The sequence below is a fragment of the Anomaloglossus baeobatrachus genome, chromosome 4 (genome assembly GCF_048569485.1).
Source record: "Anomaloglossus baeobatrachus isolate aAnoBae1 chromosome 4, aAnoBae1.hap1, whole genome shotgun sequence".
Classification (NCBI taxonomy): Eukaryota; Metazoa; Chordata; class Amphibia; order Anura; family Aromobatidae; genus Anomaloglossus; species Anomaloglossus baeobatrachus.
Genome location: NC_134356.1, coordinates 198,336,475 through 198,408,563, shown reverse-complemented (window position 1 = coordinate 198,408,563; position 72,089 = coordinate 198,336,475).

Genomic DNA, 72,089 nt, shown 5'->3' with positions numbered 1-72,089 from the left:
CTTTCTGAGTCCCCTCTCCATGTACACTGATGAAGGTCTTTTGACCGAAACGTCTGTGCTTGTGCTGGTCCTACAAGTTCTTCACAATAAAAATCACTATTCACAGTGATCTTGGGTGTCAAGTTTCTATATCTACTTGAGACAGTTTTGGACCCTACTTGTGCACCACCCCAGAAGTGCCATTTGTCACCTTATTAACCCAGCGCTGCCACCTACTTTACATAGCTTTTACTGAAGAGTAACATCATTACAGCTATCACAGTTCAATAATAGCTTAGTAAAACACACCTCAGCACTTGGTTAGTAGTGGAAGGATCAAGATCTCATAATATCTTAAGCGGGCTTTACATGCTGCGATCTCGCTACCCGCCCCCGTTAGTTGTGCGACACGGGCAAATCGCTGACCGTGCCGCACAACCTCGCTTAACCCCGTGACACGCAGTTACCTGCCCTGCGACGTTGCTCTGGCCGGCGAACCGTCTCCTTTCTAAGGGGGCGGTTTGTGCGGCGTCACAGCGATATCACACGGCAGGCGTCCAATAGAAGCGGAGGGGCGGAGATGAGCAGGACATAACATCCCGCCCACCTTCTTCCTTCCGCATTGCCAGTGGAGGCAGGTAAGGAGATGTTCGTTGCTCCTGCGGTGTCACACACAGCGATGTGTGCTGCCGTAGGAATGAGGAACAACATCGCTAATAAGCAGAAAAACGATTTTTTGTTTCAGGACGACCTCTCCATGACAAACGATTTTGACCACTTTTGCGATTGTTTAAAGTCCCTCATAAGTGTCACATACTGCGATATTGTTAATGACGCCGAATGTGCGTCACAAACACCGTGACCCCGACGATAATTCATTAACGATATCGTAGCGTGTAAAGCCCGCTTTACTCTTTAACTATGAAAGATGCCATAAAGGCCACAATTGTGGAATCCTGCTCTGCATGGCAGGATCCCACTGCCTGGAAGCTTGTACCTTGCTTGGGTAGCGTTGGGCACTTTCAGGGAAGTGGTGGGTGTCTGGGGATGGGAGGGCGTTATGGGTCTTATGAGGTCTGTTGATTCTAACATATTTAGTAAAATTATCAGCGTGGGACTGCCTGTTCTTTGATTAAATAAAAAAATTGGTGACTGATATGTGCCGCCCCTACGCCAGCAGCCGTGCTGCTCGGATCTGGATCTGCGGTATGGCTCGAGGGACTCTAATGGACCCAGGGGTCACGCGGACACATTGAATAAAAAGGGGATGTATTTGTACGGGTGTTGTTGAAAACTGTCTGTGATGCCACCCACGGTGTGTGGTGAGATGTAGTACCACCGCTGCTGCTGTGGGGCTGCCGGGGGCGATGGGCTGACAGCTGGATGTTAACCCCTCCATGGGCAGGTATGGATGCCCCAGGGCCCAATGTCTCTGTGCAGGGGATGATAACGGCAGGGGCAGGCGCACCCGGTCAGGCCGGGATGTTACTCACAGTTGAATAAATCACACAAGTCCTTTGGTAAACCAAGGTGATGGTGGCTGGCTGCCACAGAAGGGTGTGTCTGGTCCCACACCCAGCCGCCTTTCTGTCTCCTTCTGGTGAGTCGCCCACCACAGCGCTGCAGAGGTCGCCTGCAGGACACTGCGGGGACGTGCTCTTAGTCACAGGTACAGTTAGGTCCAGAAATATTTGGACAGTGACACAATTTTCGCGAGTTGGGCTCTGCATGCCACCACATTGGATTTGAAATGAAACCTCTACAACAGAATTCAAGTGCAGATTGTAACGTTTAGTTTGAAGGTTTGAACAAAAATATCTGATAGAAATTGTAGGAATTGTACACATTTCTTTACAAACACTCCACATTTTAGGAGGTCAAAAGTAATTGGACAAATAAACCAAACCCAAACAAAATATTTTTATTTTCAATATTTTGTTGCAAATCCTTTGGAGGCAATCACTGCCTTAAGTCTGGAACCCATGGACATCACCAAACGCTGGGTTTCCTCCTTCTTAATGCTTTGCCAGGCCTTTACAGCCGCAGCCTTCAGGTCTTGCTTGTTTGTGGGTCTTTCCGTCTTAAGTCTGGATTTGAGCAAGTGAAATGCATGCTCAATTGGGTTAAGATCTGGTGATTGACTTGGCCATTGCAGAATGTTCCACTTTTTTGCACTCATGAACTCCTGGGTAGCTTTGGCTTAATGCTTGGGGTCCATCTGTACTATGTACATCTGTACATTTGGGGTCCATCTGTACTATGTACATCTGTACTCCATCTGTACTCTGTACTACTTGTCCATCTGTACTATGAAGCGCCGTCCGATCAACTTTGCGGCATTTGGCTGAATCTGGGCTGAAATTATATCCCGGTCCCAGAATTCATCCGGCTACTCTTGTCTGCTGTTATGTCATCAATAAACACAAGTGACCCAGTGCCATTGAAAGCCATGCATGCCGATGCCATCACGTTGCCTCCACCATGTTTTACAGAGGATGTGGTGTGCCTTGGATCATGTGCCGTTCCCTTTCTTCTCCAAACTTTTTTCTTCCCATCATTCTGGTACAGGTTGATCTTTGTCTCATCTGTCCATAGAATACTTTTCCAGAACTGAGCTGGCTTCATGAGGTGTTTTTCAGCAAATTTAACTCTGGCCTGTCTATTTTTGGAATTGATGAATGGTTTGCATCTAGATGTGAACCCTTTGTATTTACTTTCATGGAGTCTTCTCTTTACTGTTGACTTAGAGACAGATACACCTACTTCACTGAGAGTGTTCTGGACTTCAGTTGATGTTGTGAACGGGTTCTTCTTCACCAAAGAAAGTATGCGGCGATCATCCACCACTGTTGTCATCCGTGGACGCCCAGGCCTTTTTGAGTTCCCAAGCTCACCAGTCAATTCCTTTTTTCTCAGAATGTACCCGACTGTTGATTTTGCTACTCCAAGCATGTCTGCTATCTCTCTGATGGATTTTTTCTTTTTTTTCAGCCTCAGGATGTTCTGCTTCACCTCAATTGAGAGTTTCTTAGACCGCATGTTGTCTGGTCACAGCAACAGCTTCCAAATGCAAAACCACACACCTGTAATCAACCCCAGACCTTTTAACTACTTCATTGATTACAGGTTAACGAGGGAGAAGCCTTCAGAGTTAATTGCAGCCCTTAGAGTCGCTTGTCCAATTACTTTTGGTCCCTTTAAAAAGAGGAGGCTATGCATTACAGAGCTATGATTCCTAAACCCTTTCTCCTATTTGGATGTGAAAACTCTCATATTGCCGCTGGGAGTGTGCACTTTCAGCCCATATTATATATATAATTGTATTTCTGAACATGTTTTTGTAAACAGCTAAAATAACAAAACTTGTGTCACTGTCCAAATATTTCTGGACCTAACTGTATGTTAGGCTGCTTACTTTTGTGTCGTAACGCCACTCTCGGTTTTGCGGTCAGGGTAAAGTGTGACCGCCACTGCAGTTTAGCAAGCATCTGGGGCTGATGCTACAGGCAGTTAGATGGTGTGGCCCACCGAGAGTGAGGCTGGCCCCAGGGGCTCGGGTGTATGTGCGTGGAACCACAGGTCGCAGAATAACTCAGTCTCAGTCCAGTAATGTCTTTCAACTGTTTACTCACTTTCTGGTGATAGAGTGAGGCATCCCGGGCGATGCTATGATGAACCAGATGGAACCAGGTATCCTTCAGGCTGATATACGGGTGACTGCTGACTCGCCTTCCTAGCACTTCTTGTTTTGGACCACCCCTGACTTAAAGTACCGTGGGAAGTCGCGGCTGCCTTTTCTCCCCTTTCTGACCTGTTTGCTGGCAGCGTGGACCAAGGATAAGATGGCTCCATGCTCGATCCTCCTTATGGGCCCCCTCGTTGCTACTGATGCTCGGGCTCTGTGTTGGTTGGTGTGGGACTTGTTGTCCACCCCACCGGCAGGTTTAGTAGGTAGTTAAACTTGAGTCTACTTCAGGAACCTGTTTCCCCTGCGTGCCTAGCCCTCCAGAAGTCTCCGTACACAACCAGCTGGTTCCCTCATTGTCATCCAAACTAACTGATTTCCTCAGCGTCTTTCTGTCCAACTTCTGGTGACTGTTCTCCACCGCTTCTGGTCTGCAGGTAGGGGCAGAAGGCGCTGCGGCCTGGCCTGGTCTGGCCGAGGTAGAAGGCGTTGCGGCCTGGTCTGGTCTGGCCATGGGCACTGCTCTGGGCGTCGCAGCAGAGATCACAGCAGGGTTTGCAGCGGGCATTGCAGCAGGGATCGCATTCCACACCCCAACAGGCATTGTAGCGAGCGCCGCACGGGACGTCGCATCGGCTGTCATACTGGACGTTGCACCGGGTCAGGCAGGGGCTGCGTGGGACTCACCCAGGGCTGCACCGGAGATCTCCTGCATCAGAGTTACCATCGCTGAAGACGTCTCCAAGTGAGCTTGGACGACACCTCTAGGCGGGCCTCGCTGCACCAGCAGCCGCAGGCCTCGGATTGCCATCATCACTTCTTCCTTCCATGTGGCTATCTCTTGTATTTCTGCTCCTCCATTCTGCTGGCAATTCTCCCTACTTCGGCCTCCAGCTCTGCTGGGGTCATGGGTCTGGTCCAACCTGGTTCCTCGCGGACGCTCTCCGACGGCTCCATTCTGCTTTGCACGCTGCTCAACCAGGTTCTCTCTCCACACCCTCTAAGTTTCGTTTCCTGTACCCGACTACAACATTCCTGGCGTTCAAGGCCAGATCTGCCCCCATCTTGCTGGTCTCGCGGGCCAAAGCGCTCCAGGGGTTCGGGGTCAGCCACACCTCTTCGTGGGCGGTTACTTCTTTTTGCGCAGGCTGCTGTTGTTTCCTTGGCGCGCTTTCTGCGGTGGCAATATGGCGGCATTTTAAACTTTTCAATCGGACCTCCAAAGGCTCACAGTCACCTGTCTTAACAGGTCTAGTCCTTATCCTGTTTGTGACGCCAGAATGAGTCGCCCACCACAGCGCTGCAGCGGTCGCCTGCGGGACTCTGCGGGGACGTGCTCTTAGTCACAGGTATGTCAGGCTGCTTACTTTTGTGTTGTGACACCACTCTCGGTTTCGCGGTCAGGGTGATGTGTGACCACCACTGCAGTTTAGCGAACGTCTGGGGCTGATGGTACAGGCAGTTAGATGGTGTGGCCTCCCGAGACTGAGGCTGGCCCCAGGGGCTCAGGTGTATGTGCGTGGAACCACAGGTCGCAGAATAACTCAGTCTCAGTCCAGTAATGTCTTTCAACTGTTTACTCACTTTCTGGTGGTAGAGTGAGGCAACCCGGGCGATGCTATGATGAACCAGGTGGAACCAGGTATCCTTCATGCTGATATAGGGGTGACTGCTGACTCGCCTTCCTAGCACATCTTGTTGCGGACCACCCCTGACTTAAAGTACCGTGGGATGCATCCAGGGAAGTCGCGGCTGCCTTTTCTCCCCTTTCTGACCCGTTTGCTGGCTGCGTGGACCAAGGATAAGATGGCTCCAGGCTAGATCTTCCTTATGGGCCCCCCCGTTGTTGCTGATGCTCGGGCTCTGTGTTGGTTGGTGTGGAACTTCTTGTCCACCCCACTGGCAGGTTTAGTAGGTAGTTAAACTTGAGTCTACTTCGGGAACCTGTTTCCCCTGCGTGCCTAGCCCTCCAGAAGTCTCCGTATACGACCAGCTGGTTCCCTCAGTGTTCTCCAGACTAACTGATTTCCTCAGCGTCTTTCTGTCCAACTTCTGGTGACTATTCTCCCCCCGCCAGCAGCCACTACACGTGCAGGGTCTGACTAGTGTTCCGCTCTCCGGCGTCTGCACTTCAGACTCGGCTGCTCCACTCCTACTCCTCTGACTGCCACTGCACAACTCCTCTTCCCAGCTTCACTACAGCACCACACTAACTGAGATGTGGAGGCCACGCCCCCTCCAGTGTCTGCCCAGGGGTCCCCTCTAATGTGTGTGTGTGACCTGGTCAAAGTGTGTCTGTGCGTACACAACCTACTCAGCCTTTGGGATTACCTGTTTGTACTCACCCAGCGTGGGTGCAGTACTCAGTGGTGCCTGACCATGTCAGGGGCACCATACTGGCGCTGACCACTGTCTGCCACCTAGCCAATGTGTCAGGGCTCCGACCCTGACACCTGTCAGCTTTACCTCCTCACTCCAACTTCACTCGAAACTTATCTCCACTCTTTTCCCGCCCCGGGCTCTCCAGACCCCTAGGTGGGCATTCTCCTTCCGCCTGGTCCTGCCCACTGGTGTGTCTGTCCTTCCCTGAGGGAGGTGACTAGGGTTTTGTCGGCTGGTTTAACCCTGTGTGGGAGCGGTGTTGTGCAGGGGCATAACCTGTGTGACTACCTGGTTTTGCCAGGGTGTCATAGATAGAGGTGAGCGTGGTTCGTGGTTCGTGGTTCTCCAGTTTGCGGTTCGAGTGATTTTGGGGGCTGTTCTAGATCGAACTAGAACTCGAGCTTTTTGCTAAAGCTCGATAGTTCTAGTGACGTTCGAGAACGGTTCTAGCAGCAAAAAGCCAAGCTAATTACTAGCTGGCTTTCCGCTGTAATAGTGTAAGTCACTCTGTGACTCACACTATTATGAAATTTCAGCGTATAATGTGCGGGAACAGCGCATTTACATCACTGCTGCTGGGATAATGGCTGAGCTAAGTGGACTTTTAGCCAGAGAAGCAACGGCATGTGTGATAGGATGTCCATGTCACATGTCCCTGCATTATAAAAACGGGTATCTGCCCATCCAGACGCCATTATCTGCCTTCTGCGTCTGGGTGTCAGTCACCGCTGGCATAGCTCCTGTCTCCGATACTGCTGTGTACGCTCTACACACAGCGCTATACAGAATAGGGATAGAAGTTTCTATTAGCCCTTTTAAGGGCTAATTCCAGCAGGCTCAGAGCCATGGGTGACAGTCAGGTCCGTGGAAACAGATTTTAACAGCTACAGAAGATACCAGCGTCTGTGTAGCTAAGCTCAGGGATTTCCTTGCTGCATTTCCCCATTAGGAGGGATAGAAAGTGAGGCTTCCTTTCCTGTACACTGACCCACAACCATGCCACTGTATCCTCCTGCCCTTTGCACACTCAAGCTCATTGTTACTAAGCCATTATACTAGCAAACACTGAGTAAACTTAGTGGCATCCTAAAAGTGGCTGTTGGACTTCCATTATTGTCCCACTGGTGCAAAGCTATTTGCAGCACCACTGCATTGCACACTGAAACTCATTGTTACTAAGCCATTATACTAGCAAACACTTTGTAAACTTAGTGGCATCCTAAAAGTGGCTGTTGGACTTCCATTAGTGTCCCACTGGTGCAAATGTATTTGGAGCACCTCTACATTACACACTGAAACTCATTGTTACTAAGCCATTTTACTTGCAAACACTGAGTAAACTTAGTGGCATCCTAAAAGTGGCTGTTGGACTTCCATTAGTGTCCCACTGGTGCAAATCTATTTGCAGCACCTCTGCATTGCACACTGAAACTCATTGTTATTAAGCCATTATACTAGCAAACACTGAGTAAACTTAGTGGCATCCTAAAAGTGGCTGTTGGACTTCCATTATTGTCCCACTGGTGCAAAGCTATTTGCAGCACCACTGCATTGCACACTGAAACTCATTGTTACTAAGCCATTATACTAGCAAACACTGAGTAAACTTAGTGGCATCCTAAAAGGGGCTTTTGGACTAGTGTCCCACTAGTGCAAATCTATTTGCAGCACTTCTGCATTGCACACTGAAACTCATTGTTACTAAGCCATTCTAATAGCAAACTATGCTGCCAGTTTAAGGGCTGTAGTTGCATTGTCAGGGATAATTATTGTTGTTTATTCTGCTGTTATTAAAGCTAGACCACCGCTGCAATCTACACCATCTCTCCTCTCAATTTTTACTACCACATTTTAAGTGCCCAATCTTGTCGCAATCAAAATAAGTGGCAAACTGACAGATGCTGGTGTAAAGGGGAAGAGGCGTGTTGGAAAAGGAAAAAAAAGGTTTGTCCATGGGGACGGTGGCAAAGCTCTATTAACATCTGCTGAAGATAGACCATCTTCCAGCAAAAGTAAGATGTCTACTACTTACCGTGGACAATCCGATGTGCTCCCTTTTTTACGGACATGAACAACTGGAACAAAGGTAGATGATGGCCAAAATAAGAAAATGCTTGAATGGATCTCAAGTGGTCCAACAAGTGCCCTCTCCGCCACCTCAACTACCGCATCCAAAAAACACCAGTCATCTGAGTTGTCATCCCAATCACACTTGCTTTCTCCCAGCTCTGAAGTCTCCATCCACCCTGCACAGTATGGTGGAACTGAGATGGCTGAGTATGCCGAGCTGTTCAGTCACACTATAGCCTGGGAATCAGAGGTGTGCTCCCAAGCTACAGTGAGTACAGACCAGGAAATGGTCTGCCGTGATGCCCAGAACCTTTGTGACTCTAATTCAGGCCGTGAGGACCAAGTTTCTGAGCATAATGTTGACCCTTATTCACAAACTGTAACACCTGTTGTTATAGACAATGAGGAACATACTGATGATGATGAGACGCAGATACCAGTTTGGGATGACAACATAAATATTCGGTCAGGGCAAGAAGAGGCTTGGTCTGAGGGTGAGGGGAGTGCAAACATAACAATTGATGAGGATGTTCTAGATCCCACCTACTGTCAACCCACAGTCAGGCACTCGAGGAGGTCAACACCAACAGATGCGGTGGAGGAGGATGCAACTGACGGCGAAGTTACCTTGCGCCTTCCTGGACAGAGTCGGAGTACTGGTAGCACGTCTACAACTGCATCCTCAGCCATCACTCTGCCTCTGAGCACTAGTCGGGGTGGATCAGCAGGTCGCATGCTCTCTAAGCCTTGCCTAGCCTGGTCCTTTTTTGACATAGCAAAAGATCGCCCAAATCATGTGATCTGTAAAATTTGTCGTGATTCTGTTAGTAGAGGGCAAAACCTCAGCAGTTTGACAACTTCTTCCATGAATCGTCACATGAATAAATATCATATGTCCCAGTGGGAAGCTCACCGTGCTGCAATGCGGCCTAGCGGAGTGAACCATCCACCGCCTGCCCCTTCCAGTGCATCCGCGCGCTCTTCATCTTCTAGGACTGTGGGGACAGCTGTCACACCTGGTTTTCCACGCACAACTTCCACCACTGTAACCGCAACAGGCAGTTTGCTTGGTAGGTCGTCAGTTGGTTTGGAAGGGGAAACAAGTGCGTGTGTACAGCTCTCTCAGACATCGATAGCACCAACGTTGGATGAAGGCAACATCATGTCTACGTCTGCACTTTCCTCACAAACCTGCATTTTTCCAGGGACACCCTACTCAACACTGTCTACACACAGCAGCCAGATCTCTGTCCCTCAGATGTGGACAAATAAAAGGCCATTTCCTGCGACCCATGACAAAGCTAAGAGGTTGACTTTATCCCTCTGTAAGCTCTTCGCTACCGAAATACTGCCTTTCCGCCTGGTGGACACACAGGATTTTAGAGACCTTATGTCTGTCGCTGTGCCCCAGTACCAGATGCCCAGTCGCCACTACTTCTCTAAGAAAGGTGTGCCTGCGCTACACCAGCATGTCCCACACAACATCACCGCTTCCTTGAGAAACTCTGTGTATGAACGGGTGCATTTCACCACCGATACTTGGACCAGTAAGCATGGACAGGAACGTTACATGTCGCTGATTGGGCACTGGGTAACTATCGTAATAGATGGTGAAGGGTCTGCTGCACAAGTCTTGCCGTCCCCATGACTTGTGTGTCAATCCTCTGTCTGTCCAAGTTCCGCCATTGCTTCTGCCTCCTCCACCTCGTCTGGGTCCTCCACCTCCGCCCCAAGCCTGCCTGGTCAGGCCACCAGCATTCTAACTGCGCAGAAGGAATCACGCACCCCTCATTACTATGCTGGCAGCAGAGTGCAACGGCATCAGGCGGTCTTTTGCTTGAAATGTCTTGGAAATAAGAGTCACACAGCGGCTGAGTTGTGAGCAGCTCTGGGGACTGAGATTGTTAAATGGATGTCTCCACTCAACCTGCTGTCTGGTAAGGCCGTGTGCGACAATGCTGCAATCCTGGTTGCGGCCCTTCGCCTGGGCAAGGTGACACACGTGCCTTGTATGGCTCACGTGTTGAACCTTGTTGTCCAGCAATTTTTAACACACTATCCCGGCCTAGATGGCCTTCTGAACAGGGCACGAAAACTGTCTGCTCACTTCCGCCGTTCAACCACCGCTGCTGAGCGACTTGCATCGCTCCAGAAGTCTTTCGGCCTGCCGGTTCATCGCCTGAAATGCGATGTGCCGACACGCTGGAATTCGACTCTCCACATGTTACAGCGACTGTGGCAGCACCGTCGAGCCCTGGTGCAATACGTCATGACGTATAGCCTGGGCCAACGAGATGCAGAGGTGGGGCAGATCACCCTGATGGAGTGGTCTCAGATCAAGGACCTATGCACCCTTCTGCACAGTTTTGACATGGCGACGAATATGTTTAGCGCTGACAATGCCATTATCAGCATGACAATTCCAGTCATTTACATGCTGGCGCACACGCTAAACACTATTCAGAGTCAAGCGGTGGGACAACAGGAAGGCAGGAAGGGGAGGAACTACAGGAGGATTCATATGCGCAAGAGACAACAACATCACCAAGGTCCAGACGTTCATCATCACCAATGCGGCAGGCATGGGACCATGGGGGACAGGGATCAACAAGGGCGCATGGTAGCAGGCGAAATGTTGAGGAAGGTGCAGGAGAACATGAAGAAATGGAAGACGAACTGTCCATGGACATGGAAGACTCAGCGGATGAGGGAGACCTTGGTCAAATTTCAGTTGAAAGAGGTTGGGGGGAGATGTCAGAGGAAGAAAGAATGGTTAGCACCTCTATGCCACAAATACAGCGTGGACTTGGTCCGCATGGCTGCGCAAGACACATGAGCGCCTTCTTGCTGCACTACCTCCAACATGACCCTCGTATTGTCAAAATTAGAAGTGATGATGACTACTGGCTTGCCACACTGTTAGATCCACGGTACAAGTCCAAATTTTGTGACATAATTCCAGCCATAGAAAGGGACGGACGTATGCAGGAGTATCAGCAAAAGCTGTTACTCGATCTTAGCTCGGCTTTTCCACCAAACAACCCTGGTGCAGGTAGTGAATCTCCCAGTTGTAACTTGACAAACATGGGATAGTCTCATCATCTTCAACAGTCTACTCGTACCAGCAGCACTGGTGGTGCTGGTAACAGCAATTTTATTGAATCTTTTCATAATTTTTTTAGACCATCCTTTGCAAGGCCACCAGAGACAACAAGTCTGACACATAGTCAACGGCTGGAGAGGATGATACAGGAGTATCTCCAAATGAACATCGATGCCATGACTTTGCAAATGGAGCCTTGCTCATTTTGGGCTTCAAATCTTGAAAAATGGCCAGAGCTCTCCACTTACGCCTTGGAGATCTTGTCGTGTCCAGCTGCCAGCGTTGTCTCTGAACGTGTCTTCAGTGCTGCTGGGTGTGTGCTGCCAGATAAGCGCACGCGTCTGGCCAGTGACAATGTGGACAGACTAATGTTCATCAAAATGAACTAGTCATGGATCCACAAGGAATTTACTACCCCTGTGTCATCCTGGGGAGAGTAAATGCTTGTGGATTTTTAATGTTCTTGATGCAAATCTAGCTGTGAAGTCTACAACTGGGGCACAAGTGCTGCACTGAATGGGTGGGTGTGTGTGGGGCCCAATTTTTGGAAAAAAGGGAGACTCCGCTTGGAATAACCCTTGCTTACATTGTTTTTAAAAATGATCCAAGATGCACAGAGCTGTGATCAGGAAAGACTTAGCTACCTACCCCGGTGTCATCCTGGGGACGGTTAAGTATGGCATATTTTTGAATGTGCTTGATGCAAATCTAGCTGTGAAGTGTACAACTGGGCATAAGTGCTGCCACTGAAGGGGTGGGTGTGTGTGGGGCCCAATTTTTGGAAAAAAGGGAGACTCCACTTGGAGTAACCTTGCAGTGATTTACATGATTTTAGAAGGGCATGCCATGCCTATATCTGTGTCTCCTCCTCTTTTTCCTTGTCCAGCTCTTTTGTTTTCGCATGAGTATATGTCCTTGTCACTTTCCCATGTGTTTGTGTTGTGTTGTGAGTTGTTTGTCACCTTTTGGATACCTTTAAGGGTGTTTTCTAGGTGTTTTTATGTGTTTGTGATTTCCTCCCATTGTTTCCTATGCGGTTCGATTGGTTCGCCGAACCGAACTCGAACGAGACCTCCGTTTGGCAAACCGAACTCGAGCCGAACCACGGCCGGTTCGCTCATCTCTAGTCATAGATAATCTTTAAAAAATCCTGCAGGTGGTTTGTTGTTACCTCTATCCAGCATGGTGTTAGTTCCCATCATTGTAAACAGATTGGTAGCCTGATGTTACTGTAATAAATCTTAGGTAGACAAATAGGTTTTCTCTGTTGATCACCTTCACATACACATAAAAATCCTTATCACATAAATCAAAACCCAAACAAATAATCAGTCCATTTACTGTAAGAACAATTAGCTAATAATGTTGTTGTTTTACACACATATCATACATACCGTAGGTCATGCAAAACATGTTAAAGTAACCATAGTGCCAGAAGATCAATATTCAGGTTAGTTTGCATAATGAGCCTGTATCCTAATTAGTTTTTGCCAATCAGTATTTTTTTTACAACTTGAAATCAATGCTGATTTATTCTGTGAAGTAGCAGAATAAAAACATGAATTATGCAACAACTCCAGTCCTTCTTGACTACGTTATTGATGAAGAAAACTATCTGCAGAGATGTTAATCAGAATAAGACAAGTGATGATGAGAATAATGACAGTCACCTATCTGCACCTTGCAGCCAAACAGCCACATTCACATTTGTATAGAATGCAAAGAGCAGCCTAAATCTAAGTAATCCAAATCAATATGTTTAAGTACAGTCATCTGATTTTCCGATATATTCTGAATATGTAATTGTAACAATATGTCCAGAAAGCTGATAAATCTAATATATAAAGCTCAGTGTGTGTGTGTGTGTATGTGTGTATGTGTGTATGTTCGCTAAAGGAATCCGCACCGTCGCATTTACAATCACGAAATTTTGCACAGACGCCTCATGTGACCCAGGGAACGTCATAGACTGTTTGGGTGGCAAAATTTAACTCTGCGCTTTACAATTACTCTCCAAAAATCCTGCCACCATTAAACTGAATGGAGGTGGGAGTTATAGTCTATAAATAGCAACTGTCAGTGGTTGCTATAGGAACAAAATAAACTGTTATAGTATAAAAAGCTTATGTGTGAGAGAGACAGAAAAAGACAGAGACAAACGGGGAGACAGAGATAGAGACAGAAAGAGACAGCCAGGCAAAGAGACAGCCGAGCAAAGAGACAGCCCTGGAAAAAGACAGCCCTGGAAAGAGACAGCCGAGCAAAGAGACAGCCCTGAAAAGAGACAGCCGGGCAAAGAGACAGACGGGCAAAGAGACAGCTGGGCAAAGAGATATCCAGGCAAAGAGACAGCCCTTAAAAGAGACAGCCCTGGAAAGAGACAGCAGAGCAAAGAGACAGCCCTGGAAAGAGACAGCCGGGCAAAGAGACAGCCGGGCAAAGAGAGAGCTGGGCAAAGAACGGACGGGAAAAGAGACAGACGGGCAAAGAGACAGACCTAGAAAGAAACAGACCTAGAAAGAGACAGACCTAGAAAGAAACAGACCTAGAAAGAGACAGATGTGCAAAGAGATCGACGGTCAAAGAGACAGCCCTTGAAAGAGACAGACCTGGAAAGAGACAGACCTGGAAAGAGACAGACGGGAAAGAGACAGATGGGGAAAGAGACAACCGGGCAAAGAGACAGCCGGGCAAAGAGACAGCCCTGGAAAGACAGATCTGGAAAGAGACAGACCTGGAAAGAGACAGACGGGGAAAGAGACAGCCCTGGAAAGAGACAGACCTGGAAAGAGACAGACCTGGAAAGAGACAGCCCTGGAAAGAGACAGCCCTGGAAAGAAACAGACGAGCAAAGAGACAGATGGGCAAAGAGACAGAGATAGAGACAGAAAGAGACAGCTGGGCAAAGAGACAGCCGAGCAAAGAGACAGCCCTGGAAAGAGACAGCCGGGCAAAGAGACAGCCAAGCAAAGAGACAGCCCTGGAAAGAGACAGCCGGGCAAAGAGACAGCCGGGCAAAGAGACAGACGGACAAAGTGACAGACGGGCAAAGAGACAGACGTGCAAAGAGACAGATGTGCAAAGAGACCGACGGTCAAAGAGACAGCCCTTGAAAGAGACAGACCTGGAAAGAGACAGACCTGGAAAGAGACAGACGGGAAAGAGACAGATGGGGAAAGAGACAACCGGGCAAAGAGACAGCCGGGCAAAGAGACAGCCCTGGAAAGAGACAGACCTGGAAAGAGACAGACGGGGAAAGAGACAGCCCTGGAAAGAGACAGACCTGGAAAGAGACAGACCTGGAAAGAGACAGACGGGGAAAGAGACAGCCCTGGAAAGAGACAGCCCTGGAAAGAGACAGCCCTGGAAAGAGACAGACGAGCAAAGAGACAGATGGGCAAAGAGACAGAGATAGAGACAGAAAGAGACAGCTGGGCAAAGAGACAGCCGAGCAAAGAGACAGCCCTGGAAAGAGACAGCCAGGCAAAGAGACAGCCGAGCAAAGAGACAGCCCTGGAAAGAGACAGCCAGGCAAAGAGACAGCCGGGCAAAGAGACAGACAGACAAAGTGACAGACGGGCAAAGAGACAGACGGGCAAAGAGACAGATGGGCAAAGAGACAGACGGGCAAAGAGACAGACCTAGAAAGAATCAGACCTAGAAAGAGACAGACCTAGAAAGAAACAGACCTAGAAAGAGACAGATGTGCAAAGAGACCGACAGTCAAAGAGACAGCCCTTGAAAGAGACAGCCCTTGAAAGAGACAGCCCTGGAAAGAGACAGACCTGGAAAGAGACAGACCTGGAAAGAGACAGACGGGGAAAGAGACAGCCCTGGAAAGAGACAGCCCTGGAAAGAGACAGACGGGCAAAGAGACAGATGGGCAAAGAGACAGAGATAGAGACAGAAAGAGACAGCCGGGCAAAGAGACAGCCGAGCAAAGAGAGAGCCCTGGAAAGAGACAGCCGGGCAAAGAGACAGCCGAGCAAAGAGACAGCCCTGGAAAGAGACAGCTGGGCAAAGAATCAGCCGAGCAAAGAGACAGCCGACAAAGAGACAGCCCTGGAAAGAGACAGCCGGGCAAAGAGACAGCCGGGCAAAGAGACAGCCGGGCAAAGAGACAGACGAACAAAGTGACAGACGGGCAAAGAAACAGATGGGCAAAGAGACAGATGGGCAAAGAGACAGACGGACAAAGAGAAAGATGGGCAAAGAGACAGACCTAGAAAGAAACAGACCTAGAAAGAGACAGATGAGCAAAGAGCCCGATGGTCAAAAAGACAGCCCTTGAAAGAGACAGACCTGGAAACAGACAGACCTGGAAATAGACAGACGGGGAAAGAGACAGACCTGAAAGAGACAGACGGGGAAAGAGACAGACGAGGAAAGAGATAGCCGGGCAAAGAGATAGCCGGGTAAAGAGACAGACGGGCAAAGAGACAGACGGGCAAAGAGACAGACCTGGAAAGAGACAAATGGGCAAAGAGACAGCCCTGGAAAGAGACAGACGGTCAAAGAGACAGAAGGTCAAAGAGAAAGACCTGGAAAGAGACAGACCAGGAAAAAGACAGACCGGGGAAAGAGACAGACGGGGAAAGAGACAGATGGGGAAAGAGACAGCCCTGGAAAGTGACAGCCCTGGAAAGTGAAAGCCCTGGAAAGAGACAGCCAGGAAAAGAGACAGCCGGGCAAAGAGACAGCCCTGGAAAGAGACAGATTGGCAAAGAGACAGATGGGGAAAGAGACAAATGGGGAAAGAGAGAGACAGACAGACACACACATAGAGACAGACACTGAGATGGAGACAGATAGACTGATACGAATACAGAGAGATTGAAACAGACAGAGACATAGACACAGACAGACAAGGAAAGAGACAGAAAGAGAGACAGACAGACAGCGACACACATACAGAGACTGGGAGAGAGATAGTTAAAATCCCGGGCAACGCCGGGTACTACAGCTAGTAAGAATATATAAACAAACAATGCCTCCTTTACAAGAATGTTCAAAATCAAGGCTCAAGGAAAGTTTACTGCCTTTTCAATAAATATGAGATTACTAATGTTTATTAATATCCTCATTGGGAGAAAAAAACTTTTCTACCTACTGTAGCCTTATATTGCATAGACTTGAAAAGATAACATAGCATTCTAGATATAGTCTTACACTGCCCAATCCAAGTATGTAGGCACTAGAGTGTCACATGCATTCTGTAATGTTGTATTCAGTATTTTATGGTTTTCTCTATCTTTATAGCTAAGCTGTAAATTCTGTCACTCCCACTATCTTGATTAACTTCAAATGGCTCCTACATTCCCTGCTTTAACTTTTATACAGGCTACATTAGTCTGTTATGATTGGCTGTGCAATTGTCACGGTTTCGCCTCCCCGTCCACATTGCTAGGGGGTGGAGCCTTCTCTCGGGCCTCACCTCCGGAGCTTGGATGCCTTAAATACTATTATTTCCGGTGAACCAGCGCCGGCTTTGCCTGTGATTGCTGGTTCCTGTAAGTGTGATCCTGATCCATCCCCTCTCTGTGCCCTCGTTCTCTGTCTGTGTTCCATCCCCTAGTCGTTCCTCCATTCCTCTGTCCCACCTCCTTCCTTCCCACAAGAGCCCTGGTTGTTCCCCCTTCTCCTACCTCCCCACTCAGTTGCTTCCTCTGGTACTGACCTCGACCTGGCCTTTGCTCGTTCCTCCGGTCTTCTTTCTCCCCGTACTTTGTATGACCCGGCCTGCCCGACCATCCCCCGCATGCTTTCCGGCTGATGCTTCGAGGCACTGCACCAGCACACACTGTGTGTCCACTTCCTTGCTTATTCAGCTCCCTGTAGTGTTTTCCCTGCAGGGCTCCAGCTCCCCCTGGTGGCAGCCAGACAGCAATAACATGAGATGTGATAACAGCAATGGCATTATAGGAAATCCCGCCCAGCTGTGCCTGACCTCACATAAGTCTTCTTTGGTTGGTGTTTAAAACGTCAAGGCCAAATTCAGCGAATTGCTAAAAATTCAACACAAAATCAATTTGTATCAAATCCATTCACTCAACTTCATAAGAGAAATAACTGAGAAATTACATAACCCTGAGATACTGTATAAGAAAAGATGATCAAGCAATGTGGTTCTAGTTATATGGGAAATACATGTATTTACTAAAATAGACATTCCAAGGATAGTCATATTAGACTATAATTTGTGAATTTTGGTGGCTTTTTCCTATTTAAAATTATAAACCTGGTATGACATCACTCACAGAATAGAGTGAGAAGCTAGTGACTACACTATGTGTGTAATAGTAACTAGATGGTGCTGTGAGCACCAGCGTGCTGGGAAGGCAGTGGGGGAATTGAACAAGCTGAGGTCAGAGCCGAGAAGACGCAACTAAAAACAGGGAGAAAACAAAAGCAAGGTCAAGAGTAAGGTCGAGGTCCGGTAACCAGGAGAGCACGTAAGGGACAAAAGGGACAGACAAGGATGTAGTCAGGAGAAAATTAGAGGTCAGAAGCCAGAGTCAGGGCATGAAGCAGAGCATAGTCAGGAAGCAGTCCAGGGTGGAGAACCAAGATCAATAAACCAAACAGCCAGCAGCCAGGCACTTATTGAACTAACCAGGTAATACGACTGGCGTTGCTCTAGTCACCCCCCCAGGACAATGGGAGGGATCGAGGAGAAGAGCTCAGGAAGTGACAGAGGAGTGTTGGGCAGGTTTGAGCTGTAGTCAGTGGAGAGCTGACAGGAGGGAGTTGGAGCTCCCTGAAGAGGGTGAGAGTTGGGGTTGGAGCAATGGACCACCGGACGACTGGACTAGCTATGTTGACTAGGTGGCAGTGAGGGCCACAGGTGACGGAGATCCGGTCACAGGGAACCTGAGGTAGACCGGGGCAGGGTTGTAGCCCGCTGGTGCCGAAAGCGGGGATCCGGTCTGGAGGCCGTTTCAAGCGGACTAGTCCAGGCAAGAGAGACAGACAGAAAGTGCAGAAGAAAGGGCCCCTGGCTGTATATCTGTGTGTGGGACGCGAATGCAACTGCTGGAGGCTACCGGTCACTGGCAACTTGGTTTACAATACAGACTGTGTGTGTTTATTGATTGTCCAAATCAGCATGAACTCATCCAGCACCACGACAAAAAACTATGAGTTGCCTGTTCCGTGCAATCCCTCACCATCCTCTGGACCCCGGTACTACACCTCCCCTACCCGTGGAGGGGATCCCACCTTGCTGCCCCGCTCCATCAGCCCCGGGCACTCACATACAAGGCAGTGGCGGTGTCACAATTCCTCAACGCAACCCACAGGTGGCGTCACTGACAAAGACTCTATCCCCTGTAAATAACCCCTTTTCACTCGTGGGCGACGGACGGCTGCACAAGCTCCGGATCCGGCTGCCATTCGAGCCACAGCCACTGCCCGGATCTGAGCGTCTCGAGCGGCCCCCCGGTTGTGGTCTGTCCCCCGTCCGCGACACACAGGTCAACACCGGGTTCACAGGAGGGAGAAACAGAAACCCAATACAGAAACTGCACTGCAAGTCAGGACTGTGCCACCTGGGTCTTTGCAACAGTATTTGTGAATTCTAAGGAATATGGTATAAGATGAGTTATATCTATTATGGAGTTACAAATAATATTTAAACAATTTGGACTTCATTAATCAACAACACTGGCAAAAGTCACACAAAAATAACAATAAATATATTATTGAAAACAAAAACTGCATACATGAAATATTACAAACACATAGATACCGTATATATCTGGGAGCGTGCGGATGGATGTTCGTACAGGGTAATGCAGGTAGAAGGATGGAAATGGATTGTTATGAAGGAACTCATGAGAAGAGAAACGTAATTCCCTTTCGGAGGTGCTGCTGGGCTTAATGATGTTGTTCACCTCTGGATTGGAGTGGTGTGTTCTCCAACCTGCATGAATGAAGAATAAAACATATCTAGTGAATATAGAGATAGGTTTAGTCACATACTCCCTGATTGCTGCACAACATGCCAATATGGTTGGCCTAAAGAATACAGAAACACTCAAATTCCTCAATCAAAATAGTGCAAACTGCAGTTGATCTGCAGCATTATATCACAATAGCAGCCATTGGAGCAGCACCGAACTGGAAGATATATATACTAAGGCCATTGGACAACCTCTTTAAAACCGTCTTTAAAAATAGACTACACATAAGTACCAGCCTTACGCTCTCTTAAACGTGACTAATGTGGTCTAGGTGAGAGATTTAGAGCTTCTCCTTACAGAAACATATACAGTTCATGTGTATATAGAGAAGGTGGCAACCCACACAGAGTATGAAGCGGTCAGTGTCCCCCAAAGCATAGAAAAATAGCAAAATATCAAAAAGAGGACTAAATATCCTCCACAATTTAGAATACGGTACTCACAGCAGTGGTGAACTCCTCAGGCCAAGAAAAACTAATGCACTAACAGGGTGCAACCAGACCCCCAATTGCACTAGTGTGCAATTTTACCATCCAGCAATCACCCCCTCCATATTCTAGAGTTGTGTGAATGATTTTCTCCTCTTACACCTGTGATACTTCCATCTATTGGGGGGGTCTGCTTGCACCCTTTTAGTGCATTAGTGTTTCTTGGCCTGAGCAGTTCACCACTGCTTTATCCTGCTGTGAGTATTCTAAATTGTGAAGGATATTTAGTCCTCTTTTTGATATTTTGCTATTTTTCTAACTATATAGATTAGTGTAGGGACCTACAAGTATGAGGAACCGTGTTGTGGTTTGTAGGCTACTGTTATTTTAGCCATAATATTGACTAATACCTCAGATATTCTGTATTTTTCTGCACATGACATTTCATACGGGGTGCAGCCAAGCCCCTTAATGTTTGGACTTGCATATTGGAGACTCCATCCCTATATGGTGCACACTAGTACCGGGCAGCCCGCCTGATCGAATAGTATGGGCGTGTAATAGGCTGCTGACTGGGTTACTATGCACCTCTAAGGCCAGCTTTGCACACTACGACATCGCAGGTGCGATGTCGTTGGGGTCAAATCGAAAGTGACGCACATCCGGCGTCACTTGAGATGTCGTAGTGTGTAAAACCTTTTTGATACGATGAATGAGCGCAAAAGCGTTGTTATCGTATCATCGGTGTAGTCTCCGACATTTCCATAATGCCGGTGCAGCGATAGGTACGCTGTTGTTCCTCGTTCCTGCGGCAGCACACATCGCTGTGTGTAAAGCCGCAAGAGCGAGGAACATCACCTTACCTGTGTCCCGGCTGCTATGAGAAGGAAGGAGGTGGGCGGGATGTTTACATCCTGCTCATCTCCGCCCCTCCGTTGCTATTGGCCACCTGCCGTGTGATGTCGCTGTGACGCCGCACGGCCCGCTCCCTTAGGAAGGAGGCGGTTTGCCGGCCAGAGCGACGTCGCAGGACAGGTGAGTGCATGTGAAGCTGCCATAGCGATAATGTTCGCTACGGCAGCTATCACAAGATATCGCACGTACGACGGGGGCGGGGACTATCGCACTCGACATCGCAGCATCGGCATGCGATGTCGTAATGTGCAAAGCCGGCCTTCGAGTGAACGGTGCCCAATGCAAGCAACTAGTGTGCAAATTTTACCATCCAGCGATCACCCCCTCCATATTCTGGAGTTGTGTGAGTGATTTGCTCTTCTTGCACCTGTGATATTTCCATCTATTGGGGGGCTGGTTGCATCCTCTTAGGGGTACTTTGCACACTACAACATCGCAAGCCGATTGTAGTGTACCGCCCCGCGGCCTCGGCTGCGGCTGCTGAGCCGCTCGGATCCGTGCTCAAGCCCCTCACGGACCCGGGGGTCACGTCGCTCTGCAAGGGGGGTTGGCGCTACACGCGGGGATGTGGGGGTGTTTGGGTTTGAGGTGATAGTTCGTGATGCCACCCACGGGTTGTGGTGATCGTGGACACCACCACTGCGGTGAAGGTACGTGGACTCCCGGGAGCGATGTAGTGGCGCAGCTAGGTGTTGACCCCTCCGTGGGCAGAGGATGTTGGCCCCGGGGCCCGGTTGGCAAGGGCCAGGGTGCAGGGCACGGTGTTGCGGTGCAGCGCGGTGCGTGCCTGATGGCACTGGTGTACTCACTCTGACACAAGACACTGGAGTCGCTGGTAAACCAAACGGAGTGATGAACGGGGCCCGCAGCCGGCTGCAGCTTTTCCAGTTGGGGTGACAATGTCCGCCTTTCTTCTACACCTGTGTGTGAATCTTGACTCCTGTGCCTGGGCACTGGTAGTCCGCTCCCCGACGTATAAGTCTCGGAGGAGCCCGTTTGCCCGCAGTCGCTGGCCCTTTGGATCTCTTGCCTTTGGCGGTGGCACTTATCCCGACTGGTTGGGCTGTTGCCTTCAATCGGGAACTCCTGTGAACTCCTCGGTGGGTGGAGCCAACCACCTGGCTTCACCCCCCCTGGTGTGGACATCAAACCTGGAGGGTGGTGGCAAGGTTTTTGTGTTTGACTGGTGTTACCTAACTGGAAAGGGGGTGATGTTGTGTGTGTGACTACCTGGGACGACCTGGATAGTCCAGGGTGTCACATTCCCCCTTGGTTTAATGCAGACCGTCCGCGGGCTGCCCGTCCATCACCGGTTTTATTTTTCTGCAAAAGTAAACAAATAATCAACATTTTGTAAAGAGTATGCATTACTTTGTCAAATCTTCCCTTTTGGGAGGCACATTCTTGAACCGTTACAAACGGGAACATTTTTATTAATAACAGGGGACGGGTCCATGTCCTTCCGCTTTCCCACCCAAGGAACCTATCCCTGATGCTGCCACTAAGAAGTGGGCAGCACCCCTTTTCCCCAGTCTGGAAACAGGAACTTGGCCAGGCTACCCAAGCAAGAACAGGTACGGTGCTTCGCACCCGGCAGTCATTCAGGGCCCCACGTTCAAGGGGACCCCTGACCCGGAGGATGGTCACCGGTTCTGATAGGGACCGGACCCCAGCCTGCTCTGCTTCGGGTCCCTCCTCCAACCAGCCTCTCTGGAGACTGGCAGTTGTGGGAAGGGCAATTGGGGCATTATTTACAATCCCAAAAGTTATTGGGTGGCCTGCAAGTTCTCGGCCTTGTTCATGATTACTCATGCAGGGTTTGGGGGGTGTGAAACGGGGACAACATCAGTCCCAACAGGGACGGGCACTTCAGTAGCCAGGTCCGCTACCATAAAACAAAACTGTAGGGTCCCAACGGGGACTGCATCTTTTGCAACGGGGATCCGGGACGTTACTTTTTCCATCAGGGTAAAACTGCGCTGCCGACGCAGCCTCTTCCAGTAACTTTCCCCTGTCCACCCCAGGGCAGCACAGGTCCCCAATGCCACACTCACTCACGGTGGCACTGTCCATAAAGACCCCGTCTCCCACTGCCTGCGATGCGGGTATGGTGAACTGGGCTCCACGTACAGAACTGTCCTCGCTCCTTTAACTCCCGGCCGTCCTCCACCAGGGGCTCCGACCCCTGATGGCGCACACCGAGGCTCTGACCCCGGCGGCATTCAACAAGTCAGGCAGGATCTGGCTCCTTGCACCTGGCGTACCGGATAGCACCCCACGGGAACATGGGGGCGTTCAACAAAGGAAGACGGTGATGCAGGAACTGGACTTTTAAAACTTCAACTTTAAAACGTTAACTTTGAACTTCAGGGGTTAATTCTTTGCGGTTGGCCGGCCCCGTCTTAAGGCCGACCGTTCTCAGGGCACGCACCCCCAAAGTGCCCTGTCTGCCTGTAATACCTGCAGATCGCTACCATCATGTCTCCGAAGACGCCAATGACGAGCGGGGCCTCATCCTCTGAGATGGACTCCGTATCATCCCCCGAGCTGCTATCGGAGTTGTTGCTTTCCGATCCTGGCCTTTCAGGTGCAGCCAGGCGGCCTACCGGTGCCTGCTCCATTACTGTCGCAGGGTCGTCACCACCGGCGGGTCCCTCAGCGGGTGCCGCTGGGATTGCTGGCATCCCCGGGACCTCCGCTTCTGCGACCGGAGCGGGAGCCACTCGCTGGCTAGCTGATTTACCTTCAGGCCCCGCCACTCCGGTGACGGGTGCCGCTCCGCTCCCGTCTGGGAACGCCGACATCTTTTCTTTTCTTCTCCCGCGGGCATCAACAGCCGCCCGCTCACCCGCTCCCTCTTGGTCTTTCTGCACCCCTTCTCCATTTGTGGGTGCGGCTTCACTTTCGCGTCTTCTCTGCTCGGGGAACACGACTCGAGCGGGAAACTTTCGCGCCCAAAATGGCGGATCTTCAGATATTTTTAGCTGTACGCCGCTGACGGGGACTACAAGGCGCACTTCTACTGGTAAGTAGACCGGTTCTATCCTGTTCGTGACGCCAGAAGAGTTGATGTGTACCGCCCCGCGGCCTTGGCTGCGGCCGACGAGCCGCTCGGATCCATGCTCGTGTACGGCGGGTGGTGGCTCGAACCCCCCACGGACCCGGGGGTCACGTCGCTCTGCAAGGGGGGTTGGCGCTACACGCGGGGATGTGTGGGTGTTTGGGTTTGAGGTGATAGTTCGTGACGTCACCCATGGGTTGTGGTGATCATGGACACCACTGCTGCGGTGAAGGTACGGGGACTCCCGGGAGCGATGTAGTGGCGCAACTAGGTGTTGACCCCTCCGTGGGCAGGGGATGTTGGTACCAGGGCCCGGTTGGCGAGGGCCGGGGTGCAGGGCGCGGTGTTGTGGTGCAGCGCGGTGCGTGCCTGATGGCACTGGTGTACTCACTCTGACACAAGACACTGGAGTCGCTGGTAAACCAAACGGAGTGATGAACGGGGCCCGCAGCCGGCTGCAGCTTTTCCAGTTGGTGTGGCAATGTCCGCCTTTCTCCTGCACCTGTGTGTGAATCTTGACTCCTGTGCCTGGGCACTGGTAGTCCACTCCCCAGCGTATAAGTGTCGGAGGAGCCCGTTTGCCCGCAGTCGCTGGCCCTTTGGATCTCTTGCCTTTGTGGTACTTATCCGGACTGGTTGGGCTGTTGCCTTCAATCGGGACTTAGGTGGGAATGAACCCCTGAGGTCCAGACCGCAATCAGTTGATTTGACTATGGTGGTGGCTTATAGCCTAGTTCGGGGTCTGAGTACCCTGCCTGGTGCTCCGGTATCCAGTTGGCTCCCCGGTTCGGTTCCGGTGGGCCACTACCCTGCCCCAGTCCCTTACGGTTCCACCGGTCGTATCCCGGTCTCCTGCAGGCGGCCACTACCATCTGCCTCCTTGCCAATGGTGACTGGGCTCCAACCCAGCCACCGGAGTAGTCTTTGGCAGGCCTGAGCACAGGTCTGCTTCTGGACACAACCTCCCTATAACCCGACTCTTCCAGAGCCAGACTACAACTCTTTTCTGTGTTCCCGCCTCCAGGCCTGTGAACTCCTTGGTGGGTGGAGCCAACCGCCTGGCTCCACCCCCCTGGTGTGGACATCAAACCTGGAGGGTGGTGACAATGTTTTTGTGTTTGACTGGTGTTACCTAACTGGAAAGGGGGCGATGTTGTGTGCGTGACTACCTGGGACGACCTGGATAGTCCAGGGCATCACAGTAGCGATGCCGAGCACGATAGTCTCCACCCCCGTCGCAGATGGAATATCTTGTGATAGCTGCCGTAGCGAACATTATCGCTATGGCAGCTTCACACGGGCTTACCTGCCCTGCGACGTCGCTCTGGCCGGCAAACCGCCTCCTCGTGTGGCGTCACAGCGACGTCACATGGCAGGCGGCCAATAGAAGCGGAGGGGCGGAGATGAGTGGGATGTAAACATCCCGCCCACCTCCTTCCTTCCGCATAGCCGGAGTGAGCCGCAGGACGCAGGTAGGAGATGTTCCTCGCTCCTGCGGCTTCACACACAGCGATGTGTGCTGCCACAGGAACGAGGAACAACATCGTAACATTGGTCCTTCCGTAATTATGGAAATGACCGACGCTACACCGATGATACGATTTCGACGCTTTTGCGCTCGTTAATCCTATCAAAAACGATTTACACACTCCGATATCGACAGTGACGCCGAATGTGCGTCACTTTCGATTTGACCCCACCGACATCGCACCTGCGATGTCGTAGTGTGCAAAGTACCCCTTAGTGCATTCATTTTTCTTGGCCTGAGCAGTTCATCACTGCTTTATCCTGCTGTGAGTATCCCCCAAAGCATAGAGCATAATGTTTAGCCTCTCTGAAACCGATTGTCCTGCATATAGGACTATTACAAATAAAGTAAGGGTTTTATATTTTTTAGTTATTTAAGTTTACATTTAAGATATTTCTAGATACTATCCAACTTACATTCCAGAAGGCGTCATTGTAGCGATCTTAGCAGTGTCTCCAGGTGTTCACGTGACATTTTCATTGGCCAGTGTTTAGTGACAGCAGTCACGTCCAGGGGCGGTATTCAAATTTTTGATGAGAAGATTCCTGTTTGTGTTTTTAAACCAGGCCCTTTTGGATGTCACCCCCATTTCGTTTGCCACACTTTTCTAAACCACTCAATACAAAAAACGGTGACTAAAAGTAAGGGAGCTTTAGCCTTCTCACCCTTCCTATACCTTCACTGATAGTGTGACGCCCTGGACTAGCCAGGTAGTCACAGATAGACCCCCACACTACACCTGTCCGCCAAAAAGGTGTCATCAGCCAACCATTAAAACCTAGTCACCTCTCTCAGTGCTTGATGGACACTCCAGGGGGCGGAGCCATGTGGTTGGCGACGCCCACTGAGGAGTTCAGGGGGCCTGAGGCAGGAAACACAGCAGTCAGTCAGTGAGTAGTAATCGGTAGGATGAGTGTAGTGGAATGAAGGAGTCTGACAGGTGCCGGGGTTGGAGCCCGGGCACCTTTGGCTAGGAGTCAGACGGTGGCCTTAGCCTGCAGGAGCTGGGAAGACGGCTCGATGGAACCGTGGTGGACCGGGACAGGGTAGTGGCCCGCCGGTACTGACCCGGGGAACCTACTCGGAAACCGGAGCACACAGGGGGGTACTCAGACCCTGAAACGAGATCCAGAATCCACTGGACTGAGTTAATTAACTGATTGCGGTCTGGACTATAGGTCCTTTCCCACCTAAGTCCCAACTGAAAACAGCAGCCCAATGAGGGGGATAGAAAGCCACCGCACAGGCAGAGAGATCCGACGGGTCAGCGTCTGCAGGCAAAATGGCTCTCCCGACATTCGCAAAGCCGGGGAGCGGACTCCCGTCGCTGAAGCGCAGGCAGCCCAAGTACACAACACGGTGCAGGAGAAAGACCAAAACCACCGAACCGGGTGGGGGACCAGACGCAGCCGGCTGCGGGCACCGACCACCATCAACTTGGTTTACCAGAGACGTGTGTGTCTCAATAATCGTGAGTACAACAGTGCCATCCGGCCGCGCACCGCCCTGCACCGCCCAACTACTACCACAACGGGTCCTGGGGCCACCATCCCTGCCCACGGAGGGGTTAACAACTTGCTGCATAACATCTCCCCCGAGTGCCCCCGCAGCTGCGGCGGTGGTTTCTACCTTCCCCACATCCCGTGGGTGGCGTGACGAACTCAAGCACGGCTCCGGCTGTGCATCCACCTAACCCCCACCAAAAGCGCCAGCATCCCCTTTCAGAACGAAGTGACCCCGGGTCCGGAGGCGCTCGAGCCACCCACCAACGAGCCCGGATCCGAGCGGCTCGGTACAATAGTCTCATTGCATTCTGTCAAGTACCTTGTTCCAGTCGTCAAAATGTCCGTCACGTCTTATTTTAGCGTATTGTATTAGCCAGTGTGCACAAAGTGCATTTTTGATGTTTTTTTCAATGCAGATTTGTCACAAATCTGCAATCTTATCTTTATGCTAGCAAAGCCAATGAGAATTCTGAAGTGTTGTGTGCCCGTTGCTTATTTTTTCCTTGCAGATTTGATGCAGAAAATAATCTGCAGGATGTCAATTATTGGCGCGTTTCTGCCTGCGTTTTTTTAGCCCATCCACAGATTGACTTCATTAAGAAAAATGCATGATGCAAAAACACACCAAAAATGCATGTGTAGACAGTGCTCAGACATGAGACCCCTCTGCAGGTTGCTAGAAACATTAGGAACATTGAAAGGGGTTATCTAATAGTGGTCAACTATTAATATACAGCAGAGCAGACTACCAGAGCAGTGCTGAAGAGATACAGGGAGCAAAATGAGCAACTTTTATTTTGCTATTATAGGATAATCATTCCATTTGGTGCAAATTTCCAAAGCTTTTTAGAATCTTAAAAAAGGGCATAGATTACATGATGAATCTTAGAGAGGCAACATTGGGACTACAAAGGCATTTGGTGTTTGAAGTGGTGCCACCCAAGAGGTTCCTAGTTGGTGACAAGGCACCACCAAGGGCCAATAGGGTATTCAGAGGGATGATTGAAGAGGCACCAAAATTGGTCAAGCAGGACTTCTGACCCTTTCCCTTGTCTTCTGACAATCTGCATGCGGGCCAGCATGTATTGGATCAGGAAGGCCTTCAAAGATTAAATGTAAATGAAGCAGTTCAAATGTTTTAGTAAGAATCAACATAGGCCGAAACCATAGGGTGGTGAGTCTAGGGGTCACTTGGTTGAAAAGGGGGTGGGAGAAGTATCTATATGGTGGAAGAAACATATGATAGTCTTCAACTCCACTGGAGCACTTACCACCAAAGCTATCTGCTGCCTCTGTGGCACCAAAGAGTGACGTCAGCAGCATGGTCAGCTGATCTGATCACACTGCGGATGTCACCCTGACCCAGAAGTGCCAGTGATCAGTGCTTCAATTGTACTCATGTCTGAAAGACGCAAGTTCAATTGATCACAGGGAGCTGGCAGGTTGCACCTTCTCTGAGCCGGCTGTGAGCTTGACAACCGGCTCAGAGAACAGCTAACTCCCAACTACGGGAGACACCGAGGACCACCGCATCAGGCGGCCCAATGGTGCCCCTCGTCAGCTGCACCTGGGGCAAATGCCCCACCTGCCTCTCCCTGGATACACCACTGAATTTTGAATGACACCATTAATTTTATCCTATGGTTTAATGAAAAATGGGAAAAAAATTCCAAGTGAAGGGAAATAGTAAAAAAAGCAATTCAACAGTTATTTTTTTGGCTTTGTTTCCTCGGCGTTCATTCTGCAGTAAAACTTACCTGCAAATATGACTCTCCAGGTCAGTATGATTACGAGACCAAACTTGAATATATATTTTTTTTATTTAAAGGCAACCTGATCTGTATATTAATTTATAAATACCCTGTTCAACAAGCCTTTATACTGGATGACACAATAAAATATCCAGAAGCAAAAAAAGTCTGACAGCCACGAAAAAGCCGAAATTTTGCTTCTGGACATGTGCAGTGCACCTCTGAAGCTGGGGATTGTACACCCGGCTTTATAGACGCATTGACTTGTAGGCAAGACAGTTGCGTGCAAGTGCGATATTTGCAGGGAGCTGGCAATGATGTTGGCTCTTTCTAATCATGTTATCACTCCCATAAGGGGGTGAAGACATGCTGAGTGGGAGAACTGGTCTGCGGAAACAAACACCCCATAGATTAGTCAAAAGGTTCTTTTCATATATAACCCCTTTACAACATTTGACATAATGCATATGTGGCGCCCTGGCCTAGCCAGGTCGTCACAGATAACACACTAACACACCCCACCCCCATTAGACAAGGGAAAGGTTCTGCCCAGCGCAAGAAGGAGAAATACATCAGTAAATTTCCAGGTGCTTTATTCTGCTTGGTTTCCAATAAAAGCGGTCATATAAACATATGAACAGTTAAGACATGATCCTCCATGGATATTGACACAACAGCGACGCGTTTCGGCTACTGGAGTGTAGCCTTTGTCAAGTGGCTTTATTATGTGAACTGAGTCCTCTTTATACCCATACATGAAAAAGTCCTCCAAACAAACAGGTGCAGGTTCTTGCTGAAATCCTCAGAGTTAACCCATGATGGGTCCACTGGCTCAAGAAGTATATATATATTTCCCTATTCATTTATTATATATCTTTAATCAATTATATATGTATTACATCCTACGGAGACATGTCAATCAGTTGTATTGCAATATCAGATCTTTGCGTATATTCAAACCATTTGGCTGCCTAGTTCCCAATTTAAAAATCCAAAAAGACTCACGATTTAAGATTTTACGTCTATAACATCCCCCTCTGATAGGTTTCTGAACCCTTTCTATGCCACAGAAACTGAAACTATGAAACTACTGTTGTCGCCTCCGTGTACTTCTGAAAAATGTTTTGATACCATTGAAGTACCAATTTTATTCGTTCCCAAGGCATCAGATAAGTGTCGCCTTATTCGTTTCTTAAGGGGACCAATAGTGCACCCTACATACTGGATTTGACATAGGGTGCATGTTATTAAATAAATTACTCCGGTGGTATTACAGTTAATGAATCCATTAATGTCATAAGTATTGCCATTAGCTATAGAAGTAAATGTTTTCGTCCTACCAGCATGGGAGCAAGAAATACAAATATTGTGATGACATTTAAAGAAACCCTTAAGGTCCAACCATGTAGAGCCCTTTTGCGGGGAAGATTTTAAAAAACTTGGGGATACTATATTACCAATTGTGGGAGCTTTTTTTGGAATGAATCTAATGTCACACTTGGTCAATACTTTCCTGGTTGTCAAATCACTGTTCAAAATGGGAATATATTTTCTCACAATTTTCACAATATCATTAAAATCTTCACTGTAAGTGGTGACAAAGTTTATGACCTTGCTGTCATTACTACATGAGGGTTTTATCCTATCTATTAGCAGTGACTCACGTTTGATCTGAGAGACCTCCTCATATGTCCTAGCTAGCAAGTCTTTGGGGTAACCCCTATCTCTTAGATCCTTACACTTGTCCCTTAGTACTTCATCCAAAAATCTGCTGTCTGAGCAGTTACGTTTAGTTCGAATTAACTCCCCCTTAGGGATGTTAGAAGTCACATGCCTAGGATGACATGAACCATATCTCAATATGGTATTCTCTCTTATGTCCTTATGGTAAGGAGTAATAAGCACATCAGACGTACCTCCGCCGGCCTGCAGGGTGATGTCCAGGAAGTTAATTTGGCTTTGATGATAATTTGAAGTAAAGCGCAAGTTAAAGTCGTTGCGATTCATATACTCTATGAACAGACCGATCTCTTCCTGGGTACCACCCCATACCAACAGGAGGTCATCTATGTACCTTCCGTACCACATTATTTGCCGTTGCCACGGGTTACCATCGTTCATCAAAAAAATCTCTTCCCAGAAACCCATAACGAGGTTAGCAAGGGAGGGTGAATATACCCCCATTAGACAGGGACAACAGCCAAACAAAAATCCTTGTTGCCTCCCTCCAGTGTCTGATGTTCACACCAGGTGGGGCGGAGCTAAGCGGTTGGCTCCACCCACCGAGGAGTTCACAGGCCTGGAGGCGGGAAAAGTGTCAGAACAGTTTAGGAGGTTGAAGGGAGAGGAGTGAACACTTGGGTGTCTGGGTTTGTGGCCCAGGCACTGACAGCAAGGTTGGCAGACGGTGGTGGCCGTCTGCAGAAGTGGTGAAGCAACGCGGAACCATAGGACCGGGGACGGGCGACGGCCCGCCGGTACCGACCGGGGAGCGAAGTGAAGCCAGCACACACAGGCAGGGCCATCGGACCCCGACCAGGCTTGGAGCCGCCGACAATAGTCAGATCCGAATGTAACTGGAACCCCAGGGGTTTCACAACAGCAAAAGTCCCGATTGAAGGCAACCGCCCACACCGTGACGGTATACAGCTACCGCCTAAGGCTAGAGACCCAAGGGCCAGCGTCTGCGGGCAAACGGGCTCCTCCGGTACCCATACACCGGGGAGCGGACTACCGTTGGGGATCCATCGTAGTCAAGAAGTACACAAAGGTGCAGGGAAAGACAGCTGCCATCACCTGTCAGGGGAGAGACACAGCAGTCGGCTGCGGGACCCATCCATCCAGCCGTTTGGTTTCCCAAGGACTTTCTACCTTTCTTGCTGAGTGAGTACACCTGTGTCATCCGGCACCGCGCCGCGCTGTCCCTGCAACCCTGCACCTCACCAACCTAGCATCCTTCCACCATCCCCTCATACGCGCCCCGGGATCACCAACACCTACCCACGGAGGGGGGAAAAACAACATCCCAGCTGCTCCTTACCATCCCCGTCACCAGCAGCGGTGGTGCCCATCTTCACCACGACCCGTGGGTGGCGTCACGGACTAAATCCCTTAACCCAACCACCCCTTTCACTCACGGGCGAGGGGAGCTGCTCGAGTCCCCGGATCCGGCCTACCGCTCGAGCCACCAAGCAGCAGCAGCAGCGCCGGACCGGAGCGCCAGCGAAGGCGCAGCGGCGATCGCGTCCTCCCCGCCCGCGACACATACATCCTGAATATCAGTGTGTTCCTAACCAAGGACGTATGCAGTATGTCCTGGCGATTATGTGGACACAGTAGCTGTGCCCGGTGCAATCTTCGCTGAGGACTCGGCTTTCCTGACAGCCAAGTCCTGGCTCTCACAGCCAGAGATGGTCTTCTTGCCATCCCTGGCTGTTGAACCCCCTTAATGCCATGACTAATGTTAATTGCTGCATTTGGAGGTCTGGCAGAAGGATCTCGCTCTCTCTCCCCTCCAAATGGTGCCCCTATGATTTGATTAGGAGGGCCTGATCATTGCCATGGTGACCCAAAGTTGTCATGACAACCTACGGGTCACCCAGTGTCATGATGACTATGGGATAGCAGGGAACTGGGACTCCTACGTTGTCACTCAAGGTAGGGGGTCCTATTCTATCCCTAACCTCAGAGATGCTCCTGATGGTGGAGAGGCCTGAGTCTCCTTCCTGGCCCTACTCCTGACCAGTCCTGATCTGATACCCCCTCCCCTTCCCCCCAGGGACAGGAGTGTGATGAAACCCACAGATAAAAAATGACAGGGGAAAACCAAAACTCTGTCAAGCAGCATGCATACACAAAGGTAAAGACAATAAGAGGTTCAAGAGGAAAAACAAAAGCAGAAAGGAAGCTACAAAACAGGGGTAAACTCCACAACTCCACAACTGCACCAAGCAGTGAGCACAACCTTGACCAGTAAGTCTGGGACATGACACCTCACATACCAACATAGAATAAACTATAGCTTGCATGGGTGGAAGGTTTGAACCAGAATAAATAGGAAGTAAGCAGATGTGATAGCCCTCCCCACAACATGTGACCAAAGGAGCAAGCAGACCAGCAGATATTAACTCTTGCTAGCCTGCCTGTGAATCAGCACACAGCAGATCAATGCTCGACTTTGCCTGTGTTGAAATTAGAAACCATCGGGTGGAGTGTCAGAATCTGCAATCTGAACAGCACCCAACGCTGACATGACAGTTGTCGACGCTTGTGCAAGACTCTGTGTGACACTCAGGTATAGAAAGCCTCTGGAATCATGCTAAAAGCATAATCCTAGAGGCTTCTGTCAGTACTGCACTAACTGCTAAAATGCATTGCAGTGCTGGTTCAGTGCAATAAATTAAATCCGTGATTAGGGCAATAAAAGTTAACGTCCCATATAGAAACTAAGCAAAAAAGTAAAAGAAAATTGTTAAACTATTTTAAAAAATATCAGAAAATAAAGAACAAAGAAAATGAAAAAAAAATATACCAATAAATGTATTTATGTAAAAAACAATAAAAAAGTGCACATATTTGGTATCACCACGTCCATAACAATGTTATCTATAAACTGTAACACTAGTTAACCTCTTCAGTGAACACCGTAAAGAAAAAAAAAATGTGTCAAAAACTATGTCTTTCACCATATAGCTGACAAAAAAAGTGGAATGAAATATGTTCAAATACCCAAACCTCATTGGAAGTCACTGATTGGGCAGTTTGGCTCTTTGCCCACGTACAGCCAGCCATAAACAGAGTACTTGCGGGGGAGGAAGGGCAGGGTTTTTCCATTTTTTGTTTTGTACACACTACATCCAATAACGTTGATTTTATCCCCAGTGCAAGACATTCAAACACTAAAAGCAGCTCGCACTGGACCGAGCACTGAGCGTAACCAAGCACACTGTTACTCGCTCGAGTGGTAAAGCACCTTAACTCCAAATTCGAGCACTGAATTTTTTGAAAAGTCTGTGTTTGGTAAGGACACCGAACTTTAAAGTTCAGGACCGCTCATCTCTAATTAGTTTGAGTCGCTACGTTCCAAAATGTGTAACATTTTAATTTTTCAGTCAATGGAGCCATGTGAGGGCTCATTTTGCATGGTTAAGGGGTTGTTTGGTCTAAAAGGGGTTACAATGACAAGTCTGCAGTCACTATGTGTCACTCTATGTGACTGCAGACTTTTCAATCCTCATATCACATGCACTGTCCGTTGCGAGGATTCTCTGGTCTGAGAGTCAGGAATAGCAGTCATGTGGTTGCAAGTATACGATATGCAGACTCCTTGCCAGAATCCGACCAGAGGGCAGCGGCGTCATTGAATATAAACAAAATGTTGTCATCACATGAAGCAGAGGGATGCTAGAGTGATTGATTTGAGACAAATATTTTAGAAAGTTTTCTAACTTTTTATCATGCATTGCCTAAACGTTACTTACATAATGGAGAACAACCCCTTCAGAGGGAAAATGTATTTATGAACTCATAAGACCTGATAAATCACTTCCTCATGTGACTGGGAAAAGATCCTAAAGATTCTTATATTTTTTTTTTCCCTGGCTGCTTAGAAGACTTTTTCAATAAGTTGACGTCACTTGTTTAAAAGGGTATTTGTGTTTGTAAAAGTAATGAATGGTTGTGAAAATGCCAAGATATTCAATTCTGGCAAGCCGTTACTATTCTGCACTGTTCTCAGATTCAGTGAAAGAAAGTCCACCCATGGTGAGTCTGTGACCAGAATATTGATCCGCTTATTCAAAATGTGGAATTCATCGGTATTCTCACTTCTTAATTGTTCTTTTTCATTTACAAATCCAAGTGTGAGCCAGAAGAAAAGTTGTGGGATATTTCCATCACTAACTGTTTAGTTGTTTCAATGACATTGAAAAAAAAGATGAAAGTACTTCTGACAAAGCATTGTAACATATTCTTTAATAAATCAAATAATCTTATAATTTTCATGCTATAGGTAGTTCTAAAGCATTTACAATATACTAATGTTGGTTACTTTTCAGTAGTCATCTCAAAGTCAAAGAAAGGGAACTTTTTTTCTCTCTAAATCTGTGCATATGTGTATATAGTGTAGTGTATGCATTAAAGGGGTTGTCCACTACTAGGACAACCCTCTCTGATCCCACTTGTTTCACCCAGATAAATAAAAGACCCTGTACTAACTTCTCCTCCTGGCCCCGTTCCAGCGCTGTCGGTAACTGGAGTTCAGGGTTCACGTGACATGGTGACATCCCGGGTGACATGCGTCCAACCACCTCCGGCTTCTCTCTCCATGTCTTCGGACCAAATGAGCAATCAACAGGAAATGAGTGGCATCCCCAAATGATTAACCTATTTGATCAGAAGGCGAGGTGAGGAAAACCGGCGCCTCGTGTGATGCCACTGTAACGGGGTGCCAGGGGTGCCTCTGGCCTTGTAGTCGTGGCCCTTGCAATCAGGCTTACCCCTGGTTCCACCGTCACTATGGGGACAGGAGATGACTTGGTGGGGCAGAGTGTGGTGGTGATGCAGATGTTATCCGGCGCACAAACACTCTTCAGGCAGGGTTCAATGCAATGAACAAACATTCTTTTATTCTTCACAAAGTCCCAAACAAAGCAATAAAGGTGATGATACGCTTTCTTAGCTGGGGGAAGCCTGTCCTTGCGTCCCCTCCAGTGGGGATGTGCCTGGCTACTCCACTTCGCCCGGCTCCCACTTCTGGCTACCCACAGCCCGGACCCACACCGGACTGCTTCACACTATGAGGTTCCGCACGCTCCTTTTCTCACCGGCTTCCCTGATTTCCAGCTCCCACACTCTGCCCCGGCTCTGCTGCTCCGCTCCTGTCCCCGAGACGACTGCTCCCTTGATCTAATCTTTCCCTCACACCCTTGCTCTCTCCTCCCCTTGTCTCTGCCGGCTCCTCCTCCCCACTGTGGTGACAGCCGTCCCACCCGGCCACTAGGGGTACCCTAACACAATACACATGCACATACAAATAAAACATTTTTATTAATAACATTTCCGGGTTAACTATGCTCCCTTTTGCAGGGGGTCTGCTCACCCACTGCATACCTCCCCTCTTAAAACCCGAGCCTCCCGGCACGGCTCTTACTTAAAACACACAGAAGCACGTAAAGTCTGCAATACCGTCCACAATAGGCGCAGCACCCACACAGAGGGCTCCAGTGTGCCCAGTTCTCCTCCTCTGGACGGCCACCAGTGTGCGCAGCTCTCCTCCTCTGGACGGCCACCAGTGTGCGCAGCTCTCCTCCTCTGGACGGCCTTCAGTGTGCCCAGTTCTCCTCCTCTGGACGGCCACCAGTCCCGCGCAGCACTTCTCCTCTGGACGGCCACCAGTGTGCGCAGCTCTCCTCCTCTGGACGGCCACCAGTGTGCCCAGTTCTCCTCCTCTGGACGGCCACCAGTCCCGCGCCCGGCGGTTTCTGCAGCGCTCCCGGTCCTTCTTTCAACTAGCGCCCGGAGGCTCAACAGCGCTCCCGGTCTTAGATGGGCGCCCGGAGGCTTGGCAACAGCGCTCCCGGTCTTAGATGGGGCGACTGCCCGTACAAACACACAGAAGGGAGCTCGTCCCGTGAACCTTTAAAAGAACTTCTGCCGGCTAAACGGCGCCGGACTTAAACAACAGATCAGCAGTGGTGACTTATTCTGGGGGCCAGGCCCTCTTACATTCCTCCGCTTGTGCCTGGATGTATGCCCCCAGGGATTGTCCCGGCTGCTGACGGATCCTCTGGAAGGACGCAGGGGCGTAGGGTGGCTCCACAGGCGCAGCTGCTGCAGCTCCTCTCGGTGGTGAAGGCGTCGCTGCCCCTGACAATCTTGCTGATAACGGCGGCGGTGTCAATGCTGAGACTGGGTAGAGTGGAGACGGGTCCTCGTTTCCCGCTCCTAAACAGACTCCACCCCCATCCCCACGCATCATCTTGACTCCTCCGCTGAGGTACTTCTTTTTCTTCTTCCGTGCCCTGGAGCTGGCGCCTCCCCTCTTTGGGCGGAGTACTCCATGCTTTCTCTTCGGCACCGGCCAGCCCCAGGCTCTTCTTTCGGCGCCAATTTTCCGCGCCTTTTCTTCCTCACAGATAACGGCCTCCTTGCCGCCATCTTGTACCCGGTCCAACGCCACGGGCACTAGGTTCTCTCCCCACCACGGGACTGGAAATCCTGTATCACGGTCCGGATCCTGTGCTTCAGGCACGACCCGATCTCCAGCCTCCTGGGTTCCTGGCAGGGGAATCGCATCCTGCCGACTACGCCACATGTAACGGGGTGCCAGGGGTGCCTCTGGCCTTGTAGTCGTGGCCCTTGCAATCAGGCTTACCCCTGGTTCCACCGTCACTATGGGGACAGGAGATGACTTGGTGGGGCAGAGTGTGGTGGTGATGCAGATGTTATCCGGCGCACAAACACTCTTCAGGCAGGGTTCAATGCAATGAACAAACATTCTTTTATTCTTCACAAAGTCCCAAACAAAGCAATAAAGGTGATGATACGCTTTCTTAGCTGGGGGAAGCCTGTCCTTGCGTCCCCTCCAGTGGGGATGTGCCTGGCTACTCCACTTCGCCCGGCTCCCACTTCTGGCTACCCACAGCCCGGACCCACACCGGACTGCTTCACACTATGAGGTTCCGCACGCTCCTTTTCTCACCGGCTTCCCTGATTTCCAGCTCCCACACTCTGCCCCGGCTCTGCTGCTCCGCTCCTGTCCCCGAGACGACTGCTCCCTTGATCTAATCTTTCCCTCACACCCTTGCTCTCTCCTCCCCTTGTCTCTGCCGGCTCCTCCTCCCCACTGTGGTGACAGCCGTCCCACCCGGCCACTAGGGGTACCCTAACACAATACACATGCACATACAAATAAAACATTTTTATTAATAACATTTCCGGGTTAACTATGCTCCCTTTTGCAGGGGGTCTGCTCACCCACTGCACCACAATGTCACAATGAGCCTGGACCACAGTTGCCGACAATGCGGGAACAGCACCAAAACTGGAGGGGAGTACAGGGTCTTTTATTTTAACTGGGGGAAACAATTGGAATCAGAAAGGGTTGTCCTAGTAGTGGACAACCTCTTTAATATACACACCTACTGAGGTTTTCATTGGTATCCAGTGCCGCTTCAGTTCTCTCCTGAGTGATGTCACTGCGCTTCAGACTCTCCAGTAGAGATGAGCGAACCGGCCGTGGTTCGGCTCGAGTTCGGTTCGTCGAACGGAGGTACTGTTCGAGTTCGGTTCGTCGAACGTTCGACGAACCAAACTCGAACCTATAGGATATAATGGGAGGCAATCACAAACACATAAAAATGCATTATAAATGTACACATACAGTTAATAAACATTGCCATAACACTTACCGGTCCCCGCGAACCCTCCTGCACTCTGTCTCCTGCCGCTATTCCATCCGATGATTGCTGAATCCTCCCGGTGACCAGCACTGCCAGCAGTGATGCAGGACCTATCGTGACGTCAAAATAGCCATGTGACCAGTCACGTGGCTATTATCTCATTGGCTACAGACTGGTCACATGACTATGACGCGTCATGTAGGACCTGCGAGTGCATCTCTCCGGTACACGGTGCACATTTGTGTATCGCCGTGTACCGGCGACATGCTCTAGCACACGATCGACTCCCCGTTCCGTTAGGGACCGGCTGACACAGCCGGTCATTAACGGAGATCACCGTTGCCATAGCAACGTAGTTAGCGGTGACGTCACCGCTAACCGCAGCTCCGGGAGCACCGTTGCTATGGTAACGCGTCTGTCAGAGTTAACGCTGTTACCGCTAGCAGCACTGATCTCTCACGGAGTGAAGGCTGCACGCTGCTTCCCGTGGAGCCTTCACGGAGTGAAGGCTCCACGGGAAGCAGCGTCTTCCCCCATGCAGCAGTGATGTAGCAGAGCTGCATTTGTTGATCGAGAAAGACAGAAGACCATGGATCGTGGAGGGCTGACAGCGGGTAATAAAGATGGAGTCTCTAATGTGTCTGTATATTTATTTCTATTAAAGTATTGTTTCTCTGTGTGGTGTCTTTTTTTTAACCCTTTATTGGAGATTCTTAATGGCCGGGTCAAACGTGCCTGACATTAAGAATCTCTGGCTTAATACTGGCTAGTAAAACAAAGCCAGTATTAACTCATGATTACCCAACAAGCCACCCGGCTCCAGGGCTGTTGGAGGAGTTGGATACAGCGCCAGATGATGGCGCTTCTATGAGAGCGCCATTTTCTGGGACGGCTGCGGACTGAAATTCGCAGCAAAGGCGCCCAGAAACCTCAGGCTAACATGTGCTGCGGATTCCAATCCCCAGCTGCCTAGTTGTACCTGGCTGGACACAAAAATGGGGCGAAGTCCACGTCATTTGTTTTTTAATTATTTCATGAAATAAGTGAAATAATTAAAAAAACGGGCTTCCCTATATTTTTGGTTCCCAGCCGGGTACAAATAGGCAACTGGGGGTTGGAGGCAGCCCGTGGCTGCCTGCTGTACCTGGCTAGCATACAAAAATATGGCGAAGCCCATGTCATTTTTTTGGTGGGCAAAAAACTTCTGCATACAGTCCTGGATGGAGTATGCTGAGCCTTGTAGTTCTGCAGCTGCTGTCAGCTCTTCTCCATACAGACAGACAGCAGCTGCAGAACTACAAGGCTCAGCATACTCCATCCAGGACTGTATGCAGAAGTTTTTTGCCCCCTGAAAAAATTATGTGGGCTTCGCCATACTTTTGTATGCTAGCCAGGTACAGCAGGCAGGTACGGCTGCCCCCAACCCCCAGTTGCCTATTTGTACCCGGCTGGGAACCAAAAATAAAGGGAAGCCCTTTTTTTATTATTTCATGAATTTCATGAAATAATTAGAAAACAATTGACGTAGGCTTCGCCCCATTTTTGTGTCCAGCCAGGTACAACTAGGCACCTGGGGATTGGAATCCGCAGCACAGGTTGGCCTGAGCTTTCTGGGCCCCACTGCTGCGAATTGCAGTCTGCAGCCGCCTCAGAAAATGGCATTTTCATAGAAGCGCCATCTTCTGGCGCTGTATCCAACTCTTCCAGCACCTGCCTACTATACCTGGATAGCATACAAAAATATGGCGAAGCTCACATCCTTTTTTTGTAGTTTTTTGGCAAAAAAAATAAAAAATACTTCCCTGGATTTTACATTGCCAGTGAAGGTAACACTAAGCAGTGGGGGTTAGCAGCCAGTAGCTGCTTGGATTACCCTTAGCTAGCAATACAAAAAATGCAGCAGGAGCCCATATATATTTTTTTTAATTATTTATTTAAATAACTAAAAACAAAATGGGCTTCCCTGTATTTTGATTGCTGGACATCACAGTGCTGTAAAAATAAATCTTTAAAAAAATGACGTAGCGCTCCGCGGTATTTTTGATTCTCAGCGCAGATAAAGCAGACAGCTATGGGTTGCCACCCCCATCTGCCTGCCGTTACCTTGGTTGGCAATCAAAATACAGGGAAGCCCATTCATTTTTTCTATTTAAAAAATAGTTAAAAAAAAATGACGTTGGGTCCCCCCATTTTTGATAGCCAGCTAGGGTAAAGCAGATGGCTGTAGCCTGAAAACCACAGCTGCCAGCTTTACCGTGGTTGGGGATCCAATATGGAGGTCCCCTCAGGCTCTTTTTTTACAATTATTTTATAAATATTAATGATTACACAATAAAAGTAGGGTCCCCCCCAAATTGGATCACCAGCCAAGGTAAAGCGGACAGCTGTGGTCTGGTATTCTCAGGGTGGGAAGGTCCATAGTTTTTGGGCCTTCACAGCCTAAAAATAGCAGGCCGCAGGCACCCCAGACGTGGCGCATCCACTAGATGCGCCAATCCTGGCGCTTCACCCCAGCTCATCCCGTGCCCTGGTGCAGTGTCAAACGGGGTAATAAATCGGGTTGATACTAGCTGTAAAGTCACCTGAGATCAAGCCCAGCAGTTTGTGGCGTCTATTAGATACCCAACATCATAAACTGTCAGTACTAACAAAAAAAATCGACAAAAGAAATTTATTTGAAAAAACAGTCCCCAAAACATTTCCCCTTTCACCAATTTATTGTAAGAAAAAAAATAAAGGGGTCCCACGACGACTCTGGACCGTCTAGAATATGGGGGGGAGACACTCAGGGAACGTATCCCCCATTTTCTAGGAGTGCGGACCCTTCATATGAGGAGTGTGGGTACAATGAATCTGCACTCACTCTCCCCGGGTCCACAGCAGCAGAGTCCATGTCGTAATGGTTGCTACCAAAGCTGCAATGCCCTGCTCATGAGGTAAGGGCATGCCTAATCAGGAGAAATATTCTACATTTCCAAATATTGGTATTTGCTGATATTATTGCTATTCCACCTACTATATATTGGGGATAGGATCTTGGAGATGGAATACCCCTTTAAGTCCAGTTATCCAGCTGAATGAATACTTAACAACAGAGCTCGCTATTTAGATGTGTTTTCTTGTGGCGTATAACGGACTCTCATGTTTGGTAGTCATTCAGCAGGGAAACTATAAAAGCAAATCCCTCCATTTGGAAATGTAGTATATAGCTCTCCTGATCAATTATGTTCCTTACCTCATGAGCAGGGCATTGCAGTAATAATAATAATTTATTCATTTATATTGCGTTATTAATTCCATAACGCTGTATGTCTTTGGAGTGTGGGAGGAAACCGGAGTACCTGGAGGAAGCCCACGCAAACACGGTGAGAACATACAAACTCTTTGCAGATGGTGTCCTTGGTGAGAATTGAACCCAGGACCTCAGCGCTGCAAGACTGCAGTGCTAACCACTGAGCCACCGTGCCGCCCATTTAGCTTACAGATGCATAACCACCAATCACTGTGTCTGAACACAGGAAGCTGAGCTGACAGCTGCTCTGTGCATGCGGCAGCGTCTATTGTGAAGGAGAGGGCCGTCGGGGGATCAACGCTGCACAGCTACCGTGGGACACCGGGGAACACCGGTGGGGTTATAGGGGGTGACCTGGCAGGGCCTGGGGAGGAGTTTTCTGTCGCATGTGTCATGGCACATGCGACAGAAATCAGAGGAGTAGGGTGAATGCGGCCGGCGCTCTGCTGTGCGCGTGGCCATCTTGGATTTCTGGGAGGGCATGAGGGGGGGCACTTTGGCGACACCGGGGGACCGGAGGGGACCGGGGAGGAGATTTATCATGTTTGTTCATGCCAGATGGGAGATAAATAATTTTTTACCGGCGCTGTCATTTACTGTAACGTGATCATCGGTGTACGGTGTATACCTGTGATCACGTGAGTGGGGACCGGAAAAACCGTCCTGAATCATGATCTCCAGGGTCTCAGCTATCCCTGAAACCCCGGAGATTTTCTGACGCCGGGGGGCGTTATTCACTTATTTCTGCCTGCTGTTTATAAACGGCAGATCAGAATAAGGCTACATTAACACGACCGATCCATTTTTGCGGTCTGCAAAAAACAGTCCGTTTTTTTTCACGGGTGCATCCGTGTGGCATCCGTTTCCGTTCCGTAGACGGTCCGTATGTCATCTGTTTGTCATCCGTGTGCCTTCCGTTTTTTTTTGTGTACTGCAAAAAAACTGAAGGAGGGTAAATGCATAAATTTACCCAGGATCCATAGCTTCATCCTACATGAGGCGGTCACATGTTCACTCCAGTGCCATTTTCTACTGCTTTTCACAGCGTAGAGCGCTCTGGTGATTTTCTTGTGCTTGTGCACTTCATATCAGTCTTTTCTGTCATTATAATGGCAGAAAGACATATAATGTCCCACTCTCCTGCATTTTGTAATTTTGCACCCTTTGGTGCCTTTCATGTGGCACTAAGGGGTGCTTAGCTTTGTATTTAGCCAAAAAAATGAAAAAAAAAAAAATGACGTAGGGTTCCCCCTATTTTTGTAGCCAGCTAGGGTAAAGGAGACGGCTGCAGCCTGCAGACCACAGCTGGCAACCTCACCTTGGCTGGTAATCCAAAACTGAGGGCACCCCACGCTGTTATTTTAAATTAAATAAATAATTTAAAAAAAAAACACGTAGGGGTCCCCCCAAAATTGGATCACCAGCCAAGGTAAAGCAGACAGCTGTGGTCTGATATTCTCAGACTAGGGAGGTCCATGGTTATTGGACTCTCCCAAGCCTAAAAATAGCAGGCCGCAGCCGCCCCAGAAGTGGCGCATCCATTAGATGTGCCAATCTTGGTGCTTCGCCCCAGCTCATCCCGCGCCCTGGTGCGGTGGCAAACGGGGTAATATATGGGGTTAATACCAGATGTGTAATGTCACCTGGCATCAAGCCCTGGGGTTGGTGAGGTCAGGCGTCTATCAGATACCCGACATCACCAACCCAGTCAGTAAAAAAAAAAATAAACGACAAACACATTTTTATTTGAAAAAACACTCCCCAATACATTCCCTCTTTAACCAATTTATTAGAAAGAAAAACAAATCCAGGTCTGGTGTAATCCAAGGGGTTGCCATGACGATCCACACTGTCCCAGTCAATGAAGAGCAGGATGTTCCCCATTGGCTGGGAGAGCAGTGCAGTGACCTGAGCTAACATCAATGGGTCAGCCCAGGTCACTGCAGGGCATGACAAGTGCTGCTGTCAGCGAGGTACATTACCTGCGCTGATCTCCTGCACTGCCGACAGCACCTGTCACTGAGTTCAATGACCGCCGCCTTCACAGCCAAGTATCGCGAGAGGCCCGTGACGTCACCGCTAGTCAGTCTCGGGTCGGAAGCGAGAGAAGGTGATGTGACAAGCGGCGGCCATGGAGGACAGTGACAGCGCTGAGGTCGGGACTTCATCACCGCAGGTAAGCCAAGCGGGACCATGTGTGCAGAGTGCCAGGAGGACGTCAGTGTTGTGGACTGCATGGCTGGGGACGTGTGTGTGTGTATGTATGTTTACATGCCGCGTGCAGGAGGGGGCGGAGTGAGCTGAGCGGCGAAAGTGTGGGCTTCCTGCACGTAACTAGGATAAACATCGGGTTACTAACCAAAGCGCTTTGCTTGGATACCCGATGTTTATCTTGGTTACCAGCTTCTGGCAGGCTGCCAGCGATGGCTCCTGCACACTGTAGCTGTAAAAAGCCCTGCTTTTTGCTGCTAGAACCGTTCTCGAACGTATCTAGAACTATCGAGCTTTAGCAAAAAGCTCGAGTTCTAGTTCTATCTAGAACACCCCCAAAAATCACTCGAACCGCGAACTGGAGAACCTCGAACCGCGAACCGCGCTCAACTCTACTCTCCAGATCAAAATGCGCTCTACATGACCTCCAATGGCTTCATTTATTAAGGCTGGCGTGCACAACCCCAGTCTTAATGAATCAGGATCATTGTTCTTGGCAGCACATTGCCCGAAGTAAATGGTGAATGTGTTTTCAATAACATGATCTATATGGGCACTGAATGATCTATTAGTGATCATTCTAACCCCATTGTTCTTTGTCAGCTTGTCTGATGAGGCTGATACACAAGCACCGGATAACATTACTATAGTCGATCGTGTTAGTTTAAAGGTCTGAAATCTGCTCCTGCAAATACAACTTAAATGTTTATGTGTGATGGTGCAATATGTTAGCAGTTGGGGCCCACTTTTCACTTTTTCCTCAGACCCCGATGGATAGCTATATTTCAAATACCCACTTAATCTCCCAGTTATGTCATCCCTGGAGTTGCTGTTAACCTCTTCATGATACATGACGCACTGGGTACATCATGGATCGTGTGAGGTTAATCCCCGCAGGCTGCCGTGGGCAGTCCACGGTGATCCGCGCATATCTCAGCTGATTTCAACAGAGATTTCAACAACGAGATGTATCAGTGCACTGGACTTCTGGTCACATGGGTATGACCTCATTACAGGTCCTCCAAGTCAAATATTAAATTGATTGTATAATATTTATGCTAATTCTAACAGGAGGAGGGGATAACTATGAATTCCTCCCCAGATATTATCTGATCCTTAGCTGCTGTCACTCAAGAAGCTGCCGATTTTATAAACTTTACTTTCTTGGATTTCAAAACCTAAACATCCAAGTTGACCATTACAGGTATGTATAGAATTAGCCTGATAGTGCGAGTATAGCACCCTGAATTCAAAATATCAGCTTTGATCCGGCTTATAACTAGAGTTGAGCGCAGTTCGCGGTTCTCCAGTTCGCGGTTCGAGTGATTTTGGGGGCTGTTCTAGATCGAACTAGAACTCGAGCTTTTTGCTAAAAGCTCGATAGTTCTAGATACGTTCGAGAACGGTTCTAGCAGCAAAAAGCAGGCCTTTTTACAACTACAGTGTGCAGGAGCCATCGCTGGCAGCCTGCCACAAGCTGGTAACCAAGATAAACATCGGGTATCCAACCAAAGCGCTTTGGTTAGTAACCCGATGTTTATCCTAGTTATGTGCAGGAAGCCGACACTTCCCCGCTCAGCTCGCTCCGCCCCCTCCTGCACGCGGCATATACACACGTACACACACACACACACACACACACTCTGCACACATGGTCCCGCTCGGCTTACCTGCGGTGATGAAGTCCCGCCATCCCGACCTCAGTGCTGTCACTGTCCTCCATGGCCGCCGCTTGTCACATCACCTTCTCTCGCTTCCGACCCGAGACTGACTAGCGGTGACGTCACGGGCCTCTCACGATACTTGGCTGTGAAGGCGGCAGTCATTGAACTCAGTGACAGGTGCTGTCGGCAGTGCAGGAGATCAGCGCAGGTAAGGTACCTCGCTGACAGCAGCAATTGTCATCCCCTGCAGTGACCTGGGCTGACCCATTGATGTTAGCTCAGGTCACTGCATTGCTCTCCCAGCCAATGGGGAACATCCTGCTCTTCATTGACTGGGACAGTGTGGATCGTCATGGCAACCCCTTGGATTACACGAGACCTGGATTTGTTTTTCTTTCTAATAAATTGGTTAAAGAGGGAATGTTTTGGGGAGTGTTTTTTCAAATAAAAATGTGTTTGTCGTCTATTTTTTTTTATTACTGACTGGGTTGGTGATGTCGGGTATCTGATAGGCGCCTGACCTCACCAACCCCAGGGCTTGATGCCAGGTGACATTACACATCTGGTATTAACCCCATATATTACCCCGTTTGCCACCGCACCAGGGCGCGGGATGAGCTGGGGCGAAGCACCAGGATTGGCGCATCTAATGGATGCGCCACTTCTGGGGCGGCTGCGGCCTGCTATTTTTAGGCTGGGGAGAGTCCAATAACCATGGACTTCCTTAGTCTGAGAATATCAGACCCCAGCTGTCTGCTTTACCTTGGATGGTGATCCAATTTTGGGGGGACCCCTACGTGTTTTTTTTTTTAATTATTTATTTAATTTAAAATAACAGCGTGGGGTGCCCTCAGTTTTGGATTACCAGCCAAGGTGAGGTTGCCAGCTGTGGTCTGCAGGCTGCAGCCGTCTGCTTTACCCTAGCTGGCTACAAAACTAGGGGGAACCCTACGTCATTTTTTTTTTCATTTTTTTGGCTAAATACAAAGCTAAGCACCCCTTAGTGCCCCATGAAAGGCACCAAAGGGTGCAAAATTACAAAATGCAGGAGAGTGGGACATTATGTGTCTTTCTGCCATTATAATGACAGAAAAGACTGATATGAAGTGTACAAGCACAAGAAAATCACCAGAGCGCTCTACGCTGTGAAAAGCAGTAGAAAATGGCACTGGAGTGAACATGTGACCGCCTCATGTAGGATGAAGCTATGGATCCTGGTTAAATTTATGCATTTACCCTCCTTCAGTTTTTTTGCAGTACACAAAAAAAACGGAAGGCACACGGATGACAAACAGATGACATACGGACCGTCTACGGAACGGAAACGGATGCCACACGGATGCACCCGTGAAAAAAAACGGACTGTTTTTTGCAGACCGCAAAAATGGATCGGTCGTGTTAATGTAGCCTTATTCTGATCTGCCGTTTATAAACAGCAGGCAGAAATAAGTGAATAGCGCCCCCCAGTGTCAGAAAATCTCCGGGGTTTAAGGCTATGTGCGCACTAGAAATGTGAAGTTTCTCAAGAAAATTTCTTGAGAAACTTCTGCCAGTGAAAGATTTCCGGACCTGCGGAAAAAATCCGCACCAAATCCGCATGCGGTTTTGCCACGGATTTGCCGCGGATTTGCCGCGGATTTACCGCGGATTTACCGCGGATTTACCGCAGGTTTGTCCCTGCAATAAATAATAAAGATAATCGATAGACAGATAATGGATAGAGGGAAAGATGGATAGATGAATAGATGAATAGATAGATAGATAGAGGGATAGATAGATAGATGAATAGATAGATAGATAGAGGGTGTAGATGGATAGATAGATAGAGGGATAGATGGATAGATAGATAGATAGAGGGATAGATAGATAGATGAGGAAAACCTATATAATGTTCCACCTCCCTGCATTTTCTAAGTTGGCACCCTTTAGTGACTTTCATGTGGCACTAAAGGGTGCTTAGCCTTGTATTTAGCCATAAAATAAATAAATAATTAAAAAAAAATGACGTGAGGTCCCCCCATTTTTTGTAGCCAGCTAGGGTAAAGCAGACGGCTGCAGCCTGCAGACCACCGCTGGCAGCTTCACCTTGGCTGATAATCCAAAACAGTGGGCACCCCACGCTGTTATTTTAAATTATATAAATAATTTAAAACAAAAAACGTGCGGTCCCCCCATATTGGATCACCAGCCAAGGTAAAGCGGACAGCTGGGGTCTGATATTCTCAGACTAGGGAGGTCCACTGTTATTGGACACTCCCCAGCCTAAAAATAGCAGGCCGCAGCCGCCCCAGAAGTGGCGCATTCATTAGACGTGCCAATCCTGGCGCTTTGCCCCAGCTCATCCCGCGCCCTGGTGCGTTGGCAAACGGGGTAATATATGGGGTTGATGCCAGATGTGTAATGTCACCTGGCATCAAGCCCTGGGGTTGGTGAGGTCAGGCGTCTATCAGATACCCGACATCACCAACCCAGTCAGTAATAATTAAAAAATAGACAACAAAAAAAGTTTTATTTGAAAAAACACTCCCCAAAACATTCCCTCTTTAACCAATTTATTGAAAAGAGCACAATCAATTCCACGTCCGGCGTAATCCAATAAGGGGGGGGGCACGGCGATCCATACCATAGTCGCTGTCCCAGTCAATGAAGAACAGAATGTTCCCCATTGGCTGGGAGAGCAATGCAGTGACCTGAGCTAACATCAATAGGTCAGCTCAGGTCACTGCAGGGGATGACGAGCGCTGCCATCAGGAGCATAGATGAGATCATTACCTTCTGTGATCATCTCCTGTACTGCTGACGTCAGCGCTGTTACTGACTTCTATGCCCGCCGCGTTGTCAGAAGTATCGCGAGAGCCCGTGACGTCACCGCTAGTGACAGTCTCGGGCCGCTCGCGAGACGGGCATAGACAGCAGTGACCGCGGTGACGTCAGGAGGCAGGAGATCGTCACAGCAGGTAATGATCTCACCTCCTGACAGCAGCGATCGTCATCCCCGCGGCTCCCAGCACTGCAGGATGTCAGTGTCTGCCTGCGCTGCCGCGTGACAGGCTGCTGACACTGCGGGCAGACACTGACACTGCAGTGCAGGCAGCTGCGAGGCCGGAGCAGGACACAGACTGCACGGGCACCTGGAGGTCGCACGGAAGTGCTTCTGTGCGGCGTCCAGGGAGTGTGACGTGTGTTTACTCTGCTCCGCCTCCTCTTCCTGGCATAATGACATCGCTTCCTGCAAAACCGCAGGGAGCGATGAGCATTCCCGCAGGTAATTCGCGGCTATTCCGGTGGTATACCGCACATCATTGCTACCTGCGGAATACCCCCGGAATACCGCAGGTACCTGCGGAAATTAATGGACATGCACATTTTCTCAAGAAAGTTTCTCGAGAAAATTTTCTCAAGAAATTTTCTTGAGAAAAATCCGCACAGTGCGCACAACTATTTTTTTTTCTCATTGAATTTCATGGGAAATGTCTGCACAAAGATTGCAGACATTTCTCAAGAAATTTCCGGGGCAAATCCGCGGGTAAATCCGCAGGTAAAAAGCTCTAGTGCGCACATAGCCTTAGGGCTAGCTGAATCCCTGGAGATCATGATTCAGGACGGTTTTTCCGGTCCCCGTTCACGTGATCACAGGTATACACCGTACACCGATGATCACGTTACAGTAAATGACAGCGCCGGTAAAAAAATATTTATCTCCCATCTGGCATGAACAAACACTTCTTCTCCACTTCTTCTCCACTTCTCCACTTTTTCTCTACTTTTTCTCCACTTTTTCACCACTTCTCCACTTCTTCTCCACTTTTTCTCCACCTTTTCTCCACTTTTTCTCCATTTTTTCTCCACTTTTTCTCCATTTTTTCTCCACTTTTTCTCCACTTTTTCTCCATTTTTTCTCCACTTTTTCTCCACTTTTTCTCCACTTTTTCTCCATTTTTTCTCCACTTTTTCTCCACATTTTCTCCACTTTTTCTCCACTTTTTCTCCACTTTTTCTCCACTTTTTCTCCACTTTTTCTACATTTTTTCTCCACTTTTTCTACATTTTTTCTCCACTTTTTCTCCACTTTTTCTCCATTTTTTCTCCATTTTTTCTCCACTTTTTCTCCACTTTTTCTCCACTTTTTCTACATTTTTTCTCCACTTTTTCTCCACTTTTTCTCCACTTTTTCTCCACTTCTCCATTTTTTCACCACTTTTTCACCACTTTTTCTCCATTTTTTCTCCACTTTTTCTCCACTTTTTCTCCACTTTTTCTCCACTTCTCCACTTCTTCTCCACTTTTTCTCCATTTTTTCTCCACTTTTTCTCCACTTTTTCTCCATTTTTTCTCCATTTTTTCTCCACTTTTTCTCCACTTTTTCTCCACTTTTTCTCCACTTTTTCTCCAAGTTTTCTCCACTTTTTCTCCATTTTTTCTCCACTTTTTCTCCACTTTTTCTCCACTTTTTCTTCATTTTTTCTCCACTTTTTCTCCACTTTTTCTCCACTTTTTCTACATTTTTTCTCCACTTTTTCTCCACTTTTTCTCCACTTTTTCTCCATTTTTTCTCCACTTTTTCTCCACTTCTCCACTTCTTCTCCACTTTTTCTCCACCTTTTCTCAATTTTTTCTCCACTTTTTCTCCACTTTTTCTCCATTTGTTCTACATTTTTTCTCCACTTTTTCTCCACTTTTTCTCCATTCTTTTTCCATGGTCAGTGTACCCATTAGCTCTGCCATGCATAGTGTAGCTCTACACCTACTGCACATGTTACTTTATGATTGACATCTCTTTCGTACCAGAGCTGTCTAAGCCTACTCTGACCCCATATTTGTCATTACTATATTGTCCTTGTACTGTATTATGACATTTGTATCATGTGTTTCATTTCTTGCTGTGTTGCGATTTTTTTGCTGCATCCCAATTGTACCTCTACATTGTTCGAGTTTATGTTATTGTTCTCTCACTCTTATGTGATACTGATTATTGTCATTTTTCATGATTACATGCAGATAAGTCCAATCTGACGAAGGCTCAGGCCGAAACGTCATTTGTAACTTGTTTTGGACAAAAACATATATGCTTATGAACATTTTTTTTTTCTTAATACGGACCAATAAAGAGTGATTTTGCATTACTATCCATTGTGACTTACTGACTTAGTCTGGGAGATTTAGAGTGCCGAGGTTACTCACTAATTTTATCTATTATTACCTCTGAGCACCTATATACCAGTGAGCAGAGCTTCCTCTACAGTAGTTCTCCTGATTAGGCATGCCCTTACCTCATGAGCAGGGCATTGCAGCTTTGGTAGCAACCATTACGACATGGACTCTGCTGCTGTGGACCCGGGGAGAGTGAGTGCAGATTCATTGCACCCACACTCCTCACATGAAGGGTCCGCACTCCTAGAAAATGGGGGATACTTTCCCTGAGTGTCCCCCCCCCATATTCTAGACGGTCCAGAGTCGTCGTGGGACCCCTTTATTTTTTTTCTTACAATAAATTAGTGAAAGAGGAAATGTTTTGGGGACTGTTTTTTCAAATAAATTCCTTTTGTCGATTTTTTTTTTTTTGTTAGTACTGAGTCAGTTTATGATGTTGGGTATCTAATAGACGCCATGACATCACAAACTGCTGGGCTTGATCTCAGGTGACTTTACAGCTAGTATCAACCCGATTTATTACCCCGTTTGCCACTGCACCAGGGCACGGGATGAGCTGGGGTGAAGCGCCAGGATTGGCGCATCTAGTGGATGCGCCACGTCTGGGGTGCCTGCGGCCTGCTATTTTTAGGTTGTGAAGGCCCAATAACTATGGACCTTCCCACCCTGAGAATACCAGACCACAGCTGTCCGCTTTACCTTGGCTGGTGATCCAATTTGGGGGGGACCCTACTTTTATTGTGTAATTATTAATATTTATAAAATAATTATAAAAAAGAGCCTGGGGGGACCTCCACATTGGATCCCCAACCACGGTAAAGCTGCCATCTGTGGTTTTCAGGCTACAGCCGTCTGATTTACCCTAGCTGGCTATCAAAAATGGGGGGACCCAACGTCATTTTTTTTTAAACTATTTTTTAAATAGAAAAAATTAATGGGCTTCCCTGTATTTTGATTGCCAACCAAGGTAACGGCAGGCAGATGTGGGTGGCAACTCATAGCTGTCTGCTTTATCTGCGCTGAGAATCAAAAATACCGCGGAGCGCTACGTCATTTTTTTAAAGATTTATTTTTACAGCACTGTGATGTCCAGCAATCAAAATACAGGGAAGCCCATTTTGTTTTTAGTTATTTAAATAAATAATTAAAAAAAATATATACGGGCTCCCGCTGCATTTTTTGTATTGCTAGCTAAGGGTAATCCAAGCAGCTACTGGCTGCTAACCCCCACTGCTTGGTGTTACCTTCACTGGCAATGGAAAATCCAGGGAAGCATTTTTTATTTTTTTTTGCCAAAAAACTACAAAAAAAGGACGTGAGCTTCGCCATATTTTTGTATGCTAGCCAGGTGTAGCAGGCAGGTGCTGGAAGAGTTGGATACAGCGCCAGAAGATGGCGCTTCTATGAAAATGCCATTTTCTGAGGCGGCTGCCATCTGCAATTCGCAGCAGTGGGGCCCAGAAAGCTCAGGCCAACCTGTGCTGCGGATTCCAATCCCCAGCTGCCTAGTTGTACCTGGCTGGACACAAAAATGGGGCGAAGCCTACGTCATTTGTTTTCTAATTATTTCATGAAATTCATGAAATAATAAAAAAAGGGCTTCCCTTTATTTTTGGTTCCCAGCCGGGTACAAATAGGCAACTGGGGGTTGGGGGCAGCCGTACCTGCCTGCTGTACCTGGCTAGCATACAAAAATATGGCGAAGCCCACATAATTTTTTCAGGGGGCAAAAAACTTCTGCATACAGTCCTGGATGGAGTATGCTGAGCCTTGTAGTTCTGCAGCTGCTGTCTGTCTGTATGGATAAGAGCAGACAGCAGCTGCAGAACTACAAGGCTCAGCATACTCCATCCAGGACTGTATGCAGAAGTTTTTTGCCCACCAAAAAAATGACGTGGGCTTCGCCATATTTTTGTATGCTAGCCAGGTACAGCAGGCAGCCACGGGCTGCCTCCAACAACCCAGTTGCCTATTTGTACCCGGTTCGGAACCAAAAATATAGGGAAGCCCGTTTTTTTTAATTATTTCACTTATTTCATGAAATAATTAAAAAACAAATGACGTGGGCTTCGCCCCATTTTTGTGTCCAGCCAGGTACAACTAGGCAGCTGGGGATTGGAATCCGCAGCACAGGTTAGCCCAAGGTTTCTGGGCGCCTCTGCTGCGAATTTCAGTCCGCAGCCGTCCCAGAAAATGGCACTCTCATAGAAGCGCCATCATCTGGCACTGTATCCAACTCTTCCAACAGCCCTGGAGCCGGGTGGCTTGTTGGGTAATCATGAGTTAATACTGGCTTTGTTTTACTAGCCAGTATTAAGCCAGAGATTCTTATTGTCAGGCACGTTTGACCCGGCCATTAAGAATCTCCAATAAAGGGTTAAAAAAAAGACACCACACAGAGAAAAAATACTTTAATAGAAATAAATACACAGACACATTAGAGACTCCATCTTTATTACCCCCTGTCAGCCCTCCACGATCCATGGTCTTCTGTCTTTCTCGTTCAACAAATGCAGCTCTGCTCCATCACTGCTGCATGGGGGAAGACGCTGCTTCCCGTGGAGCATTCACTCCGTGAAAGCTGCACGAGAAGCAGCGTGCAGCCTTCACTCCGTGAGTGATCAGTGCTGCTAGCGATAACAGCGGTAATGCTGACAGACGCGTTACCATAGCAACGGTGCTCCCGGAGCTGCGGTTAGCGGTGACGTCACCGCTAACTGCGTTGCTATGGCAACGGTGATCTCCGTTAATGACCGGCTGTGTCAGCCGGTCCCTAACGGAACGGGGAGTCGACCGTGTGCTAGAGCATGTCGCCGGTACACGGCGATACACAAATGTGCACCGTGTACCGGAGAGATGCACTTGCAGGTCCTACATGACGCGTCATAGTCATGTGACCAGTCTGTAGCCAATGAGATAATAGCCACGTGACTGGTCACATGGTTATTTTGACGTCACGATAGGTCCTGCTTCTCTGCTGGCAGTGTCGGTCACCGGGAGGATTCAGCGATCATCGGATGGAATAGCGGCAGGAGACAGAGTGCAGGAGGGATCGCGGGGACCGGTAAGTGTTATGGCAATGTTTATTAACTGTATGTGTACATTTATAATGCATTTTTATGTGTTTGTGATTGCCTCCCATTATAGCCTAATTGGTTCGAGTTCGGTTCGTCGAACGTTTGACGAACCGAACTCGAATGGGAGCTCCGTTCGGCGAACCGACCTCGAGCTGAACCGCGACCGGTTCGCTCATCTCTACTTATGACGTCCATTTCTGGCTTGTGCTAGACACAGAAAACAGCTTCAGTGCCTGACAAGTGATGTATATGAAGGAAGGTGCTTATGTGACGCCCTGGACTAGCCAGGTAGTCACAGGTAGGCCCTTGCATAACACCCGTCCCCTAAAAAAGTGTCATCAGCCACCCTTAAAACCCTGGTCGCCTCCCTCAGATCTTTATGTGCACACCAGGATGGGGGAGACAGGTGGTTGGCACGCCCACCGAGGAGTTCAGAGGGCCTGAGGCAGGAAACACAGTCAGTCTAAGTCGAGTCTAAGTCAAGTTCAGTCAGTGAGTGAAGTGGCAGCAGGCCTGTGGTAACAGGTCTGCAGCGGGAACTGACAGGTGTCAGGGTCGTAGCCTCCTAGCAGTCGGTGGCCTTAGCCTGCAGGAGCCGGGAAGACGGCCAGGTGGAACCATGGTGGACCGGGACAGGGTAGTGGCTAGACTTGAGCGCGGTTCGCGGTTCGAGGTTCTCGAGTTCAAGGCTCGAGTGATTTTGGGGCCTGTTCTAGATCGAACTAGAACTTGAGCTTTTTGCAAAAGCTCGATAGTTCTAGAAACGTTCGAGAACGGTTCTAGCAGCAAAAAACAGCTAATTCCTAGCTGGCTTTCTGCTGTAATAGTGTAAGTCACTCTGTGACTCACACTATTATGAAATTTCAGTGTATAGTGTGCGGGAACAGCGCCTTCAGATCACTGCTGTTTGTATAATTTTTTTTTTTTTCCTTGTCTTCCTTCCCTAAGCGCGCGCGTGTAGTGGGGAGGGCCATTATGTCAGCCAATCCCACACACACACACAGCTAAGTGGACTTTTAGCCAGAGAAGCAACGGCATGTGTGATAGGATGTCCATGTCTTATGTCCCTGCATTATAAAACCGGACATTTTCCTCCAGCACGCCATTATCTGCCTTCTGCGTCCTTGGTGTCAGACATCACTGGCGCAGCTCCGTCCTAAATCCTATCGCCGATACAGCTGTATGCGCTCCATCCACAGCGCTGGACAGCTTAGGGAGAGCACTTTCTATCAGTCCTTTTAAGGGCTCGTACGGGCAGGGTCAGAGCCATAGGTGACAGGTCCTGAAAACAGAGACAGCGTCTGTGTAGCCAAGGTCAGGGATTTTGTCGCTGCACTTCCCCATTAGGAGGGAATAGAAAGGCAGGCTTCCATTCCTCTACCCAGAGCCCCACAATCCTGGCACTGTACCCTCCTGTCCTCTGCACACTCCAACTCATTATAACTAAGCCATTATACTAGCAAACACTCAGTGTACCTAGTGGCATCCTAAACGTGGCTATTGGACTTTGCTATAGTCCCACTAGTGCAAAGATATTTGCAGCACGTCTGCCTGCATTGCACACTCAGACTCTTTTTAACTAAGCCATTATACTAGCAAACACTCAGTGTACCTAGTGGCATCCTAAACGTGGCTATTGGACTTTGCTATAGTCCCACTAGTGCAAAGATATTTGCAGCACGTCTGCCTGCATTGCACACTCAAACTCATTGTTACTAAGCCATTATACTAGCAAACACTCAGTGTACCTAGTGGCATCCTAAACGTGGCTATTGGACTTTGCCATAGTCCCACTAGTGCAAAGATATTTGCAGCACGTCTGCCTGCATTGCACACTCAAACTCTTTTTAACTAAGCCATTATACTAGCAAACACTCAGTGTACCTAGTGGCATCCTAAACGTGGCTATTGGACTTTGCTATAGTCCCACTAGTGCAAAGATATTTGCAGCACGTCTGCCTGCATTTCACACTCATACTCTTTTTAACTAAGCCATTATACTAGCAAACACTCAGTGTACCTAGTGGCATTCTAAACGTGGCTATTGGACTTTTGTCTAGTCCCACTAGTGCAAAGATATTTGCAGCACGTCTGCCTGCATTGCACACTCAAACTCTTTTTAACTAAGCCATTATACTAGCAAACACTCAGTGTACCTAGTGGCATCCTAAACGTGGCTATTGGACTTTGCTATAGTCCCACTAGTGCAAAGATATTTGCAGCACGTCTGCCTGCATTGCACATTCAAACTCTTTTTAACTAAGCCATTATACTAGCAAACACTCAGTGTACCTAGTGGCATCCTAAACGTGGCTATTGGACTTTGCTATAGTCCCACTAGTGCAAAGATATTTGCAGCACCTCTGCCTGCATTGCACACTCATACTCTTTTTAACTAAGCCATTATACTAGCAAACACTCAGTGTACCTAGTGGCATCCTAAACGTGGCTATTGGACTTTTGTCTAGTCCCACTAGTGCAAAGATATTTGCAGCACGTCTGCCTGCATTGCACACTCAAACGCTTTTTAACTAAGCCATTATACTAGCAAACACTCAGTGTACCTAGTGGCATCCTAAACGTGGCTATTGGACTTTGCTATAGTCCCACTAGTGCAAAGATATTCGCAGCACGTCTGCCTGCATTGCACACTCATACTCTTTTTAACTAAGCCATTATACTAGCAAACACTCAGTGTACCTAGTGGCATCCTAAACGTGGCTATTGGACTTTGCTATAGTCCCACTAGTGCAAAGATATTTGCAGCACGTCTGCTTGCATTGCACACTCAAACTCTTTTTAACTAAGCCATTATACTAGCAAACACTCAGTGTACCTAGTGGCATCCTAAACGTGGCTATTGGACTTTTGTCTAGTCCCACTAGTGCAAAGATATTTGCAGCACGTCTGCCTGCATTGCACACTCAAACTCTTTTTAACTAAGCCATTATACTAGCAAACACTTAGTGTACCTAGTGGCATCCTAAACGTGGCTATTGGACTTTTGTCTAGTCACACTAGTGCAAAGATATTTGCAGCACGTCTGCATGACACCCTCCTGCTCTGTTTTTAATAAGCTATAATGATAGCAAAAAATACTGCCATTTAGTGGCATCATAGAACTGGCTGTTGTATTCCATTAGTGCCCCACTGGTGCCAAGCTATTTCTAGCACCTCTGCATGACACCCTCCTGCTCTGTTTTTAATAAGCTATAATGATAGCAAAAAATACTGCCATTTAGTGGCATCATAGAACTGGCTGTTGTATTCCATTAGTGCCCCACTGGTGCCAAGCTATTTCTAGCACCTCTGCATGACACCCTCCTGCACATTTAGCTATGCTAATTTTATAGCAAACTCAGGGAATTCCTTGCTGCATTTGATCATTAGGAGGGTTAGAAAGTGAGGCTTTTTTTACTGTCCTGGTACCCACAGAACACGGCCACTGTACCCATCTGTCCACTTTTGCCACGCTATTTAATTTGCACAAAGAGCTGACTCTTTTTCTGCCTTACTAAAATTGTCTGGAATACTAAGTTAGTGTTCCTTTGCTGCCAAGCAAGGTACAACACATGTGCATTCTACACTCCTTTCCATTTCTGGAATGCAATTATTAACTGAAGGTAGTCCAGGCAATCTGTGACGAAGGTGCAGGCGTGGATATAATGTAGCCTGCATCCAATGATGGTTCTCTCGATGTCTGACAGTTCAACAATACCTTCTGTTTCCACTTCCAAAACAAGTGATGACCTGCCAATCACACTCCCTGTTGCGGGTAAAGGAGTGGAAGTTCAGTGTGAAAAACCATGTGTGACTGCTGTCCCCACAGTCACAGAGGATGAAGAGCACGCAGATGCACTTGATGGGGCAGGCGGTGGTTGCACAGGCACGCTAGGCCGCATTGTAGCACAGTGATATTCACATTGCGACTTATGCTTCATTTTAAGTCGTGTACAGGGTGGGCTCCCCAGTATGCAGCAAAACCAGGCAACAGGAAAAGGACTCTAGGCAGTTGGGTTGATAAATGATTGTTTAACTTTACCAAAACAAACAATAAGAACCATGCATACAATTAAAATAATTGAACAATCTATTCTGTTGCCTACTACCTGCTAATCTCTCTGCGTAGCAGTAATTGTGTGTTTGTGCGTGTGTGTGTGTGTGTGCGAACACGACTTACCAGTGGCGCATCACAAGAGCTTACAAGTTATCTACCTAAACATAGACAAAACACATGACCCCCCCTGAATACCCTTGTTAGCTGAAGCCTCACAGATATTGCAGATGATAACAGTGTGAATGCAAACCACACAGCTCTGCAACACAGTCATGGAAATCTTGAAAAGCAACAGTCAATGCAAACATGTGTTGCTGTCCCTCTATGATTTAAACTGTACGTGACAATTTGACAGTGCAGAGGCAGAAAGTCTTATTGTCTATATAGTCGGCCTACCCAGAACAGATATGTGTTTTGCTAATAAAACAAAGTGTTGCGTGCCCGCATTATTGTCTGGGCACAGCCTACCGTACCCGGGTACTGTGATGTTCAGTTGCCAGAAATACAGACTTTACACTCCTCTCACGGTAAACAGTATAGACAGCACCGTAAGAATGTTGGTCTGTGGCACAGGATGCTGCTCACTGACGTTACAGTGCTCATCATCAAAGTACAACACAACTCCCCTCACAACTGAACGAAGTGTTTCCGCGGTGGCTCCTTGCTGTAACACACACCTTTAGCTTTTCCTTCTGTTCATAGACAGCATCTCCAAGTCCACACCCGAAGAGCAATTTTATATTGCTATAGTGACCAAAGGCAGATCCAAAAAAACAGCAGCCCCTTGTGTGTAGTCTGCAACAATGCATGCAATGAACGGCAAATAAGCATATTGCGTTGACAGTTGCTAAAGCTGAGCAATACACCTTCACGCTGTCAATTCATATCCATGTGATACTTCATGGAGGAAGTACTCAAAAGTGTGAGTTTTTGCCTTCTACTTACAGATTGTTGACAAAACTTACAGATTACATGACTTTGGTGATCCTTTGCGATGTCCAAAAATTCACAGGCTAGGAAAGGTTTACAGCCCATGCGACCTGCATAGCCAACACGACATCTGCTCAGAGTCAAAGTTGTGGTCCAGGATTCAGTTGTTGACGTGCTTCCAGTACTTTGTCTCTGGCCAGGAAGACGCAACGTAACCTTGTCGTCAGTAACATCCTCCTCCACCTCCTCTGCTGACCTCATCGACTGGCTGACTTTGGTTTGACAGTAAGTGTTGTCTCCAACCTCATCAATAACCCTGTGTGTTTTCATTCCCCTCGTCCTGAATCCTCCGAGACAACCTCTTCCTGCCCTGACCGAATAGTAAAGTTGTCCTTCCAATCAGGTATCTGTGCTCCTCATCATGTTCCCCATTGTCTCCACCAGGAGGATTTAATTTTTGGAAATGAGGGTGTAGATTATGCACAGCACCTTCTTCATCGGGGTCTGGATCCCAGTCACAAAGCTTCAGGCTATCTGCGCAGATCATTTCCCCTGTCTCATGGAACTCGCTACCTCAACACGTTAGATTATATGCTACACATGCAAGCTTCAAACTGAATCTGAAAATTCATCTGTTCAGAAATGACTATAACCTTCAATGACACCACCACCATACGTACTTGACGCTCAACCTAAACCACTCCTACTGTCTCCTCCCAAAAATCCTTTAGAATGTAATCCCGCAAGGGCAGGGCCCTCTTCCCTCTGTACCAGTCTGTCTATAGTTACTTGTATATGTATTCTGTATGTAACCCCCTTCTCATGTACAGCACCATGGAATCAATGGTGCTCTATAAATCAATAATAATAAAAATAATAATAACTTCCTTGTCTGTACTCATTGCAGCTTTGGAGCAGACCTCTGATTCCCAGGCTATAGTGCGACTGAACAGCTATGCAAACTCAACCATCTCTGTCACCCCATACTCAGCAGGGCTGGTGGAAACTTGAGAGCTGTTAGGAAGCAAGTGCGATTGGATTGACACCACAGAGGAATGGAGTATTTGGGATCTTGAAATTGGGGTGGAGGAGAGGCCACTTTATGGAGCAATTCAGATCCATTGAAGCAGCTGCTGATTTGGCCTCATCTACATTTGTTAGCGATGGTCGTGTCCATGAAAAAAGGGATCATATCAGATTATCCATGGGAAGAAGTACACCTGTTCTTTTTGATGTTATTTGTTGTTACAAAACGGTGACGCCTTAAACGCAAGCAGCCTGCTGCGGTTTCAGTTGCGCCCAGGCATCAGCTGCCATTTAGGCCTGTGCCTCGGGTTGTCCAGATGGCTGCTTTCTCCTCCACGTCTAAGTGTGGAGAGGCAGCTAGTGCGCATGCGTATGCCGATTTACCCCAGCCGCAGCCTAACTCCAGTGTTTCGCCTACTGAGTATGCTCAGCCTGACTGTGCCATTCCTGAGGCTAAGTCTTCATTTCGGGCTACAGCGCATGCTCCCACACTTAGTGCGAAAAGCCTCTTTGCACAGGTACTTGCACTCCGTGCCGGGTCTAAGTCCTGTGTTGTGCCTAGACACCATGCTAAAGCTGATAGTCTTTTTTCAGAGACTGTATTTTAAGCAACTGACCATGGTCAGGCACTTACTGCATCAGAAACTAGGTCCGGTAATGAACTCTTTGGCCCTGCCCCTGATGTGGGGGGCCCATTTAGACCACAGGGCATCAGGTGTCCTGACGATGTGGCCAGGCCACTCCCAAATGGCTTGCAGAGGCCCGCCCCTATGACTTGTCACCGCATTATTGATGGTCAGACGATAACTGGTGAGGTGTTTGGGTCATGACAGCCATGAGGTCATCATTGAAGTTGCGGTTCCAAATAGGATGCTAGTTATGCCACTCATGACGTATCACTCTGCTTTTGTCTCCAGGAGGTGCATTGTGGTCCACCCTGGTTTGGGGCGGACCCAGGTTATAAAAGGGGCTGGAGACAACAAGGAGGTGCCCAGTCTTCTATTATGTTCCGAAAGAGCACACCTCCATGTGTTGAACCCATTGCGGCTTTAGGCCAGAGGTAGGCAGGGATAGGGCGTCGATGCAGGCCGCCACCACAGTTGGTAACGCAGAACGGTTAAGACCAGCTCCTGTCCTACAAGTCCTGCTTGTGCAGCCCAGTGGCATTAACAGGCCTGCTGCTGCTGATGCGCCTGCTGTTCACAGGTGTGGCCCCAATGCACACGGTCAGCGTCCTGAATGGCCCCTGTGATGTTAACAGGGAGTTCCTGGGCTGGGTGGGCGTGTGGACCCTGTTACGCTAACAGGGCTCCCAGTCTCAAGATCCGAGTGGCGTCTAACTTGGTTCAGGCTACTATTAGTTTCATAGCCACACAGCTCTGTATCCTCCACCGAACCTTCCCGTTGCCAACCTCTCCTTTTCCATCTGGGAGCACGGTGGACACTGACTGCTGATGGGGATATATACCTTTCTCTTTCTTTTCTTATTAATTTACGTTATATAGCGGTAACATAGTATATACCACCTTATCCAAATCTGCCAGTCCCACCGTAACAGATGGTGTTTCTTCATCAAATGTTACTTTAGCTTAACCACCAAACCCACGGACCAAAACTTTTTTCCCCTTTCCAACACACCTGTTCCCCTTTTCACCCGCATCTGTCCTTTTTCAACTCATTTTGTATATGACCAAAAGTGCAATTCTGCAGGGACACCGTACCGTACTCAATGGCATCTCAGCACAACAGCCAGCCCTCGGTCCCTCAGATGTGGACAAGTAAAAGACCATTTCCTCCTATCCATGACAAAGCGTTGAGATTCACTCTGTGCAGCACTGGTGTTTAGTGGAAAAGCAGATCGAAGATTGCGTAACACCTTCTGAAGATACTCCTGTACACGTGCGTCCCTTTATATGGCAGGAATTATTTCGCCAAATTTTGTCTTGTACCGGGGATCTAACAGTGTGGCAACCCAGTAGTTAGCATTACTTCGAATTCCTACAATCCGAGGGTCATGTTGTAGGTAGTGCAGCAAGAAGACGCTCATGTGTCTTGTGCATCCAGGAGGACCAAGTCCTTGGTGTGTTGGTGGCAGAGAGGTGAGAATCGTGCCTCCTTCCTCTGCCCTCTCCCCCCAACCTCGCACAACCGAAATGTGAGCAAGCTCTCACTCATCTGCTGAGTCTTCCATGCCCATCGCAAGTTCGTCCTCCATTTCTTCATGGCTCCTGCACCTTCCTCAACAATTTTTGCTGATACTATGCGCCCTTGTTAATCCCTATCCCCCACCATAACTGCTGCCTAGGTGCCGCTTACCGTATGGACCTTGTAGATCCTATTATCCCTTCTGCATATGACTCCTCCTGTACTTCCTCAACTTCCTCTTGGACCAATACCTGACTCCGAATAATGCTTACAGTGTGCTCCATCATGTAGATGACCAGAATTGTCACGCTGAGAATGGCATTGCCAGTGCTAAACATCTTCGTCGACATTTGTAAACTGTGTAGAAGGGTGCATAGGTCCTTGATCTGACACCACTCCAGCAGCGTGATCTGCACCACCTCTGGATCAAGTTAGCCCAGGGTATACGTCATACCGTATTTCAGCAGGGCTCTGCGGTGCTGCCACACACGCTGCAACATGTGCAGATTCCAATTCCTGCGTGTCGGAACATCGCATTTCCGGCATTTAACCGCCAGACCCTAAGACGTCCGGAGCGATGACAGTTGTTGAGCTGCTGGGTGCGAAGGATGAAAGTGAGCACACAGCAGCGTGCCCGCTGCACAAGGCCATGTAGGCCGGGATGGTATTTTAAAAATTGCTGGACAACCAGGTTCAACACGTGAGCCATACAAGGCACGTGTGTCACATTGCCCTGAAGAAGGGTCGCAGACTGGTTTGCATCATTTTCGCACACGACCTTCCCTGACTGCTGGTTGACTGTAGACAACCATTGATGAAACTCGGTCTCACTCTCCAGAGCTAACCGTCCACAATTCCTCAGCGGTGTCTCACATTTCCCCTACATTTCAAAGTAAACATTTGACCACCTTATGGCCTTGAGCTCTGCTGCCAGCATAGTAAGGAGGTGTGTGGGATTCCTTGGGCGCAGTTACAAGGAAGGGTGGCCTGACCACACAGGGTTTGGGCCGAGGTGGAGGACCCACACGAGGTTGAGGAGGCAGAAGCAGTGGAGGAACTTGTACATACAGAGGAAGGATTGACACACAAGTCGTGGGGACGGCAAGACTTGTACAGCAAACCCTTCTCCATCTCTCACCATAGTTACCCAGTGCCCAGTCAGCAACATGTAACTCCCCTGTCCATGCTTACTGGTCCAAGTATCTGTGTTGAAATGCACCCTGTCACACACAGAGTTTCTCAAGGAATTGGTGAGGTTGTGTGCGACCTACTGTGGTAGCGCGGGCACGCCTTTCTTGGAGAAGGAGTGACGACTGGCCATCGGCTCTTGGGGCACTGCAATGGGCATAAGGTCTCGAAAATCCTCGGTCTCAAAAGGGAGTAAAGGCAGCCTTTCTGTTGCCAACAAGTTGCAGATGATGAAACTCAACCTCGTAGGCATGTCATGCCCTTCGAAAATCATGTAAAACACAGCGAGGGGACTCCAACCACAGTCTCTCTCGTTGCCACTAATTGGGCCACACACACCCCACTTGACTGGCATCAGTTGACCCCCCTTTTGAAAAAGAAAAAGATGCTTTGCATGAAGCACTCTCAAAAATACGCGTGCCTTTCCCCCCCCCCCTGGCTGACCCAGGGGAAGAAAAGTCCTCTGAGAGCCATGACTTGTTCATCTTGGTTCTTTTCGGAAACACAGCGAGGGGACTCCAACCACAGTCTCTCTCGTTGCCACTAATTGGGCCACACACACCCCACTTGACTGGCATCAGTTGACCTCCCTTTTGAAAAAGAAAAAGATGCTTTGCATGAAGCACTCTCAAAAATACGCGTGCCTTTCGCCTCCCCTGGATGACCCAGGGGAAGAAAAGTCCTCTGAGAGCCATGACTTGTTCATCTTGGTCCTTTTAGAAACACAGCGAGGGGACTCCAAGCACAGTCTCCCTCGTTGCCACTAATTGGGCCCCACACACCCCACTTGACTGGCATCAGTTGACCCCCCTTTTGAAAAAGAAAAAGATGCTTTGCATGAAGCACTCTCAAAAATACGTGTGCCTTTCCCGTCCCCTGGATGACCCAGGGGAAGAAAAGTCCTCTGAGAGCCATGACTTGTTCATCTTGGTTCTTTTAGAAACACAGCGAGGGGACTCCAACCACAGTCTCCCTCGTTGCCACTAACTGGGCCACACACACCCCACTTGACTGGCATCAGTTGACCCCCATTTTCAAGCTTACAAAGATGCTTTGCATGAAGCACTATCAAAAACACGCGTGCCTTTCGCCTCCCCTGGATGACCCAGGGGAAGAAAAGTCCTCTGAGAGCCATGACTTGTTCATCTTGGTCCTTTTAGAAACACAGCGAGGGGACTCCAACCACAGTCTCCCTCGTTGCCACTAATTGGGCCCCACACACCCCACTTGACTGGCATCAGTTGACCCCCCTTTTGAAAAAGAAAAAGATGCTTTGCATGAAGCACTCTCAAAAATACGTGTGCCTTTCCCGTCCCCTGGATGACCCAGGGGAAGAAAAGTCCTCTGAGAGCCATGACTTGTTCATCTTGGTCCTTTTAGAAACACAGCGAGGGGACTCCAACCACAGTCTCCCTCGTTGCCACTAATTGGGCCCCACATACCCCACTTGACTGGCATCAGTTGACCCCCCTTTTGAAAAAGAAAAAGATGCTTTGCATGAAGCACTCTCAAAAATACGCGTGCCTTTCCCCTCCCCTGGCTGACCCAGGGGAAGAAAAGTCCTCTGAGAGCCATGACTTGTTCATCTTGGTTCTTTTAGAAACACAGCGAGGGGACTCCAACCACAGTCTCCCTCGTTGCCACTAACTGGGCCACACACACCCCACTTGACTGGCATCAGTTGACCCCCATTTTCAAGCTTACAAAGATGCTTTGCATGAAGCACTATCAAAAATACGCGTGCCTTTCGCCTCCCCTGGATGACCCAGGGGAAGAAAAGTCCTCCGAGAGCCATGACTTGTTCATCTTGGTTCTTTTAGAAACACAGCGAGGGGACTCCAACCACAGTCTCCCTCGTTGCCACTAATTGGGCCACACACACCCCACTTGACTGGCATCAGTTGACCCCCCTTTTGAAAAATAAAAAGATGCTTTGCATGAAGCACTCTCAAAAATACGCGTGCCTTTCCCATCCCCTGGATGACCCAGGGGAAGAAAAGTCCTCTGAGAGCCATGACTTGTTCATCTTGGTCCTTTTAGAAACACAGCGAGGGGACTCCAACCACAGTCTCCCTCGTTGCCACTAATTGGGCCCCACACACCCCACTTGACTGGCATCAGTTGACCCCCCTTTTGAAAAAGAAAAAGATGCTTTGCATGAAGCACTTTCAAAAATACGTGTGCCTTTCGCCTCCCCTGGATGACCCAGGGGAAGAAAAGTCCTCTGAGAGCCATGACTTGTTCATCTTGGTTCTTTTAGAAACACAGCGAGGGGACTCCAACCACAGTCTCCCTCGTTTCCACTAATTGGGCCACACACACCCCACTTGACTGGCATCAGTTGACCCCCCTTTTGAAAAAGAAAAAGATGCTTTGCATGAAGCACTCTCAAAACTACGCGTGCCTTTCCCGTCCCCTGGATGACCCAGGGTAAGAAAAGTCCTCTGAGAGCCATGACTTGTTCATCTTGGTCCTTTTAGAAACACAGCGAGGGGACTCCAATCACAGTCTCCCTTGTTGCCACTAATTGGGCCACACACACCCCACTTGACTGACATCAGTTGATGCCCCTTTTCAAAATGAAAAAGATGCTTTGCATGAAGCACTCTCAAAAATACGCGTGCCTTTCCCGTCCCCTGGCTGACCCAGGGGAAGAAAAGTCCTCTGAGAGCCATGTCCACATTGTCAGTGGACAGACGCGTGTGCTTATCTGCCAGCAGACCCCCAGCAGCACTGAAGACAGGTTCCGAGAGAACGCTGGCTGCAGGACACAACAAGATCCCCAAGGTGTACGTGGCAATCTCAGGCAATTTATCCAGATTGGAAGCCTAAAATGAGCAGGGCTCAAGTTGCACAGTAATGGCATCGATGTTTCCTTGCATATACTCATATATCTGTGTATCCTCCTCTTTTTCCTTGTCCAGCTCTGTTTTCGCATGAGTATATGTCCTTGTCACTTTCCCATGTGTTTGTGTTGTGTTGTGAGTTGTTTGTCACCTTTTGGACACCTTTGAGGGTGTTTTCTAGGTGTTTTTATGTGTTTGTGAATGCCTGCCATTTTTTCCTATGCAGTTCGAGTTCGGTTCGTCGAATGTTCGACGAACCGAACTCGAACGGGAGCTCAGTTCGGCGAACCGACCTCGAGCCGAACCGGGACCGGTTCGCTCATCTCTAGTAGTGGCCCGCTGGTACCAACCCGGGGAACCAACTGGAAACCGGAGCACACAGGGGGTACTCAGACCTTGAAACGAGGTCCAGAAGCCACTGGACTGAGGTCATTCACTGCTTGAGGTCTGGACTATAGGTCCTTTCCCACCCAAGTCCCGAGTGAAGACAACAGCCAATCGAGGGGGTATAGGAAGCCACCGCATAGGCAGAGAGATCCCACGGGCAAACGGGCTTTCCCAACATACATACAGCTGGGGTGCGGACTCTCATCGCTGAAGCGAAGGCAGCCTACATACACATTACACGGTGCAGGAGAAAGGCAAAGACCACCAACCCGAGTAGGGGGAACCAGACGCAGCCGGCTGCGGGCACTGACCACCATCATCTTGGTTTACCAGAGACTTTTGTGCATCAATCATAGTGAGTACAACTGTGCCCTCAGGCCGCGCACCGCCCGGCACCGCCAAGCACCGACATACCATCCCAATCGGGTACCGGGGCCATCACCTCTGCCCACGGAGGGGTTAACACCTTTGCTGCGCAACATCTCCCCCGGATTGCCTAGTAAACAGCAGTGGTGGTGTCCACATTCACCACAGCCCGTGGGTGGCATCACGAACTTAACTAAAAACCGCGGCCCCGGCCGTATACCTAACCCCTACGTAGCGCCAGAACCCTTTCAGAGAGAAGTGACCCTGGGTCCGGAGGCGCTCGAGCCACCCACCAACGAGCCCGGATCCAAGCGGCTCAGCTGCAGCCGAGCGTGGGGCAGTACACTTACTTGATCATTTTAATAGATAATCCATAGGGCCTGCTTAGTCATTGAATTGAGCTTTTTAGCCAGCCCCCTTTACACACAACCCCTTGCTGATATGGAAAAGTTAGTACTCTGTTGAACCAAATGGAAAGTGCAGCTGCACAGACCTGGGGCTGGCACTGCTGAAATCTTGAGATTGAGGCACCTCTGAATTCAAATATATTAGTAAATTTTATATCTATGTATTTTAAACACATTAAAAAATATTTTTTTCAGCTAAACAACCCTTAAAGGGAACCTGTCAGCAGGTTTTTCCCTTTTGAGCTGTGGCCATCACCAGTGAGCCCTTATATATGTGCCGCCCCAGCATCAGTCGAACTGCTCAGATCCGGGGTTGCCGTGGCTCGAGGGTCTCCGGACCCAGGGGCTTGCAGCCACTTGAAATGTAAAGGGAGGTATTTACAGGGGATGAATGTTCATGACGCTACCTGCGGGTTGCGGTAAACGGGAGTACCGCTGCTGCCGATGGAAGTACCAATGCCGATAGTGTGGGGCAGCAAGGTGTCAGTCCCTCCGCAGGTAGGGAAGACCCCAGATAGTTGGGGGATGGGAAACAGGTGGCTTGGCCTTGGAAGCAGGGTGCAGGTTTCTGGTTACTCACTGCGGTAGTCGTGGTGCTGGATGTGGTTGATTATACAGACACTCACACAGATGGTAAACCAAAGTCTCTAGGCGCTGCATTCTCTACGGGAGGAGCCCGTCCAGGTCCCGCTCGCACCAGTTTCATTTGGTATGTCCGGAGCCCTGCCTCCATGCACAAATGGATTTTTCCGGTGTGGCTCCTCGGCTTGAAGCTTTTGGGGCCCCGCTACCCGTATATGTAGTAGCTGTGCTCTTGGTGGCTGGCACTTGGGATTTATGTGGGTTATGTGTTTTGGAGAACCCTATACCCCACGTTGTGCTGACACCTCAAATATCTGAGCTCTTGGGGAAAGTTTGTAAAGAGACTATCCTCCACAGGTTAATTATGAGGTTGCGTGAAGCTACTCCCCGATCTAGGGTCCTGTACCCCGCCGTGCTTGGTACTGGTAAGGTGGCTGGGCTTTCTGTTGCCAACAGTCCTCCTTGACTGCATCTGTTATACTCCTGTCCAGTGTTACTAATACCGGCCCCCGACTCCTGTGGTCTTGGACCACCGTTTGCGACCCAACCTGTTGCCTCCCTGGGAGCTCCCACTCCCGTGCTCCTCACTTTCTGAGGGCTACCACTCAACTTCCTTGATGGGAACCTGGAACCATGGGGGAATAGGCCCTGCACCCTGGGGGACAGGATGCAGTTCCCTGTAGCATCCTGATGTAGTCAGGGGCGCTACATATACAGCATTCTAGAATACTTTATATAAAGTCCAGGGCACTATATAACGTAAAAAACACCTTTATAATACTCACCTAGGGGGCGGTCCAGTCTGAAGGGTGTCGCTGCATTCGGTCCGGTGCTTCCACCATCTGGTGCAATTGTCGTCCCTCTGCCCAGCCCCGTGGGATTACACATCTTGTGTCATTCACAGAGAGAGGTCTCCAATTGTGCTTGTACACATATGTACTTTAATCTGCCTTGCTGAGAGCAGAGCAAAGTACTGTAGTTCGCATGTGTGGGTGGACTTTGACCTCTCAATTAAGCAGGATGCATCATGCACATGGAGCACCATGCAGGATCTTGGGAATACTCGTCACCGGGCCGGTGAGGGTCAGGGGGAATGTAATAGGTGGCCCTGCCTGGCTTCGTGACCTCGAGGTGTCCATGAAAGGGAAAGTGGAGAGAGATGAAGAGGTTGAGATGATGAGGATGATAGGAGTTGTAGTTGTCTTGTGACGCCACCTGCGGTATGTGGCCAGGGAGTAGCTGCCACTGCGGTCGCTGCCCTCTGGGGCGGATTGTGTCGCAGCTAGGATAGTGCAGCTTCCCGCAGGGATAGCTAGGCCTCAGGGAGGATGATGAGGGTGGTAGCAGTGACTGTTGGCGCCAGGGCGCGCGGCCTCGGCGCCGGCAATGAAGGGCTGACTCAGTAGTTGTGGTTCAAGATGTTTACTCACTGTCCAGTTGTCACCCTTAAAGTGCTAGTATCTGCCGTCATGAGCACCAGTCTATCCCAGATAATTCGAAGGTCACCGCCGGTGTTCCCACTGTGTGTCCTTTCTGGTTGGAGTCTCTCCAATCCCGTGGATGAAATGTGGAATGGGCTGCGGGTGTCTCCTGCACTCTCCGCAGACCCTGGAATCCCCGGTAGCTCTAGAGAACCCGGGCTGAGCTACCTGCTCCAAGCCTCGGGTCCTCTTCCTTACCCATGATGCGTACTGCACCTTAAGTGAGATGAAGTACCCTGGGGGAAACTGAAGCCTCAGGGGTGTAACACACACGGGGCTATGCAGAAGGGTGGCGATCACAGGAAGAGATGAGGCACTGGACTGAGAGCAGTGACATACTTCGGACTGGACCGCCCCCTAGGTGAGTATAATAAAAGTGTTTTTTACATTATACAGAGTGGCCTAGGCTCTTATATACAGTATTCTGGAATGTTGTATATAAGGTAGTGATGGCTGCAGCTCTTAAGGGAAAAACTTGGTGACAGGTTACGTTTCAAACTAGATCCTCAACCCTGTCACTGAAAAGTAACTATACATTTCTCAGCTATAGTAACCTTACCATTTGTTTCCAGATGCCTTTTCATCTTAGATCAGCATTTCATTCATCTTACGACAAGTTAGCCATGGCAGTGGAGTGCTAAGTCTAAACGATGGTGTCCCTATCACACAGTACAGAAACGGTAGGGGAGGCATGACTTGGACTTAGGCTGGAAACACATCTATGCGAGTAAAATCGGTCTGACTGGGCTGAAAAAAACTCGGCTGATTTTAGTTCACGTTATGTCCGAGTGCGTGTGTGTCGCGTTTGCGATGCTAGTTTCCTGCAACATCTTAACAAGATAAAAGTGATTACACATGTGTCAGTTAATTTACCTTTGGGAATGTGATGTCACATTCATCTGTTGAATATTTAATGAGCGTAGTTCCTGCCACACTCGAAAATGTGAACGCTGGTGCGCGTGTGTGATCCTTCTTTTAATCCGCTTCCATAGGGAATCATTGAGAAAAATGGTTCGAGAAACTCGCAAAAAAGCAGCATGCTGCGATTTCTTTTCTCGGTCTGATTTGGACTGAGAAAAAAATCGCAAATGCGAGCTGAATCATTCACTAACATGTGTCCGAGTGCAATGCGAGAATTTCTCGCATTGCTCTACTGCGAGAAACTCGCAAGTGAGAAGCAGCCCTTACCACTACACTCCAATGGTCATTACAGATGTCATCTTGGAAGCGGGAGGAACGGAGTGCCAATCTGAGTGGAGAGGGGAGAGGGTGTCAAATGGCGGTACCAGGTAGGATGCATAGTCATGTTTCAGTTACAGGATGTAGAGTCATTTTAATGTGAAACAATGGCCTGACGTTTTTAGTCAGTGGATGTCTCTATATCTTTATAAACATTTTAGATTGTATAACTTCAACAAGCACCAGAAATTACATGTCAACACTATGAAATACATATTCATTTTTCATAGGCGTTAATCGCATAATTTGTTCCCAAACTGGTCATGAACGTATTTCACATCCCTGTGACAGACAGCTAAGTTGTCGTGCAGAGAATAACTATGACACACTGCACTCCCACACCAGTTTTCCAATCAACTGGAGAGTCATTGGAGTCATTGTACTATAATATTATTCACAGCATAATCTGATCTGGTATAATCATTTTAGTCTTCAATTCTTACATCAAGTCCTCAAGCCCACACACGTACACGTAATTCTGTCAGCACTTGTTAGAGCAGAAATATCTTTAAATAGTATAAAATACATCCTCAGTAAAAAATAAATCTTCATTAACTTGACTGTAAAGGGGAAATTAAAAGGTTTATCCAGCCAGGCAAAATTCATGTATAAAGAGGTCAGAATGGACAAAAATAAAAGAAATCAGCAAAGAAAACCATATCTACCTAAGGCCCGTTTCACACGTAAGTGAAAAACACTGCCGTTCTTCACTGACGTGTAAAACACGCACATGTCCCTTCGTGTGCCGTGATTCACGGCACACGTGGGTTGTCTAAGTGCAATCCAGGCTCCGTTCTCCGTGGCCCGTGATTGCACTTAGAAATCAACTCACCTGTGCCCGCTCCCGCTCTCCATGGTGCTGATCGCTCCCGCGGTGCAGCATCCGGCCGGCGCTGACCCCTGCAGCAGCTGCTTCCGGGTCGGCTGTGTCGTGCATCATGAATATGCGTGACAGTAATGAGCCGGCTCAGAAGCAGCAGGGAGAACAGGCTGCACAGAGCGTCGCTGGAGCCGGGTGAGTTAAAATGCTTTTTATTTTAGAAGCACGTTTTTTTCTGGCACGTGTTTCACGGACCACACCACTGGGTGGTCCGTGGGACATCCGTGATGCCAGAAAAAAATGGACATGTCTCCGTGCAGCAATCACGGACACGGGTGCACGCTGCACTGAGACATGTGCAGTGAAAAATCACTGATGTGTGAGCATTGATTAATGGGTCTGCGTATGTCAGTGATTCTGGTACGTTTAAAAAAAAGCACAAACGTACCAGAATCACTGACGTGTGAAAGGGGCCTTACTGATCCCTTGTCCACATTCCAGGTTCTACATTGGTCTCCACTTCCAGCCCCAGCTATAAGAACCTCGACCCAAACACATGTGCAATTAATTCAGTTCCAGAATGGAAGGTAAGTTTAAATATGTGAAACAATAGCCTGGTGTATGAGTCAGTGGATGTCTATATTTTTATAAAATATTTTATACTGTATAACTTCAAGAAACACCTCTACGGTCACCAATTTGTGGCAGCACGTTTGGATTTTAAACCTGGAGCAGAAAGTTAAGTTTATTTTATTGGACATAAAATATCACAGAGATGCCATTAAGAAATGTAAACTTACATATTATATTATATAGTCTGCAGCAGAACAAGTTGAGACACTACCTATATTTTACACCCATGATTTTGAATGCACATACTGTTTGCAGTATAATTGTGGAAGAAGGTGGACTGGAAGTCACATTACTCCCTGAAGACACTAATGGCTATTTGTATTGCAGTGTAAATAGTGTAATGCTTCTTTATTAGTGATGAGCGAGTACTAAAAAGCTCGGGTGCTCGAAGCTCGGGCCGAGCCTCCCAAGATACTCGTGTACTCGGCCCGAGCAACGAGCCCAATGTTATCCTATGGGAGACCCGAGTATTTTTGTGAAATGACCTCCCGGCAGCATGGAGAAACCCTAAAAATGTCACAAAAGTCTCAGAAGAGTGCTCAAATGACATGGCAACAGCATGGGGAAGACCCCTTGAAGCATTTATCACTCAAAAGTCACAGCTGTGAACAATTTTGTCCGCGTTTTACGCCATTTTTACGGACTCACCAGAAAACCTTCCAAAATGACCCCAAAATGATTTTTCATGGCGGAAATGTTAAGGGCACATACCCAATAGTGAGATAGAGCTGGTGTATGTTACTTTTTGAGATCAATACATGAAAGATTTTACGTGAAAACATTGTGTGGCACTCCGATGTCCCTGAGAAGAGACGTAC